Below are 72,089 nucleotides of genomic sequence, written 5' to 3'. Positions count from 1 at the left end.
CAGCAGAAAATTTTCCAGGCATTCTTGCCTGATGGTCCAGGCCCTTGGGCCTTTTCTCTCACTGGCCTGTTGAGAGGCCTAGAAGGGGCTGAGGCCTGGGAGAACCAACAGAAATTTTCCCACCAACAGGAGAAACAAAAGTGAAAGCGTACCTCATAAATCCCAGCTGAAAGGAAAGAGCAATAACGGAGGGCTCCCTTTTATTTGGGCGAGCTGGCTCTGAGGCTTCTGCTACTCTTTTCTCCTCCCTCCTTCCTTTTACAGCCCCCGTTTTCCACAGGATCAGCCTTATCGCAGTTCAGTCGGGGCTGCCGGGGTTGGAGCAGTTCCTCTGCTGCTGCTGGAGTCTGCTCCTTCCAAGCCTGAGGGAGTTCCCATTAATATTGGTCTCTACAACAGGCTACCGTGGACTCAAACACCGCACCCTCTGGCTGTCTGAGGGGAGGTTCCTCCCAACTCAAAGGTGGGGAACATCAGTGGAGTTTTGTGGTTGTGGCCGTGTAACCTAGGACAACCTAGGGACCTCCAGCTCTAATGCTTGCCATTGTTTCAAGTGAAACAGGGGTGGGGTAGGGCAGTAGGGCCTCTCTCTTTCCGTGCAAGTTCTGCACTGCCTATGGCCTCGGCCTCCCTGAGTACTGGGATTACAGATGCGCACTGCCACGCCTGGCTCATCTCTGGCAGTTTCTTCTTCACCAGGATCACAAAGTGTTGCTGAAGACGTCCTGCTCGGATGGCAGGGCCAGAAAGACTGGTGATTCCAGGGACAAGCCCTTCTCCTCCAGGATCAAAATCAGCTGACTGACTCTGCCTTCGGAGAGGAAGAGCTATATCCCAAAAGTAAGGACTGCTCCACTCCTAGGACCACCGGAGAAATGGAGACTTTAAACCTTAATTCAGAATTGCAACCAAACCGAAGTGAAAGGCTTGGATAAAATAGATCTTAGAAATGCCTAGCTGCTTATCATAACATCTACAAGCATCTGAGGATAGTCCCTTGCTAATGCATTGGATAGAAAATGAAGAAAGCATGCAGGCTAGGGTATTTTTCTGCACAGAAATTTTCTCCCCTCACCTCAAGATCTTTCAGTATCCATGCCTAGTGATATAGGATGCAATTTCATGTTGAGTACATTTTATTTCAGTGCAGCGAAATGCTCTTGAGTCTCAGGAAACGGGTGAGATATAAATTTAGCTAACTAAATACACTTTGGATCACATTAAGTACTGAACGCCTATTTTTACCATTCTGGTAGTCAGCATTCCAGAGAACTCAAAGGAGCATTCAGTTGCTTAGGAAAAGTGGCACCTGGAACAACGGAGAATGACAGTGCTGGGGTCAATTTACACCCCTGCAGCCTCCTTTGCTAAACTTGGAGCTGTAAGTAAGAGAACAAATCACAACATTTGGCCCCCTTTTTTACAGCACATTATTAAAATGGGCCATCTGGATTTCTACTTCTCTCCTTAAAAGCTATGTGTGAGTTGTGCTTGCCAGAGAGACACACCTGGGAATATAATGGGGGCTCAGATAAGTGTCTTTCCATATGGCAAACTGATAAACTGTTCGTTCTACAGTGTTCAACGTTAAGGATAAATCGAGTGCTATTAAGATGTTAAGCAAACAATTTAAAAACCAAGTCAGTCAATGGTTATTTCATCCTACGTTTTTCGTTGGCCAGTCTTACGTATGTTTGAGGAAAGCATATATTGATGCTGAAAATTACTGGATAGTGTGTGTGTGCGTATAAATTAGAATTGGGAATTTGTTGGTAGACATAATTACTGATGCTTCACCAAGAATGTCAGGGAAAAGAGCTCCAAATTTCTATGCAAAAAACAAGGGTTCTGAGAACTAGTAGGCCCTTTCCAATGTGCATCCATTCTGTAATTAGGATCCCAGTGTCTTAGAGTATCTCCTGTCTGTGTGATAGCAAAGATATCAGTACCTCCTTCATCACTCACCAAAAGTTTGATTCCTTATTTACTCTGAAGTGTGTATGTGTGATTACCCCTCAGCTTGAATCACAATTTCTGATTAAATGGCAAGGAGTGCTTTCAAGCACACTTTTTTTTGGAACACACAAAATTATTTTAAATTGTATCAAAAGTATTTTTGCACATGAGTTGGATTCAACCAGCTTTTCCTGTGGTGGAAAAGGAAGGAAGAGTTCCCTTCGACTACCCAGAGAGGTGCTCATGGGAACAATATGGATAGATCCAACCCCAAGTGTGCAACTTGTTCTCCCATTTATTTACAGAAGATATTTTATTTCCTCTCCAGTTCTTGGTGATGGTGGAAAGTGCTGTCAAGACACAGCTGATTTATGGTAATCCTGTAGGGTTTTCATGGTGGGAGACATTCAGAGATGGTTTACCATTGCCTGCTATAGCTATCAGAGTTTCCTCTCCTTGTGCACTCCTACCCAGGCATGATTCTGGTATCATTAACATGCCATGAAAGAGGGAAAATCATGCCCAGATCTGTAGATGCAGTCCCTAGACATAAGACAACCAACTTCAAGGTGAGGTATGGATTTCTCCCAGGATTACAGCTGATCTCCAGGCTACAGAGACCAGTCCTCTTTGAGGAAATGGAAGCTTCAGAGGGCAAACTCAGTGGTTTATCATAGAGTCCACTCTCCGAAGCTATGGTATACCATAAAGTCTAGGAAACATAGAGGTCCTAGAGAGAGACATTGCTTCCCCATTGAGCTCTCTCTCCAGGTACCACCTATTTTTAACACTGGCTAGGTTTTCATGTTGGAGAAATGCTAACCGATGGAGATGTAGTCAGAACAGAACTTTCATAGACAGCCAGCATGGTGTAGTGGTTAGAGTCCTGTCAAAGCAGGATTTGGTAGATGCTGGTTTGAATCACCACTCGGCGCATTGGGTGACCTTGGGCCAGTCATTCTCTCTCAGCCTAGCCTACAGCACAGGGTGTTTGTTGTGAAGATAAAAATGGAGGAAGGGAATTTGTAAGCCACTCTCAGTCATCATTGGAGAGAAAAGTGGGGTATAAATATATAAATGAACAAACACACTGGTACAGAAATAGAATTCTAATCATGGGGGTAATGGCTGGCTGGCATGTTAGAAAATATGTATTAGGGAAATAAAACCATGCCTTGACAACTCAGAGACAGACAACTGAGAAATACGACTATGCTAAAGTTCCATTTTCAATTCCAGGTGCAATCTATAGATGTTGCAACATTGAATTTCTTCTTCCCCCCCTTTCTTTTAATTCTTTTTCAATATGAGAGGACTCCCAAGTGAATAAGAGAGGTTGTATATGACATTTATAATATTTTTTTTTAAAAAAAACCTCTTACACTTGGTTCCAAATAGCTGTCTTACTCCTTCTTTCTATCCATTGAAATTTATTGTTGCTGAAAGTCCCAAGTATTTTAAAGTCTGCCAAAACGTAAGGCAAGTTGCTCACAGGTGAGCATTACTAGTACCAAACTGAGGAAGGGCTCATGAGAAAACGATAGAAGGAAATGCTGCAAAGGACAAACCATTTGTTTAACTAGTTACAGTGACATTAGGAACGTGTGATTTGAACGAAGGATAGTAAAAACAGGCAAGCAAAATCCAGTTGTTATATGGACTGGATCAACACTGAAATGCCAAGCAATTTCCTATAGTTTCTTTTTCAGTCTTGCCAGTTTACCTGAGATTGTGTTACTTCTGTGTTAAGGCGAAGTGAGCTGAGGTTTCAACATAATACAGAGCATGTGTATTGTGGTCTACTCTGGCTGGCAGATGGTCTCCGGCATGTCAGCAGAGGTGTTGTTGTGTGGGATTTCTTCAGGAGATGAGGTACTACTGCCGTTAAATCTCCAAGGGAGGTGCCTCTTCTAAGATGTTAAATATCAGTTCTTGGGTCTTTAAAAAAAACTTTTGTCTCACTAATTGGTTGTGCCAGTTCAATTAGTCAAAAAGATTCTTGAACCGTGAATTTAACCAGCTAATCAACTAAATATTGCAGCCATATTTAAAAGAAGGTATATTTCTTTCATTCTCTCTTGCCCCTCCTCTCACCATCTCTTCCTCTCTGGCTGTTTCCACACGTCTTACCTGCTAGCAGGAGCATCGCACAAAAGACCCGGAAGACAGCATCTTCTCGTGCGAAATCGTGCCAGGAAGACGCTGTTATCTCGGAGTTTTGCGTGATTTCGCGTGAGAAGACGCTGTCTTCCGGGTCTTTCGTGTGATGTTCCGCTGGCAGGTAAGACGTGTGGAAACGGCCTCTCGTTCCCTCTTCCTCTGTGCCACCACCTCTTCTCAGAACTGTTGCAGTGGAAGGGAGATCAGCAGCAGCTTCTGCTCCTCCTCCCCTGCCTTCCTTCTCAGCCACCTGTAGCACTGTAGGGGGTGGAATGACAGTGAGTCTTGCTCTTCCCAACCCTCCTGCAGTGCCAGGGCTGGAAGCTGCTCCTTCTCCTCCTTGCTCACTCGACCAACTTACTGGCTAGTGTAGCAGTAGCTCCATCTCTTCCTCTCCTGCCTGCCTGCTTACCTTCCTGGTTTATGTGGCTGATGTGACAGTTAGTGCCTAGTGGTCACCACCACCATAGATTGTGGCAGCACAGCCTTGGCTACCATTGATATTTCTGATTAAGGAATACAAAAGGTAATGTTGAATTTTAATGGAGAAAATTCAATGCAAGCAAACAACGTGGCACAACTTAAAGGCCCCAAGTTTTTGGATCAGACAAAGCAGAAGCAAAATAAAAATGGGAATACTGGGATTGAACTGGCAAGCTAGCAAATTCAAAAGCACCCCTATTTTGCTCACAGGGAGTGGGAGTGAAGGGGAAAGGAAGGGCAACTGCAGTAGGCAAGCTACAACAATCCATATCAACATTTCCCCTTTAACGTACTGGTAAGTCACTGCCAGTGCTAAGCAGAGTTACTCCCTACTAAGCCCATTTATTTCAATGGGCTTAAAAGAGTGTAACTCTGCTCAGGATTACACTGTGAATCATCTTCGATGCGAACTTTTTGGTCAAGAGGTGTTTCTCACCCCAGTGCATCTGAGCTGATATGTATTTATCTCTACAAACAATAAATTCAGTTCCCTGCAAAAGGAAAACATAAATCAAGTCCCTGCATACCTTTAAATGAACAAAGATGAGACCCGGCACCAGGATATGTGGAATTCCACTTCAGTAACCCAATAATTTGCTGACTAATGATTATCCCTTCTTGAAGTTTACCAGAACCCACTGGAAAACTTCCGATTTAATACCTAAGGGGCTTTCCTTCTCCTAATGTGATTTACTGAAACACTAACAGGCAAAGTAGGTTGCAGGAAGAAATAACTCATTTTCCCAAGACATTGCAAATGGCTATAGGCCATTGTATTGATCATACATTCTGCCAGCAAATGTAAGAATATGTGCCTTCCACCGTTTTATTGACCCCCTCAGCTCCCTAAAACCTACAATCATTCTGAGAGAATCTCTGATCTCTTTTGCAGGATTCAGGTAGCTTCTGGTTTTCTTAAGCTACGATGATACATTTTGCAAATGTGCATCACTATGTACCATGCCACATGGAATGAACAAGAACATTTAGTACAACTGGACAGAAATTCTTGGAGGAGCTAAACTTGGGACTAGAGATGTTTATGAAATCTATTGCTACCTTATTTCCTCCCACATTTTTGAGGTTCTGTATTATGGGAAATATATAATGGAGTGTAATTTATAACACTGTAATCTAGGGTTCTTCTGCAGCTGTATTTGCAACCCTAGCCTTGATCTGTCTGGGCGAGCCCCACAGCCCTGGGTGTAGGCCTGAAACAGCTGCAACCTGGCCAGCCAGGCAAATGGATCCCCCGTCAAGCTCCTAACACCTCAGCTGTACAGCATGAGGGAAGGACTTGTCCCTGGGGATCCCCACAGGCATCTTCCCATGTTATGGTAGCCGTCAGAAGCATACCACACTGAGGGCAGACCCAGTTTCCCCACCCATGGGGAAGTGCAACTGGGTGTTCTCTGCCTGCTCCCTATTTCCCAAAACTCTCCTGCCAGTGACCTAACAACCACTGCCACCCAGGCCAATACCTCAAACCTCTGCCAGCAGTGCAAGGTAGGTGAAAAAAACCCTTCCCATCAGCCAATGTGGGGAAAGGATTTAAAAAATCCCTACCTGGCTCTGAAAACAGCAGGTGGCTAATACTGCACTACAACAGGGTAAGGAGGGTGGGTCAAGCTAGCGAAGCAACTGCTGGTTGGAATGCGGAGCCACCCTCTGAGGCACTTGGTTCTGCCCCTGGCCAATGTCTGTATGCCCAGGAGGGGAGTCTGTCCCTCCTTCCGGGCAGGGCAGCAAAAGCTGGCCCCTGGCTTAAGCAGCAAGTTGCTGCTGGGAGTGTCAAATTCTGTTACACATACACACAGAAAACCTTTGTTATACACAAACACAATAACCTCCTCCCAATTAAGGTCTATGTGTGCAAAATAGAGGTGGGCACAAACCAAAATATGAATAAAAATTCATCACAAACCAGGCCAGTTCGTGGTTTGCAAACCAGCAGTTCGTCAGAGTCCATTTCTGACGAACCACCATGAACTTTAGGCCAGTTCGTTTGGTTCAGTTTTTGGTTCATAACAGCAGATAGCCTGGTGCCGATCAATCAGTTTTCTAGACAATGGGGAGTTGGGCTTTCTCCAGCCCCAGAAGTGACCTTCTGCTGCCCCGGAAGTGACATTTTCACAAACCAAACTAACCGGTTCGTAAACCAGGGCAAGTTCATAAAAGTTTGTAGTTCGTGGTTCGTGAAACGCGACTAACCACAAACTGCACAGTTCGTTTTTTTCCTGGTTTGTGTTCATTTTTAGTGCAAAACAAAAAAAGGGCCCTTTAAATATACCTTTTTGTTTTTGTAACATACAAGGACATAGTTTTGAAGGATTTTCTATAATAAGGAGAGGGGGAGTTTGATTTCAGAAGAGTGCAACTGCAATCTTCTGCAATTTAAAGCCCAATTTTTAAGCCCTTCAAAAGTCTCTCTCTCACACACACTCCCCTCCCACACACGTATCTTAAGCTACACTTTTTAATTGTGCTCTCTGACATACCATATAGAACACAGAAGAACTTCCAGTATAGGAGAACATTGCTGTACATGAAATCTGATAAAGTAATTATGTCAATCTCCAGCCTTTCAGATGAATCCAAGAACCAAATCTCACATGGAACTGGAATTCCATGACTGGGATTTCAGATATGTTCTTTCCCTCTAAAAAGCAGCCATGCAGGGGGACCCTTTTAGATTGGGGCTGCAGTGCTGGGAAGAGGGTGCATGTTATCGCTCTCATCCTGACTTTCACCCTAATAAAAAAATTCTCTTCCAAGCTGCTTTAAGCCTAGAAAAGGAAGGGGAAGCATCTGTGCCTCCCCCAGCCTAAAGGAGCTTGGGATGTATGGCAATCATTCCCAAAGTTGGGCCTATCCTCCAGGGCACTGAACCAATTCTTGGGATTTAGGCCTCGTGCAAATCCAAGAGATTGTGAGACAATCAGAGCCCTGGAACTCCACTGGTTGGGAAGGGATGAGCAAGCCTCAGTTTAAGAAGGGAAAAGAGATACTTTTCCCCTCAGACAGGGATTTTGGTAGCTATGGATAACAGTGTAAGTTTACACAGGCTTTGTATTTTTAGTTTGGATTTAGGGGTCAGGTTAGAGAAGGAAACTTGTTTTTAGTGAAATGAACAAGCACCTTGTCAAGGGCCTATTAAATCTAACTTTTTGTATACAGGGTTTTTGACAAGGATTTCTGTGAGTTAAAGGAGCAGCCTAGAACCTGAGTAGTAAGCTTGTCAGCTGTGGTAAAAAGTTACAGTTGAACCTTGAATGCTGTGAAAACTGTCTGGAGAAAAAAGATTCAAATCTCCCCTTAATGTTTGTGTTTGATAATTAAGGCACAGTTTTAATGTGTTAACCCACAAAGGACAGTAACGCTGAAAGCAGTTGTACGTTCCAGACTGATTATTCCACATGAAACCTTTACCTGATTATATGTCTTATTTTCTGTAAATACGTGTTTGTTGTTCAGTTACATCTGTGGTCAACAAAGTCAAAATAGCCATGAAAAGGGGGTTTATACTTACCTCACAATTAAGTACCATATTATTCTTTTAGGGTCACAAAAAAGAACCCTTTAGGGAACACAAAACTTACATGCTACCAGTGAGTTAAATAAAGCTGGTGTCTCCCTTGTGAGTAGCTGAAGGGTGGGGGGGCAGAGGGCTTTAAACACATAAAAAGAAGAAGTCAAAATGTGGGATTTGGACAGCCACATGTTCAGAAGGCAGCTACCTCAGAAGTCTCCCTTATCTCTCTTCTCCTTCCCACATTCTCATTCTTGCCACTATAGGTTTTCAAATGGGAAAAGGGCATAGAAGGAATAGTAAAAAAAAACCCTCTTCCATACTGTGGCCCTAATCTATGGCTGTTTCCACACGGCTTACCTTGTTCTGGAAAACAGCGAAATCTTGCATGAAATCGCGCAAGAAGACGCTGTTATCGTGCGAGAAGACATGATAACAGCGTCTTATCGTGAGATTTCGCTGTTTTCCGGAATAAGGTAAGTCGTGTGGAAACGGCCTATATCAGTTACGGTGCCTGATAGGGATGCTGCAAATTTTAGTGTGAATATGTTGAACTATCAAACTTACCACAGTCTAAGGTGCCTATCGGATGTGAGCCATTCACTCTGTTTGCTTTGTACTGAGCAGCCATGAATGCCTACCAATCTGGTTTGCACTGAGTTTTCCTTAAAAAGTGCATGTGCAGAGATTCTGCAGGTTCAGACCAATCAGTAGCCATTAGGTCTGCTAAAGACCATGTCGACGAACGCTGAAAGGCAGGCTTTTACTGAAACACAGCATTCTCGGTAACTGGTTTATATGAAATTGTCAGCGATTTAATGAGTGATTTAATTGTCTATTTAAACAATTGCTGGCTCAGCAGAGCATTAATGAAGCAAGGATGGGGTGGGTGGGTAGGTGAACTCAATTGGGCTGTGTGAGAATGTGCATGTGCAAAAGGCCAGTTGTGCTGTACTTCATGGTTAGTAAGGAATACAATGAAACAATCTGCCAAACACTGCAGAACAGCTCAACGAACTAGCCTGTTGATTCTCAAAAAATCAGGCCTCTATTCATAATTGGAGGATACCAGTTGAACCATTGTGTGTTTAAGCATCCCTAGTGTGTGCAGAAAGTAATCATTATTTGTTTATTTAATTAAATGATGGTTGAATGCTTCTCCATACCCCCTCCCCAAATCCTCTCTACATAAAAAGATCAATTTCAAATATACCATTCCAAAAAAGTGTTGAGTTTGGACAAAAGGAAATGTAGCTTTATTGCTAGACAGGAAGGTAGATTTACAATTTATATCCTTTTTGTATTTTTGAGTGGCCTGTGGACAGATGTGCTCTATCTGAAGACCATTCCTAGCTTTCCTTTCACAATTATTTTCCATTTCCATTTCCATCTGGAAATGGCTTTAAAGTATGTTAATTCCCCCCCCCTCCCTTGTACAGAAGTTTATATTTGGTCACTGTTAAAAGCATGGTATGAGTCCCTGCCCAGATTCCTCCTCATTTTCCATGACGTAGAGAGTCATTTTCTTCACTGCCCTACCCCTATTTCCCTCTCGACTCTGGTGAAACTGATTAGGTCAAGGGAAAGCCTGTTCAATTTTATTATTGCCTAATCAATTTTTTAAATTAAAAAAATATGATCATGTGCTAGTGGTATTCTTACGATTTTGATGATCAAAGGGAATTCCAGATATTGGGGGCCACCACTGAAAACTCATTGCCCTGGATGATAAGTGGCTAACTTACCCACATCATAGGTGCGCAGAGCACAACACCTGCTTATAACCTAAACTAGTGCTACTCAGCCCACGGTTCATGGAGAACCACATTCACAGTTGCCATCAACCAAAACAGCCACATTGACTTCCATCCCTGGCATGAGTCCTGCACCTCGATAGGTCTCACAGCTTACCTTTTCCTCCAATGGCAGCTGTTTCAAGGTAGGAACAACTTCCCAAGCACAAGTTCCACTAAGCAGAGGACTTTACCACTTTCCTGAAACATGGGGCAGGTGCCACACTGAGGAACGGTGCTCAGAAGAGCCAGAGGCAGTATGTCAAAGAGCCACATGCGGTTCCTGAGCCACTGAGTATCACTGATCTTAACTCAGTAGCGGTTCATAAAGGGAAGGCAGATCTTTCAGATAACCTAGATAACCTACACGAGACGAATTACACAAGGATGCTCAAGTGAAGGTGATGCAATATTAGCTGGGAAGACTCAGTCAATTTCCCCTCTCTACAGAGTGAGCAAAGATCGCTCCTCAGGGGGTTTGTTTATTTCCTTTTCGCCTCCCAGAAGGGGAGGTGAAACTGACAGAGCCTTCAGGGAGGTGAAGGGAAAATAAACAAACCCTCTGAGTAACGATCTTTGCGGCTTCGTAGAAAGGGGAAATTGATAAAGCCTTCTGATCTGTCTTTTAAAACTCGGCTTCATGGCTAATATTGTGTCTCCCTTCACTTGAACATCCTTGTGTAATTCATCTCGTGTAGAGAGACTCCTAGTTTTAAACCATTTAGGTGTATTAATTTGTAACCTGCCTCCTGTAGTTTCCCTCCCCCTTTAATGAAGTTTTTCCTTAAAGTGTCTCTTGGAGAAAGAGCTGTGGAAAATAGTCCCAAGTGTAATTTGACCACCAAAAGTGGAATTTGCCCCCCAAAATTCTGAATTACCCCCAATTTGCAAATTACTGCATGGTGCCTCTTAAGAATCACTAATATTTCCTCAAAAAAACAATGTATTCATTAATTTCAGCTTTGCAAAAAAATCCCTTGATTTTATTAAATCAAAAGCAGTAATTAGAAAGGTTTGGTTATTAATAACTATAATTTTGATTGGTTATGTTTGGTTATTAATAACTATAATTTTTTATATTCTCATAATTTTAATATTTTTTTAAAGCTGTCTGTTTCTCACAGTTCCACCTTCTTATACATTAGAATGTGTTTAAGTTTAGATCTCCCCTCTCACTAACTGCATAATGGTAATTTATTGTAGATTTCATAACTGTAAAATGGTTATTTGCATGTCCTGTTTATTTGATGATTTCTGATGTACACACTAATCGAGGCACTTTCAACAATTTCTATACAAAACGTTTAACCACGTAAAAGGCAAGATTTAAAAAACAACAGCTACTCTAGCACAGTGACTTGGCTGAATCTTCTAAATTGACTATGAACTAAGATTTGTGAGAAGCAAATGCATTTATAGATTAAGAGTTTTCCATAAACATAAGCAAATCATCCTTTTGAACATAACAATTTTCTTATTCCCTGGAACAAAGATTCTGGAAAGATCTTTAGAAATACTTCTCATCGGCACAGTGATATTGCTTCAACTGAAGCAGAAAGATTCATTTTAATATGACCCTTCCACCCACAGCTTCCTTTTAAACATACAGCAATCCAGATGATTTCTGGTAAATGGGAAGACCAACATACAAAAATTTAATCAAATATATGTGGGTTAAATAGTGCTTGAAGAAGGAAATGGCTAGTCCATTCAGATAAAAGGAAATTGAGTGTACTCTTAACGGAAATGGGATTTAGCCTCCTCAGGATGCTCTATAACTCTTACATGCCTTCAAATCTTGAATAAGATACCTTTGTTCTCTAACATCATAAAACCTAGGATGAGCATTCCCTAAATAATCCCACCATCTGAAATATTTGATCCAGTTTGAGGTATGGGGTGGGAATTTAATTTACGCTAGAACTCGGAGGTCAGATGAGTTGGGCCATATGAAGCATATTCTAGAATCAGAGAAACAGCTGGCAAGCAATAGCTTATGTATCTGTTTGACAAAAAGGGCAACTGGCATGCTTCTCTGTGGTTGTCCTGCTTTTTGGATGCAGTTAGTTTGGTCTGCTCTGACCTGCTTTGCAAGCAGGTCTGGTTCTTGACCGTAGGACTTGCAAGGACATTGCAGTATATGCTGCAAGCCCAAGCTTGTTTCTCTTCGTTGCCATTGGTTCTGCTGCTCTGATGTCACAAGAAATTGCTGACTTCCAAATCTCCATTTAGGGGTAATGGAGAAATTGCTGGATTGCATATCTGCAGGGCTATTTTGGTCTAAATTAAATAATAAATTAAACAATAAATAAATTAATTAAATTACACTGGTGTGTGTTTATACATGGGCCACATTCTTTTTTGGCTCTCCTTTCTTCCCAGCCCTACTACTGGTTAGAAGCTAGCATTATAGTAGCCCCTATAGTGTAACTGAGAATGCAGAATTTTGTAGTGCTGTTGGATGTTTTACCCTGACCTAGATGGCTCAAGCTACCCTGATCTCATCAAGTTTCAGATGCTAAGCAGAGTGGGTCATGGTTATTTCTTGGATGGGAAACTACCAAGGAAATCCAGGGTCCCTCACTACACAGAGGCAGACAATGGCAAATCACTCAATTTTTCTCTTACCTTTAAAAAGTCAGCTGTGACTTGATGACATTTTATACACACACACATTGGATGTTTTACAACCTCTCTGTTCTAAGGCTCTGAGGTCCTTTTTACCTAAGCCTTTAGGTAGAGTAAGAGTTGGTTAGACAACAAATGCAGACAAGCAAAGAGGGAGGTACAGATTACTCACCAATATTTTTGGTAGGTTAGCTCTGCCATGACTTTACATAGATTATTTTTGGTGAAAAGGGTCTCTAAAGCCCTCATTTATTGTTGTTGTTGTTGTTATATTTCTAATCCACTCTCCCTGCAAATGGGCTCAGAATGGAATACAACATATATAAAATACATAAACATATTACTTTAAAACCAGATAAAAACATTAATAAATATATAAAACAGCTACACGCATATTGCAATCCAAACAGCAATCTGTGGGGCTGGATGGCCAACTATTAGATGTTGACAGAAAAGGGAGTAACCCCCCCCCCCTCATGGCAGGAGGCCGGCTTTGTGGCCCACCCACCTCAACCACCATATACCTGGTGGAACAACTCTGTCTTACAGGCCCAGCGGAAAGATAACAATTCCTGCTGAGCCTGGGTCTCCACAGACAGAGTTCCACCAGGTGGGAGCCAGGGCCAAGAAGGTCCTGGTTGAGGCAAGGTGGATCTTTTGGGGGCTGGGGACCACCAAGAGATGTTTATTGATTGATCTAAGTGTCCTCTAGGGAACATAGGGCAAGAGGCAGTCCCGTAGATATGCTGGTCCCAGTCCGCTAAGGACTTTAAAGGTTAAGACCTTTTCAAGTAAAGTCAGCACCATAATGATAAGTGGTGGCTATTAATGATAGCATCTTATAATAATGATTCTCGGAATGTCTGGAGTCTGACTCTGGACTACTGTTTCTGATTTGCTTACTCCTGTTTGGGTTTCATACTTCTGTATTCCATCTGAGGTTTGAGAAGATCATTTATTTGCCCTCTTTAATGCCACCGGGACAGCAGGACTCTTCTTTCTCCACTATTGCCCTTGATCTTCCCTGCTAGTCCCTTGCCAAATTGGCCTCCATTACTAGAGTGGGAGGTAAGAGATTTAATACAGCGCCTTAAGGTTGGCAAATCTCCTGGGCCAGTTTGCTTGCAGATGTACTAAATATCTTTCCAGATTTGTAGGTGCTGCTTTTAGCAGCTTTGTTTACTTCAATAAATGATATAATTCCAGAGTCCTGGCTTCAGGCTATTATTGTACTGGTTTATAAGAAGGGCTGTAGGTCCGATCCATTTAACTATTGTGCTATTAGCTTGCTTTCTTCTCTTGTGAAGCTTTATGCCTCCTGTTTATATCATAAGCTGACCTAATGACTGGAGATTGATGGAGCAGGCGGGCTTCCAAAGGGAGAATTCCATGTTGGATCATTGTTCAGTTCTCCCTCATTAGGCAGAGGTATTCAAACCCACCCCCGCTCACCCCATGGGGGTGCTCTATGTACCTTTTATGAATTTATAAATGCTCTGTTTGATTCTGTAACCAGAGAACACTTGTGCGCTAAACTGTATGTGTCTTCCATTGATTGTAGATGTTACAACACTTTAACTGTCCTACTGTTCATGTTCATTGTGACCTTGAGGGACAATTAACAAAGAACATCCCTTTGTCAAGAGGGAGGTGGTGAAGCAAAGTTGTCCGTTGCATGCACCCTCCCATTCAATCTTTACATTAACTATCTTGCAGGGATACTTTTAGTGGTGAACCCCCCTGCCTCTGTTCTAGCTACTTCCCATATTTCGTTATTACTTAGCAGATTACACTATTCTTTTATCTAGATCTCTGGTTGGTTTCCATAGGCTGTTAAAGGTATTTCAGAATCACTATGTTGGTGAGGGGTTGTTGGTTTCTGCAACAATTCAAGTCTTTAGGACTTAGGTGTTGTCACAGCTTCTATATGGGATGGCTGTTGGATTACTGGAGTTGATAGTTTTATTACTCAGCACTTGGAGGCTTTCCTTCCAAAAATTAATGGGATTCTGTGGTTTTGCGACTGGAACTAGATCTTGGTTTGTACCTTTACCTATTTTCTAGAGAAGCTTTTGGTTTCCTTCCTTTCTTATACTCTTGGAAACTTTTCCTCATACACTTTTTGATTGTGTGTTGTTAGCCCCTCTGAGAAATTAAATTGCTGGGTTCAGCTAGTGATAACTTCTGAAGCTTTTTTCACCTTTCCAGCTTTTCTGCTAGCTGATGCTAATTTGGGTATTACATTTGCTGTAATAAAATTTTTGAACATGGTATTACAGTGATGTGTGTTGTCTAACACTGTTGGGTCATCACCAGATGATAATAAAAAAAGAAAGAAATCCCTTTGCCTTTTTTTAAAAAATGTATTTTGAATGCACATGCCAGTCGCTGAAAATGGGGCCACTTTTTGAAGGGCATGAAAACGCTGTGTAAAACTCTCTCCCTGCACTCCTCAATTCTACTCAGTATGAGTTAATGCTAAGGGCTTTCAAATGTCACTTTGCTGGGATAGTTTAGTTGAATGGTTGTTTGCTTTAGAACCTTTTGCCAAAAGCAAGTGAAAGACCCCTGTTCCTTATAAGGTATGATTGGAGATATTTCTGTCCTGTCAGGAGTCAGGACTAGACATGGGCACGAACCGCATTACAAACCAAAAAAACCCACGAACCGCCTGATTGTCTGTTCATGAACCGGTGGTTCGTGAGGGTCCATGGCCAATGAACCAGCGTTCGTTGGAAGCCCGGTTCATTGCGTTCGCCCGTGGTTCGTGAAGCCAGACAGTCAGGCACCATCAATCAATTCCCTTGGAAACGAAGCTGGGGGAATGCCTGAACTCTGTCTGCACTCCTTCTGTCACCCTGGAAACCCGAATCAAAGCCCAGCTTACCTTGATCGTCAGGTCTTCCTTCCAACCATGGAGCTGCAAATTGGTTACAATTGGTTACATGGGAGAAGACACCCGGGGGGAGGGAGGGGGAAGGGGGGTGTTCTGTAACCAAAGGCATTCCAATCTCATCCCTGAAAACCCTGATAGGCAGTTCTGACAGCCAACCCCTTGTACACTGGGCCAACATCAACTGGTGTCTCTAGTTGTATCGAATGGGAGTTTCCTGGGGGCCTCAGATTGGAGAGGGTATAACTCCAAGATCCCTATTGCAGTCTTGACCAAACTTGGGTGCTGGCTGGAGGAGAGCCTGCTAAACACTCCCTGGGAATATGGGCTCTCTAAGTCCAACGGGGTCCATTCTGACGCCCATGAACCACGAACCTCGAACTGGTTCGTCAGTTGGAAATGTTCGTTGCGGTTTGCTGGTTCAGGTTCATCGTCAGCACCGAACAATGAACCGCTGGTTCATTAATTTTTTTTGGTTCATGCCCATGTCTAGTCAGGACAGTAATATTTTTAAAATAAATAATTCTCCAGTGATTGAGGGTGTGGCAGTTACATTAATGGACAGAAGCTCCTTCCCCCAGGCTGACAGGGGTGTCAATCATTTTTTTGCTGATTCCTGGTGGGAGGGGGTTCTCCTTCAACCCCCCAGTTTCAGCCCTGTCTGGCTTGCAGACAGGTGGTCATTCTTTACTTCTCTGTAAATGAGATCTTTCTCATTATACTCATCTTCTCTATCTGTGTATGTTGTGTTCCATCAAGTCGCCTCCAACCTATGGTGACTCTATGAATGAAAGACCTCCAAAACTTCCTATCATTAACAGACTTGATCAGATCTTGTAAACTGGAGGATGTCACTTCTTTTATTGAGTCAAGCCATCTCATTTTAGGTCTTCCTCTTTTCCTACAGTGCCTTCTACTTTTCCTAGCATTATTGACTTTTCCAGAGAATCTTGTCTTCTCATAATGTGTCCAAATGTGATCTACTAGTTAAAATTTTTCCACAAACTTGTGCTATGAGTGAAACAGAAAATAGATATAACTGAAAAGATTGTTTTGCTCATGTCAAATGCATATTATTTGTACAGGACTTGCTTTGGAGTAATATGGGGAAGAGGTGGGCACCAAAGGGCAAGCTGGTTGGAATCAGGCTAGGAAACACGTTCCTCCAGAAGCAGATAACAGAAAACATTAGTGAAAAAAGCGAGTAAAAGTGAATAATGATGAACATACAAATAGAGTATTCTTTAAAAATAACACATGAAGCAATCCCTTCTGACTTTCGTTAAGTCTGATGGAAAGTGGCAACATGCAAAAAAAAAAAAAACCACTTTACAGCTGACCAGATTTTTGTAGCAAGTAGAACAGATGGCAAATTCATCCCCACCAAACTTGGCACTTCTAACAAAAGGAACAATATGCACTGTGCACCCCTAATTTTTCCCTCAGGTATCCTTGCAGGTGACTGGAAAGCCTGATGACAGGAATGACTTCACTGGAGGCCCCTGAGGTCTCAAACTGGTCTATTGTATGGTATTACCATTGTTTTACCCCATTACCTGTTCCCAAGCAGCACCTGTTATAGTTATTTTTGGTGACCCCCTTATCCCCATCCCAAAGTAGATATTGCCACTATGCAGAAATTAGATGCCATGAAAGCCCATCTCTGCTAAAGCAACACCTGGCCCAGTGTTCTTACTCAGATTCCTACTGAAAGCATTCTTTTGTCTCATGAGTCTTTCCTTATATGAGCCAGTGTGGTGCAGTGTTTGGGTCAGGGCCCTCAGTCAAATCCCTACTTAGCCCTGAAGCTCACTATGTGACTTCGGGCCTGACCTATCTCACCAGGGTAGTGATGAGGATAAACTGTGGATGGGAGAATGGGCATCCCTCCCTGAAAAAAATATAATTCCCAAGTTGTTTTTAAGCCCACTAGGAAAAGCTTGCAGCTACCTGATTACCACCATCACCCCATCTCTAGAAATGATACAATCAGGTTGTAGAAAGGGGCAGGGAAGGAAATGGTTAAAGAGCCCCTCTTTTCCTAGGCCATTCTCTTTCTTCCAAAAACAGCAGTGGCATAGGAAAAAGGAAAAACAGTATCTTAAAAGGAATAGAAAATGAAGTATAATGTATAGTTTGATCCTGTTCCTTCAAGGAAAGGTGGCATAAAAATGTGTAATAAATAAATAATATGGACGTGCATGCTTACAGTTAGATTCAGGTGGAAAATTAATGCATATGTGTGACAAATGGATGGATGCCATCATATGCTTAAAACCAATAAATCAAGGGCCTAATCCTGCCTGGATGAGATGAGGCTGCTTTAAACAAAGGACTACATTTTAAAAAATATTTTTCTCACTAACAGGAACAAATATCAGACAGCACTGAGGTTACATATGGAATAAGAAAAGGCACTGCAGCCAACATTTTTATCTCCCTCTGAGAGTTCATGTACCTGCTATTCCTGTTTGGCCAGCACAATATTGGCAGTCATAATTTTTTCAACGGTTTTGTGTTTAGGAATGAGTTTGTGTGTAACTAAGTGAAAAATAAACAGGTATAAAATACATATTAAAATAAATTCTGTGCCCTTGAGGGAATTTCATCATCTATGAGTAGGTTGTAAATGTTCACAGGGTTCATGGACCTCCCAAGGTCATACAGAGGTGGTATTTGTATGATGTACTGCCCCTCATACTGCAGTGGTGCACATGGCTACCACTGTTTGCTGCTTATGATAGCAGGGAAATGGACTGGGCATGTAATTTAAAGGGAAAATTCCTGAAGGGTTACTACATTAGAAGTCCATTGGTAGTTGGGCTGCCAGGCCCAAGCAGTTGGGCTGTCAGGCTTCCCATCGATTGCTGCTGTTGCCTGCTGCCAGTCCAAGCAGCAGCAAGGGAAAAATAAAAATGAAAAAGCTGCTGGCCTCTGTGCTGATATGTCACTTCTGGGTACAACCTGGAAGTAACAATGGGTACCTCTATGATAAAACCATAGATTTTCCAGAAATTCCTAGAACTATCCATTGCCACTTTTGGGTTGTACCCAGAAGTGACATCACCAATGTTACATGCCCCTATGTCCAGCCTCCCCAACCCTCTCGCTTGGCAACCCTAAAACAGAGTCAAGTCTCATTCTGGAGATCTTCATCTATGGACCCAGAAATACTACAGTTCTCACCTTATAGTTCTGCATGCACAAACCAGACTGCTGAAGTGAGAATAGGGGGCTTAGACAAATAAGATGGAAGCTGTGGACAGAAAGGGCCCAGAGGATGGATGTGGTAGGCCTCCTTTGTGGATGAAGAAAAGGCCAAGGGATGCAAAACTGGGCCAGATACAGTGCCTAAGGAAATAGAAGGCAAGGGAATGGCAAGGTAGGAGATTGAGGACAGGCAGCTGTTAAGATAGTAGATGAAGCTAGGGAGGTTGTGAGAATGAGGCATAAACCAAGGCAAGGATGACCAAACTAGAGCTGACCCCAGTGGATGAATTACTGGCATAAGCCATTGTGCTAGTTGTCTGAGCCTTGGACTGTTTCATTCTGGGAATCTGACTAAGAACTGAAGTCAACATTCATAAAATTAGTCCAATCTGAAAGCTGCTGCAAATGTGCGTTCCAGTTCTGGGAATAATATACTCCACTGTGGTGTAAACTAGTGGACAGTTGGGGGAGGTATAATCATAAGCTATGGAGGCCTCAGCCTGTGTAACACAGTGTGTGCCTGTGGTAGCAGATACGGACAATAGCTGGAATCCATTGTCACCTCTGGGCCTAGAAAACGTTGAACATTCATCATCATATCACCACAAGAACAGGCTCTCATTGTTCAGATAGCTGAGGTGTATCCTGAGCTCATAAAACCGAGCAGATTTTCCTTAGCACAGAGCCGGAATCCTACATTATTAGGCACTGTATTCGTAGCAAATGTTTCTCATGATTCTCCTTCAGAATGAGGACAAATTCACATCGTTTTGTGTCTCCCTGAAAAACTGGCATACTTTCCAAAGAGAAGGCAATGTAAAGTGAATTATAATGGGGGGAGGGAGGAGAGAGAAGGGGAAATCTTTGCTGAATGAGTCATGTAAAAATCTTATTCACAGGAGGTAAATAATATATGCTGACATAGCACTATCTGTCCCAAGCTGTGCAGGGTATGAGTCTCATCTCATACTCCTTTCCTTATGTAATTATGTCATTAGGCTTCAGTGGCTGCAGACCCACATTTTTCCATCCTACATAGAGCGTAATTTTCTAGTAGGAAATGACTCATGTAACTGCCCGATGGATTCAATCACAAAATACAAGCAGGAGAGATGATCCTAAGGACAGGAGCTGTATCAACACAAGAAGGGCCCAGCATTCCTCGGTTTCTATTGATTCCACATGCTCTGTTAAACATAGGGTTGTGCAAACACATTCAGCTGGGCCTAGGTTCACTAGCCAGTCTTGGATTACTGTCAAAGAAATTATGAGCTTACTTTGGAGGAGGAGCTGCAGCTGTGTGGAGTGGTCAGCTGTTCATACATTACGGAGTACACAGGTCGGGTCCGGGGGTCCCACTCTGATATGACTTGCAGGTTCTCTTTGATTCCCATGTGTGCAGTGCCCAATTCAGGTCATGATTGCAACACGCATGGAGAACAGATCCCCTTTAGAACTCAGTGGCAAAAGCTGCTGCCCTCTTGCATGAAAGAGAACTGTGCAAACAGTTTCATTCTGATACAGGAAACATTTGCTATGTGGTATGGACAGAATTTACAGAACAACCAGGTTCTTGCCCTGGAGGAATTCTGCCATGAGCATCTCTACTTTGGACTTGGCAACACGTCAAGTCATCTCTTCTGGTTTTATTCCTTTTCTTTGTAGTATACTAAGGGGGAGAGGCTGTCCTCTCTCTCTCTCTCATCATTTTTGTATACAAGAAACGTTTGGGGGCTTTGGAAAAATTTGAGTTCATCACCTTTGAGTTCCTCTGAAAAGAGCAATGCAAGGAATAATAAGAAGCCAGCAAGGAGAGATGAAAACTAATTGGTCTCAACAGCTTCCTTGTTTAATAGAGACTCTCATTTGCCAAGAACATCTTCTAAAGATCGTCTTTGAAGGGAAGTAAATGGAATGTTTGATCACTGTAGTAGACTGTGTTGATGTGAGTATTCTCCATATCCAAAACCTAAAATACATAGTTATATGCTATAGCTATAAGACTTTATCCAAAAAAGAAAAGTGCAGGAGTGGTTAGTAGAGTTACTCAGGAGCCATCACACAAAGCAGTTGATTGGTTTGCACAAAGTGGAAGTGCAGTCACAGTGGATTTCAAACAGTGTACACTTATAAAAAATGCAGGAAGGCTTGGGGTAGAAACAGGCCATGCAAGACAAAAATGAACCAATTTCATTTCACATATTTCCCTAATGTAAACTTACTTCCTCTTTGATCCTGACCCCCAATCTAGTTGGCACCTCTAGTGCTAACCTTATGGCCCCTGGGCTAGGGCAGTCATGTGTGGATGTGAGCATCTTCAACTACAGATAAGGTACAACTCTGTTGCACCAGTTCAGTCTGTGTTAAATTTTGGTCCGTTTTCCAGTCTGTGCCCACCTCCTAGGGGTTATATCACTGAAGGTGTATTTTTCTGTAGTGTTTTATCAGTGCAACTGTGTTCATATTGTGCAAAAAGAATCTGCATACAAACCTATCATGATCAAATCAAGTTTTTATTTTGCAATGTTTTATTACATGCAGCATTGATAAAGAAGAAGTTTAAGATAATTTCTAAAATTTCAGAATTGTATCATGAACAGTTTCAGTTCCTTTGGTTCATTTCACTTTACTTTGGCAGAAGAGCAGGATAAAAATGTAACATAGATCAGTTTCTGGGCCTTCCAGGCAAGCCATCATGAGAAATGCTAGTATTAGGATCAAGCTAGATATGGTGATGAAAGCTACATTTGTGTCTTTGTATGGCTGCCTCATTTGCATGGGAGGCAAGGGTAGATATTTAAACATGGAACGGAGTATGTGGGTTAATGGAGCTGAACCCTCCCTAACTTTACCTGGGCATTCTTTCTCACTGCAGACACTTCTCTCCAGCTTTTCTTTGTGACCTATTCTCCTGCATGTATCACTCCAAATCGTAGCTTGGTCAAATGCTGAGAATTCTCTGCTTCAGATTTCTGATTTCTGCTCACAGAATTACAATTCCTAGGAGTTCCTGGAGAAAGGGAAAGATTGGTAAAGCAAGTATAAATTTGTTAGGCAGATATGTATGTGAGACAGACTAACAATGCAATCCTAAGCAGAGCTACTCCAGTCTAAGCCCAATGGGTTTACACTGGAGTAATTCTGTTTAGGATTGCACTGTAAAATGCTTAATAACGCAGCATAAATATACACACAGTACCAGCTGCCTATTCAAAATCCATTAGGATTCTAAGATTCTGGCTTATGGGAATAACGATTGGGTAAGTAGAGCACTTTATCCATGTCCCAACCAAGTAATTTTAATGTCATTTTTGGAAGGCCTTTATGTATGTAGACTAGTGGACATCATGACAGTGATCTCAGCTGATCACCACTGCTGTTCACAGCTCGAAACACATTTTTATAGCGGAGTACTAATGGCAAGCAAGTGTATCGTTGAATTGCATTTCTGTGAGGGTACAGAATGGACTAGCAGAAGTCCCTTATTATCCAAGCCAGTGTCTAGATGCATTCTTCTGTAGATGCATTCTTCTTTTTGCACAGTGCAAAAAAAAATAATGGTAACTTTTATTTCCTGAACCAAGTCTCAGATAATAGCAACTTCTAATTAATTTAGAAGAATGAAAAAGGCACTTTCCCTATAAATGGGAATTGACCTGGAGCTTCAATTGCAAGAGAGATCTACTAGTTTGGATCCTGGGCATATTCTGTCACTCCATTGCAGACTTCCTTTAGCCTAAAGTACCTTCCTCCAACTTAAGTGGTTCTTCCTCCAATGGAAGAGCCTCTTAAAATGGAAATAAGCTGAATATTTTCCTTGAAATATTGACATTTGAGCTCATTAATTCTGAAACTAGTCAGATGATTTATTAATCCCTTTACAATGTGAGCATCTCCTAAAATGGGAGCTTGTGTTACCATTTAATCTAATTAAACATCATCTTTTGGGGTAGTTAGTTGCCATAATGGTTTCAAACAACCTGATCTGGTTGTCTGAATTCAATTGTAGAGGAAATAAACCCATTTTCCTCTCCCTTCTAAAACTCATATGCTATCTCATAAGTCATCTTTGGAACTATAGAACTGTCTCCCAATATTCAATGCCCTGTGCTGGGTCTGAATCTTCTCCATCTGAATAGTTCTGCATACAAACTATTACTTTCAGTGGGCAGTCATGGTGTGTAACCATTGGATATACGTGTATTTCACTGCAGCAAAACGCATACAAAAGCCTCTGTCATACCCAGTTTACAGGCAGGCTGCACTCACATTTCTATGCAGAAGTAGATAATAGAATCACAGCGTTGGAAGAGACCTCCAGGGTCATCTAGTTCAACCCCCTGCACAACTACCTCCCCCCCCACACCCCAAATGACCACTCCTCCATTCCCAGAAGATGGCAAAACACCATCAGGATCCCTAGCTAAACTGGCCTGGGGAAAATTGCTTCCTGACCCCAAAGTGGCAATCGGCATTACCCTGGGCATGTAAGAAGAGGCCACAAGAACTAAGCGCTGTTGTAACCCTTCCTGCCCTCCCTCTCATGATCTGCCTAGGTTCACGGAATCAGCGTTGCTGTCAGATGGCCATCTAGCCTCTGCTTAAAAACTTCCAAAGAAGGAGAGCCCATCACCTCCTGAGGAAGCCTTCTGAGATGCATGAAGTTGTCAATTTCTGTGATCTTTTCAGCTGTTTAATGTTTGAGGAGCTTTTTAAAAATTATTATTCCTTACACCCACCCCACCCCCATCCAAAAAGACACTTGAGTTTGGCCTTTCCGCTGAATTTTAGTTTCATTTAATTTTTATGCCTGTTTTATGTTGTTTTAGCAATTAGCACTTTTCCAATTGGGTTTAGTGTCTCCTCATGTGTAAATTGCATAAACTGTTGCATAATTAATGATTAAATCCATTGCAGGGAAAATGTATGTGAAAATACCAAGTTGCCTGCAAATTGTTTACACCCAACATTTCCAAACTGTGGAATGAAACCTTTCCATTCTGCAAACTTGAGCTCTTATCTCCTAATTTAAAACAACTCAGCAAACATAGACTGATTAAAGAACGTTTAATCAATAATATGGCAGGTTAGGGTAAAGAAGCTACTTTTTATCTACATGTTTGGTGACTGTTCAAAGGATTCTATCAGGATAGTCAAAATTTCCCTTATCAAAGGTGCCTAACAAAGCTATTGTATAATATGGCTCAGGAGAAACAACGAAGAAGCAAAGTTTGAAGACAATGACAAATTACAGGATAGAAAATGTCAAGTTGAATGTAAAACTTTTTCCTTTAAACTCAACATTTATCAACAGTTGAGTGCATACCTTTCCCTTCTGTAGGTACAGGTTAAGAAGAAAAAAGCTCTCTGTAGGTACAGGTTAGGAGGAAAAAAGCTTAGTCTCCAAAACCCTTTCTAGACTGAACAGGTTTGGAAGCCACAATTCCATCTTTCAGTTTAAAAGAACTCACATGAATCATCGCTGTTCAAGTTGAACCTCAGCGAGTGGATCATTCTTTTGTTAGGTTGTTGTGGATTTTCCAGGCTGTATAGCCGTGGTCTTGGCATTGTAGTTCCTGACGTTTTGTCAGCAGCTGTGACTGGCATCTTCAGAGATGTAGCACCAAAAGACAGAGATCTCTCAGTGTCACAGTGTGGAAAAGATGTTGGCAGGTAATTTATATCTACTCAGGAAGGTGGGGTTGGGCTGAGTCATCCTGTAAGAGTTTCCCAGGGTGTGGAATGCTAATGGAGGGAGGCTTCACTGTATCCTGAGGAGGTTCTTTTGCATATGGATTGGTGGTTGATATGCCAATCTTATCTGCAGGGCTATTGTAGGATATAGAGTCTTTTGTTAGCCGGGTGTTTTTCAAGACTGGACACCATGCTCTATTCATTCTTAAAGTCTCTTCTTTCCTAACTCAAACAGGACACAGTATCCTATTCCAGGACACTAAAATACTGGACAACACTTGCAACTACTTCGTCAGATTGCACAGGGAAGCCATTGAAATTCATAAGCATAAGCACAATTTCAACAGGAAAGAAGAGACTTTAAGAATGAATAGAGCATGGTTTCCAGTCCTGAAAAACACCAGGCTAACAAAAGACTCTATATCCTACAATAGCCCTGCAGAGAAGATTAGCATATCATGCACCAATCCATATGCAAAAGAACCTCCTCAGGATACAGTGAAGCCTCCCTCCATTAGCATTCCACACCCTGGGAAACTCTTACGGGATGACTCAGCCCAACCCCACCTTCCAGAGTAGATATAAATTACCTGCCAACATCTTTTCCACACTGTGACACTGAGAGATCTCTGTCTTTTGGTGCTACACCTCCGAAGATGCCAGTCACAGCTGCTGGCGAAACATCAGGAACTACAATGCCAAGACCACGGCTATACAGCCCGGAAAATCCACAACAACCATCGTTCTCCGGCCGTGAAAGCCTTCGACAATACATTCTTTTGTTATGTTGATGATGACTCAGAATGACCAACAGACTCTCCAGGTTGTAAATTAGGAGATAAGGGCTTAGATCCTAAATCTTGCTTTCCCTTGTACAGGGCCCTTTTCCAATGAAGATGCAGTCCTCTGTGACAGAGCAAGTTCCTCCAGTGCTAGACACTTCCAGAGAACCAGAAAAGTTGAGAGAAAATGTTTTCCAATGAGTGCTTGGTGAAGTGTCTTTTCATATAGGAATTTTGAAACATTTGGAGGCTTTTGTCTCCCATGTTCTACACAATGTCCACCACATGGTTGAGACTAACTGATAAGCTGGAGTTCCCCGACAACAAAGGGAACTTCTGCTCCAACATTTTATGGAAAATTTACTGTACTCATTGTAGTGGACTCTGAAATATAATCCTGGGCTGTCCTTGGATGTGAACTATGATAGAAAGAACCAGAGAAAAGGCATTATGTCACTTGGAAATACAGCATGAAACTCTCTAGCTAAATATCTTCATTAGCAACATGAGCTTAGACTGAAGAACTCTGTTTAGGATTTCACTGTAAAATTACTTATAAAATCTGGAAAGGGATCAGATAGAATGTTGAGCTGTGGTTGGGCTGAACAGCTGCTTTGGAAATGGAAAAAAGATGTTTAAGGAGAAGGGAGGGTAGACAATGGACTGCATTAATTCTGTCCGGCAGTCTACACAGTAGTGTTAACTATGAAGTTTGTTTTGGACTTCAGTTAATACTTTCATGAATGCAAATTATGCAATTAATATGAATACAGTAAAATCTGGGAGGGGGGGAATGCTTCAAAACCTCAGAGCAAACTAGGCTGAAGCCCAGCTTTCTATCCATACGTTATATTATACTAGTTATATTAATAATGGAAAATCAGATATCTGACAAAGTGAGTTTTGATTCATGAAAGCTTATACCCTGGAAAATTTTGTTGTGCTTTAAGGTGCTACTGAACTTGAATTTTGTTGGAAAGATCCATTGTTTCAGTTTAAGTTGAAAGAATGGATTTAGTTGAACTGAGTTAACTGCTCTGTCTGATAATGGAAGAAATGAAGTTCAGCAAGCTTTAGACATAACTACTTTAGTAACACAGGGCACAACCACCTTTAACTGTAAGCTCCACCCACATCAGCTAACAGCCCAAAACTACAGGGCTGAAAAGGTCCAACAAACCCAACCAAAATGGCATAATACCCTCAGTCATAAACAACAGTAACCATATAGTTTCTATATTTTTACCATCTCTTATTTAGATGGTAGTTTGGTTTTTAAAAGTGCTTGGCCTTTTCTATCTAGATTGAACACTAATTCCTATTTGGGCTATCGGATGGTGAAATGCTGTAAAGTAACAGCTGACAGGAAATGTATTCTCTCTTTACAAAAAAAAAAGCCTACTCAATCATAGCCCAGCTATTCAATAAACTTTCCATTTTGTCTGTTTCTAGCTATATGTTTTGCAAGTGTCTGAGTGCAGGACTGCAATTTTGTTCTGGCAGGACAGTTGCACAAGATTTCTTCTAAGTGGTCATGCAGTAGCTTTTTTCAGACAATCAAAATGGACAGAATGAATATATATTGAAAGAGCCCATGTGCATTCAAGCTCTATACAATTCAAACCTGTGAAAATCAGGATTCCTTAATCTGCAGTCTCTAAAAATGTTCAAATGAATATATGTCAGGAGCTGACCACCATGATCTTTGCCCATGTATATTCACTCTACTAACTCAGAAGGTCTGAAAAAGACAAGTAGTCCAAATGTATTAGTCATCGCCTTGTACCAGGGCTGTTCCTTAAGCATCAGCCCTAAACATGGTGATTCTTAAAGAATCAGCCATGGCGCAAAGCACACATGTGCCACCATTCCCCTATGTGATGATATCACTTGGGCACAGAAGATAATACAGGTAACTGCTGCACCCCTTAGATTTCTCTGTATGCCTCTAGTTTCTGCTCATCATGAACTGAGCTAATCTTGCCATCAATTCTTTCCTGAGTGTGTGTGATTTGTTAGCTAGGCCCCTTGGATTATATCAAATTTAATTCCTCATTATGAAGGCTGTGCAATGGGTGTGAAGTTAGGGAACTATTTTTGAAAAGGCATAGCCCTTGTACAATTATGTTCCCTTGTTCACAGACACCCCCTGCCCTAGATCTTTATATTGCATGATTTTTCAGAATGTAGAAGTGTGAACTGTGAAGAATGAACCCACATATCGGTTAAAATATTATGATTAGGGATTAATCATTTTACTGTACTGGCATGGAGTAAACTCATCAGCAACTAGAAACAGAGGCCAAATCCACACGTCTCAAGTCTTCTGCTTTTTCCCCACCCATTATTCGCTTCTCAGAGGGCTGTTCACGTACTCTTACCTCAATCCTGTCATTCTCTCGCGTCTTTTACGTTGCACCTCAGACGAATTTGCCATGCGTTCAAACGCTTCTCTTGCGCGGTTCTCACCGTGGATGTGGACAAATAGAAGCGTTTCACAAGGAGACCGCCCCCTTCAAACCACCCCACTTCCGTGTTTGCAGCCTTTCCGGAACACCATCCCTCTTTGCCGTGCAATTATCAAGCTTTTCCACTCTCTCTGCAGCATGCCCGCCCGCCCGCCCTTTCCCTTTTTTTAAAAAAAGGGGACTTTCCCAGCATTGTTGCACAATCCCGGCCATAAATCTTAATCAGGGTGCTCCAAAATCCCCGCGAAGACATCAAGTGGTGGCGTCATTTCCATTTCCGTGCCATTTTTAGGATGCCAAACAGTCGGAAATATTGGTGGCTGTTAAAATTATTTTTTTTTAACTGTTGAAATTACCGTTATAGCGGAAATCCGTCATTCTAACATTACATTCAAGTGTCAAATAATTAGTCTGCCCATTTGGAGAGTTTGGATCACCCCCACACCCCCAATATCACTTCAAATTAGCCCGCCAGAATAATGGTCCAATGGATTTCAAAGAAGAAGGCATAGAATAACATTAACCAATCACAGGCATCACAGGGGTGTAGCCTCGCCATAGCAATTTAGCAAAAAAACGCTGTAGCGGAAATCTGATGAAAAAATGAAAAAAAATGAACGTGATGTCGTCATCGGTGACGTCGGATCTAAACCCGCCCCCGTATTGCGCAATTCTACCAGAGATGTGGACGAAGTATAGCGCGAGGCAACGGCAGTAAGAGAAGGGATGTGAACACAGACTGGGACATTGCAGGATAGAATCCAGCGCGATTAATGCACATGACAAGCGGAAGGTAGGGAAGTGTGGATTCGGCCAGAGTCTTTACTGCAATTGCGCCAAGATCTTCATATGAAGATCAGTAGTGACTTCTTGTGATTTTACAGAAGGGCTATTGTTTTGACATCCCATCTCCAGATCTAGAAACTAGGGACTTACACTTCTATAATTGCAGCTTTGGGGCCCACTTAATCTTCTAGTCGTCAATAAAAGCAAAGCCTGCACTCAGGGTGCCACTCAGCATTTACTTGGCCTGTTATGAGGAGAATTATCAGCTTGAAGGAACCATTCAGTAGGCTTGATAAAAAATAATAATAAATAGGTTTATTTCAGTGGCATGTGTGGCTTGGTTGTTTCTTTGTTTTCCTTTTCTCCAACCCTCTCAGTATTGTAGTAACAAAGACACTGGAGAGCTGGGGCTTGTGAAAGCATAACAGAGCAGGCTTCTTGTTGGACTGATTTGGACTTATGGAGCATAATGACTTTTAACTTCTGTTTTTGACAGGAACAGCAGCCAAGCTTTTATAACAGAGGGCAGATAGGCTTGTTTTTGACAGGAGCGGCACCCAAACCCTACCTCTCTTCAAAATATCTACAGTCCCGAATGGACTCCTTGTCTAACCGGCAGACCTTCTACCCCTTCTCCCACTAAATGCCAACAACCCCCAACTCTGTCAGTTGGCCAGCAGTTGAACTGCCAAACTCCACTGCCCCTCCCCCAACATTCCAATCTGCTGTTTGAAAGCGATTGGCTGGGGCTCCTGGAGGGCGGAACTTGAAACTATCAATCACAGCTACCAAATTCATTACTTTGGCCTCTGAGTTCTGGGATGGGGGAGCAGTGAATTACATTTTGGCTGCTGAATTTGTTGTTTTATTTCTGTGCAGTGACAATATAGATTGCATCTTCATATAAATTGTCTTAGCAACTTCTAGTGACAAACTGAGCTGTATATCCCTTCTAATAATGGCTGCTGTCCTGAACATTAAAAACATACAAGTTTTCTATGACAATCTACAGAAAAAGTAAATTCTGTTGCCTTTCCTCACCTTTCCCCTAATATAGGCAACAGTGGTAAGCCCGGGCACCTCCTGGATTGTGGCCAATAAATAGGTTGGTTTGTTTTCACTCCCCAAAATAAGAGATGAGTATGGGAAGGCTTACAAGATGAAATGTAAACTACATAGTAGGATCTTCTACAAACCAGTTATGTATGTATGGCAACTATCATGATGATATTAATATCTCCAAGTAATTTTCTCGAAGAGTTGTTGACAAGAATATATTTAATATTTTTCAATTCCATAAGGGGGAGCTTGTGGATAGAGGATTACTGGCTGGTTGCTTTCCAACTATGAAGAGTTTACACAGTATCTCTGCACTTATAAGACATTTTATTGACAACAAATTGGAGGGACAGTGCTAGAGATTAAAGAAAGAGAAAAATTCTTGAATTGCCTAAAGGTCAGTGCCTGATAATGAAGTCTATTTTTTACCAAGTTGCATGAATTTAGAGTGATTATAAAACCTATGTTGGCAATCATGCGCTTGTCTTGCAGTAACAGCAATCATGCTTGCCATAGAGGCTTTTCTTGGAGTCTCGTGTGAAAATGTCCACAGCTTGCTGCAGCTGAAACCAATCTATGGGATTAGGCTGCCAGTAATGTAGAAAATGTTTATACATGACTTCAATGAATAACTACTTCCATCAAATGAATAATAGAAAGGGTTGTCAAAGATCTGGTCGAAGAAAAAATAGATATATAAGACATCAGTAAAAAGCCTAGCTGCCATATCTAATCTTCTGGATCTGTTCTTTGCATGTGTGGTTTGTGTGCAGTTGTGCAGATGTTTTATAATGGATGCTTAAGGGGAATAGCTCTTTCCATTGCACGCCCAAGAGGGGTGTCCTCATACATGCTTCTGTCACATCTAAATTCTCACTAATAGCCTGATCCTTTGCAAGTTTACTCTGAACTAAGTTCTACTGAGTTCAAGCACAAATTATGAAGTCATTAGCATGCATAGAATTGCAGCCTCAACCTTGTAAGGAGAAGGTTGAAGGGACGTTTCCTTCTCAGAAAGAGCCACATGTGCTAGCGATCTGTATACATTTTTTTCCATTGAGGAAGGTGGAGGGCTCTATCAATGGTAATTAGCCACAAGAATTAAACAGATTGTATAATTCAGGAAGCAAAGCTCCACAGGCCCTTCAGTGGAGGTGAACATGGTTCTTTTCATGCACTTTCCAGGGGCATCTGGAGACAGAGTGAAGGACAAGATGGATTTTGCTTTATCCAGCAGGACTTCTTGGTGTTCTTGCCACTGGACTTTTAATCCATTTCAATACGTTTTTCCCCCAACCATCGGAATGATTGTACATATTTTCTCTCACTGCAGTGAAATGTGTGTGTAAACTTTCTAACTGAAATAGTTACATCATGTTAGGACAGAGAGCTTTTTGTCTCACAGAGAGCTTCTTTGGATGGAGACTGTGTGCTGTTTGTGCCAAGAAGTTGCTGGCAAGTGTATAGCAAATTTACAGTGCTGTCCTAAACAGAGTTACACACTTTAAGCCCATTCACTTTGATGGCCTGAGGCTGAGAGTAACTCTGCTTAGGATGTTAATTCCCAATTGATTTCATACAGTCTGTGATGATTTTAAGTGTGTGAGTGTCTTTAAATGCTTGGTGTGGTACAGATGAAGAGTGGGGTGAAAGAGGGATGAGTGAGCGAGATGATTGGTTGATGACTGAGAGTGTGGGCAGAGTGAACTGCAGTTTTTAGTAACTGTGTGGAGAGAAATTATTCAGTCTGGGCAAAGCAGGCAAGCTGTGTGGAAGCCTGAGGGGATTCTCATTCTAGTTCAGTTAGGCAACCTGTGTGGAAGCCTGAACTTTGTGTCTCTGTGAGAGAATATTCATTCTATCTGAAGCAGGCAAACTGTGTGTGCACCTGAGAGAGAAAGTCTATGTATACTTGAGTGAGAGATCTATCTGAAGTAGACACACTGTGTGTGCACCTGAGAGAAAAAGTTTATAAAGATCTGTGTGACTGTGCCTATGTAAAGAAATTTTAAGAACTGAGAACTATCTTTGAAACTATCAATCTTAAGTACTAGTGTGAAACTTATACACTTCTTGTAAAAATAAAAGGTTTTTTTGTTGTTCATCCCAGAGTATATGTTATTCCTATATCCTATTCCTATCCTCAGGGCCACATAGTCCCATGAAGGAGCTTGATGCTTGGGCACGTTATTAAAGGAGACATTTAAATTAACTATTTGGGAATATAATTTCTGGTGGCAGCAATCTACCCAGAGGGTGTAAGAAGTGGGTTAAAGGAAAAATCTAACTTGAAAAGAAAAGGGGTCACTGCCCTTCCTCAAGGGAGCTCAGGGTTCATACATGTTTCTCTCCCAGCCTCATACTATCTTTGCAACAACACTTTGTGGCTGATCCAAGGTCATCCAGTGTTCATAATAGAAACTGGGATTTGAATCCAGGCCTCCTCAGTTGTAATCTGGCACTCTAACCACTATACTTGAACCGCTCTAACCATTACACCACACCAATTCTAGTTAGTTCAGTACACCACTCAAATATAGCAATAAAGCCTCTTTGGCATTGGGCCAAAATGAAGGAACTACATTGCGGTTCCAAGCAAACAAACAAAAGTGACAAACTGTAATATATTTTACTGACATCAGCTACACAGAAACCTTACATTCCTAGCACAATTCTGGGTAACTGATACTTTTCAACATGATGAAATTGCAAATAAATATCTAATGGCTAGCCCAGTGGATTCAGGCATTACATACATTTATATGTTCACATGCTAATAGGACTGCAGAATTTTAAAGGCTGCCTGGAAAAACTTGGCTCCAGTGAAATAGTTTCCACACCATTGGTAGTCCTGTCCTTGTAAATTGGTTTTTAGATTTGGTGGTTCAGTCTGTGGCACAGTTTTCACAGGAGGCATGGTTAAGAATCTCTCTCATAGCCTTTATATGTGCAATTGTTTTTATTTCCGGAAAGAATGGGTATGTATGCTCCTCTAGCCATGTGAGTTTTATGCGCACATTATGCAGAAGTTTCATATACTCACAGCCCATGAGGAGGTATAGGCCCTCATTTAAAGCCCCCAAAATTGGTTTCTGGTAAGTGGGGTAAATTTACAATTCTCACCAAACTGACTGCCTAACTCCTTTCAATTATTCAGAGTGTATACACTTTGCACGTGGAGAGGAGCTGGATTGCACAAGCTGCTCCTGGACATCTCTGCATATGAACACCCACAGGGAGCCTTATGTACATAGACTTTGCCATTGGGAATTCTGAAAAAACATGTTCCTCACCATGCATTGAAAGCCTGTACCTGCACACTTCTCTATGTATAAAACTCCCTTGCAGCTGTTTATCTGTACATCCAGACATCCAGGGATGAGGCCATCAAGTGACCCCATGATATTGACATCCAAACTGAATTATTCAGAATGTGTCTATCCAGATTATAGGTCTGTGTCATAAGAAGTAGCTCAAAGAGAGGCATTGGTAGGGATATGGACTATATGCTACTTTGTTGGGTACTGTCTGCTTATGTAAACATGTGCCTACTAGGGAGTTTTCCACATTGCTAAACATGCCATGTAAATTACTTACACTTTGTATCAGAAAGATTTCATCTCTGTGCTCAGCTTTATGCTTATTTTTCTAATGTTCTGCTACTGTACCCTATGGTATCTCTTTCACTTTGCTCAGCGAACGTCCAAACTGTTGATTATATTGTATTTTTATTTGCACTGTGTAAGCTGCCTTGGATCTCAGTGAGAAAGGTGGAATTATTATTATTATTCAAATTATTCGAAACACAATCAACAATAAGCAGAGGTCACATGTTATTATTGATTGTGTTATTATTGATTGGCCTCGCTAAGCTGATACAAGTTTCCACCGGAGACCTAAGTATCAACCAGATATCGGCGTAATATGTACACTGTTCCAAGTAGCGCCATCTTTTGCAGTTCTGTGTTATGTCAGAAAGCTGCAGTTTTTCCATATGAATTGCAAAGTTTTTTGAGATGGTTCCAAGTGCCCCGATAACAATGGGGACTACTGTTGTATTCTTCTTCCATAGTCGGGTGGTTTCTATTGCCAGATCTCTATATTTAATCAAACAAAAATTGATCTAAAGCGTGCCATAACATTTTTTAGCAGTCAATGTTATACTGAGCTTCTGATATTTAACCATTTTTTCTTGTTCTTTTTCTTCAACTCTGACATCCTCAGGAACTGCAGTGTCGATTATCCAGACTTTTCGATTTTCCATGACTGTTATGTCTGGTGCATCATCATCATCATCATCATCATCATCATCATCATCATTTAATCCAGCCCATTTGTTCCAAAGTATTCCTCGGGTGTGTTGTCATACAAAAATAATATTACCTACAATATATTTTAATACAAGCTGGAGATAAAATCAGGCAAGTGTTAACAATCTGCAGTCATCACGCTTTTGTTATTTGGGAGACCAGTGGTACAAGCACAGCTGAGGATCTTCCCCTAATATCTACTAATTTATCAAGAAAAGAAAGAATACAAGAAAGAGGTTTCTAGAGCCTATCGGACAGGGTCATTTGGCAACTTCACATACCCATTTTTTAATGAAATAACAGTGCAATCCTATGCCAAGTTGCTCCAGGCTAAGCCCATTGGAATCAATGGGCTTAGACTGGAGTAGCTCTGCAAAGGATTGCACTGTAAGTCTGATAAACAGATGGCTGGGGAAAGTTGTGTCTTTTGCAGAGCTTTTGTTAGAAAAACAGCCTTGCCATCTGTTGTGGGCTCAACTTGCGCTGACAAGATCAAGTGAAATGGAGAAGTCCCATTGTGATTCCATAGGAGATACCTGCTTACTCTTTTAAATTCACTGCTGTGTAGGTGCCAGAGATGTGATGGTGTCTGAGAAGATCTCCCCTGTTCCTTAAGGCCCTAGAAGCTGTTTTGAATCTCATTGCAATTTCTGCTCAGAGGAGACCCTTAACAGTTCAATTGAGGCAGGGGCCATGGCTCAGTGAAAGGGGTGAGGGGAGGCTGTTTTCATATAGAAGGCATTCTGTTCGACCCATGACATCTCTAGCTAACAGGATCTTGGGTAGCAGATAGATGGGAAAGAACCTTCTTTTCCTGAGACCCTGGAGAGTGGCAGCCTGTCAGAGTAGATTATACTGAACTAGCTGCACCAATGGCAACTTCATATGTTGAAAGGCTGTCTGGTTCAGCCCTATAATGTCTGCCTGCTGTAAGGTGCTTTGGCTCACCAGCTAGCAGTACATCATTATTCATAAAGTGCAATCTCAGAGGTGATCGATTTAGTTCAGCATGCTTTGCACAAAACAATGTCCTTTTTGGACTTATGAAATTAAAAAAAAAAAAACCTCTGTCTGGAAATGAAGGCGACAGATAATAGAGAGATATGGTATCAAATCACAGTAATGTTTCCCCCCCTTTTGGTTGAAGACCGAAGGAGCGTTGATCCAAAGAAAACTACTTAGCAGATTCAAGCAGCTGAAATTTTTTTAAAAGCTACATTTACTTGTTAATGTCTAATAGTCTCAAATTTCTGTAGTACAAAGGAAAGTATTTGAACAGCTTAAAAGTTTTATGCTTAAAATAACATTCAATAAAAAAATGCATTTTTGTGAGGCTCGTTAAGAAACCACATAGCTCAAGGCGGGAATTCCGGGAAAACCCCTAGGGTAGCCACGTTTCTTTGAGAAAGGAATGGGGCAGGGGCAAAGAGAGGTCTTTCCCTTTCTAAGGAAGCAGGCTGTAGTTTAGGATGGTGGAAAGGCTGAAGGTTTTTACCTTGAGAAATTCCTGATTCATCCTCCAGAAACCATAGACGCTTCATCAAAGGGATTCTTCCTTCTTTAGAAGGAACAAAACTTTCCTAAAATACTTTGCTAATATTTTACCTCTGTTTTAGGATATGAGGGGGGGATCTCATATTATAGCCTGATTTCTAAATAAACTGAGATATTCAGTAACTTAGTTCCAAAAGAGCATTTCCATGGGTGGAAAGATTTCAACCATGAGCATAACATTCTCACCTCCCACTCCCACTGCAGCTCAAAATGCACCCCCCAAAATGCTGTTCCTGGGTAGTCCCCAGATCCCAAAGAGCAGCAGTTAGCAGGTCATTCAAGGCTGTAGTGGTGGTGGGTAAAACATTCATGTTCTATGGGCAGAAATCCTTCCACCTGTGGAAACACGCCATAGGATCCAAGCTATAATGGTGAAGCCTTCATTGCTGATTTTTATTATAATAATAATATAATAACATTTGATTTATATACCACCCTTCAGGACAACTTAATGCTCACTCAGAGCGGTTTACAAAGTATGTTATTATTACCCCACAACAATCACCCTGTGAGGTGGGTGGGGCTGAGAGAGCTCCAGAGAACTGTGACTCGCCCAAGGTCACCCAGCTGGCTTCAAGTGGAGGAGTTGGGGAATCAAACCCAGCTCTCCAGATTAGAGTCCCGTGCTCCTAACCACTATCCCACATACTTCCCCCAACAAATGTGGGCAAACAAACGTGTTGGATCCAAAGGTCCCATTCCGAGGAACCTTCCTCTGATACAAATATCCTCTTGCTCTGCTAGTACCTTGCCTTGAAAACCCCACAAATTTCATCATAAGTTAGCTATGACTTGAGGGTGGTTTCCACCACTACATAGCTGTAGTATACTCTCTCCCCTTCCAAATACTTATAGGGTACACTAAGCATTTCTTTTATTGTCCCTCACAAAGCTTTCAGAACAACACTGTTTTATTGTTTATTTGCTAAACCCTGTAAACTTGTAGATTTTGTTTTAAAAGTTCACAGAGATAAATGTGTATTTGGGCCTGCAAGGATCTTTTATAACTGTCTAGCCAAGTCTGACAATGATGAAAATCTGCTGAAATGACCTTTGGGTGCCACAAAATTCACCACAAAAGTAATGAACTGCCCTTTTGAAGGTGGACAAAATAAAGCATCAGTGATGTCAATGAAGAGCAGTTTCCTTTATATATGGAAATATGCATTTGCTAGTATTATTGTTTAGAATTTAGTGTTTTATCTCGGAAAGACAAGTTTTAGCTGACAATCTTTTGTGTATTTCAGTACGAGTTTGGGTGTTGAATGCCCCAAGAAGGAGCAGAAAGTTCAGAGAATCTTGGGGTACGGATTATTTCATAAGCGTGACCCTTCTAATTTAAAATGGAACCATTGGTCTTAAAACATCAGTTAAGGGTCAAGCCTGCTGGGATATTGAGCATTCAGACTTTGGAGATTTCACACTTTTTCATTGTAAATAACAGCCATCCCTGAACCTGATTTCGATGAGGTCCGTGAAGGGTGGTGGTTCTGTGATAGAGTATCTGCTTTGCATGCAGCAAGTTACAGGTTCAATCCCCAATGCTTCCAATTAAAAGGATCAAGTTGGGTTGCCAAGTCTGGGTTAGGAAATTCCTGGAGATTTGGGGGTAGAATCTGGGGAGAGTGGGGTTTGAGGAGGGGAGGCAGCTCAGCAGGTATAATTCCATAGAGTCCACTTTCCAAAGCAGCCATGTTCTCCAGGGGAGCTGATCTCTGCAGTCTGGAGATCAGTTATAATTGCAGAAGATCTCCAGGCCTCACCTGGAGGTTGGCATGCCTTTTAGTTGGCCCTCCAGGCAACCGAGTTGGCCACTGTGTGAGACAGCAAGTCTCTTATGTTCTTATATAATATTTTTTATTTAACTTTGTCGGATATATTTAACTATATCTCTGCTATATTTGGGATTCTTTTTATTTGATGTTTAAGTTATTCATTGCTTTTCTTATTGTTTCATAGATTTTTAATTCACTGGCATTATATGAGTCTTCTTTTTTTTACTACTCCTGACTTCTTATTTACTGGTTTTGCAGGATTAGCTTACTATATATATTTTTACTTACTATGGATTTTTAGCTATGTTTTATTTTATTATAAGTGGTTAGTTTTTATCTATTTTTACTGCATTGGGTGGAACTACCGTTCTTTTGGAAACTGCCCCGGGAATCCATGATTAAAAGTACATGGTAAAAATAACTTCAACAAAATAAATATTGACTCAAAGCAAATTCCGTTAATTGTTAGGACTGATGAAATAATGACATTGCGAGCCATAACAAAAATAGTTCTCCCCCTACCTCAAAAAAAATCGGCAAACTCAGGAAGATGAATAAACAATTTAAATTCTGGAAAATGAATGAAGTTTTAGCAACAAAATTGCCATCATTTGCGCGAACCTGTTTTATTTAGAATTTATTTGTTTAGAAAATATCTACGCTGCTTCTCTAGAGACCTGCTCATCTTATTTTCTCATTAGGAGGTGCATTTCTTTATGATCAGGCAAGAGAACATAGTGTACTTGATGCAGTGGCTCTAAGAAAAAGATGCTAACTAGAAGAGGGCACAGACCAGGAAAAACCCACCAGCTGTGGGTCCATTGCGTTTCAAAGACCACGAACTTTTCATGGTCTAGCGCCGGTTCGTGAACCGACTGGTTCATCACTCCAGGCCAGCGCCAGGAGCATTCTAACCCCCTCTCTTGCTCAAGCTGACTGGCAAGCCACCAGTCAGCTGGAGCAAGGGGGGAATTTAAATGTTAAAGTGCTCCCGGTGCCGTTTGCCAGTAGTGCCAGGAGGCTTTAATGGACCATGGACCAGCAGAGTGGCGAAAAGTCTGTGGGGTTCATGGAAAACGGGCATCCCATGACCCACCAGTTCGTGAATGCTGAACCAGTCTGGTCCGTGTTAAATTTTGGTCCGTTTTCCAGTCCGTGCCCACCTCTAGTGCTAACCTTATGGCCCCTGGGCTATGGCAGTTGTGTATGGATATGAGCATCTTCAACTACAGATAAGGTATAACTCTGCAGCACCAAAAAGAAATTATACCTGGTGTGAGTACACAACCTTGCACAATGCAGTTTTGAACCCCCAGCTCCTACCATTCACCGTGTTCCATCATAAAAGAAGCAAATCCACTTTAAAATAGGTGGTTTGCATTACACATTTTGGGGTGGGTTTTTTTTTTGGTTTTGCAGCATTTTGAAAGGCCCATTTAATAAATCATAAATTATCCCAGCATACAGGATAGAATTCTGCAAAAGCATGGTGAGACTATGGAATGCCACTGGGACGGTCCAGAATCTACTGACTTCACCTCTGAAACCAGAAACTCATTAAAAAGAATAATAAGAGCAGCCCTGCTGGATCAAACTAGTGGTCCATCTAGTCTAGCATCCTGTGGCATACAGTGGCCACCCAGTTGTCCTGGAGTACCAACAAACAGGGCATGGGGCCAAGACCTTCATTGATGTTGCCTCCCAGCTAGGGTTGCCAACCTCAGGTAGGCAATGTAGAAAAAATGCTACCATGATAAGACTAAAATTCCAAATATTTTATTAGTATTCTAGCATTTCATATTATTTACAATTGTTATTCTCACAAAGATTCTTAAAGGAATACTACAATACTCCAAAGATAAATACAAAGAACTTTTGGCCATTTTGTACGGAAGCAGACAGTCGCTTTTACCTTTAGAAGAATTTATTCTGTGGAGAGTGAACCAAACTTGGGAAATAATATTTAAAGGCTTACGTTCCATGTGATAATTCCATATCATATGCGACTTTGAGGAAGGTTGCGAAAACGCGCCCAAGCTCATAGCACGCTTGGTTGCAGAGTTGCTGGAAGATCTCTTCAGGGATCTGGAAGAAGGAAATATAAACAGCAAGAGCTTTCAGCTGTAATGTATAGGGAGCTTCGAGAGGAAAGAGGCTCCTGACTGCTACACTAGGATTGGCTGGGCTTGTGGAACCAGCCAATCAGGAGGACTCTCCAATGAACTAAAGTATCAATGAATCAGGGCTATGAGTGCTAGGGTGTTCCTATTGGTTGTTATAAAGTTGGGGGCATGGTTTGATGGTTGGAATGTGTAGATAGTTGCGGCTTGCCACGTGTTCTTTTCATTTGGTGTTCTTCCTCAATAAAGAGCTATGTTGAAATCAGCGTCGGAACCCACATATTACTGGCAATGAGGGGGGTTTTGATGGTGCTAGCTGAATCACTTAACACTGAATCACTTGCCAGCAAGGAATTGTTGCCTTGGACAACTGGCACCCGTGCACCAGTCCCAGTGTTGTAGTCAGCATGGCCACCAAGGGCCAATTTGAGCCATTTGACGCTACTGCCAAGGACTGGGACTCATATGTCTCACGGTTCCAGTTCCACCTCATGGCCAATGAGATCACCAATGTGGAGCGTGCCAAGGCCACGTTTCTCAGCATCTGCAATCGATCTACCTTCGAGATTGCCTGCGCTCTCATGGCACCGGAAGAGCTTGACGCTGTGGCCTTCAACACAATCAAGGCCAAACTAAGAGACCATTTTTTGCTGCAGCCGTCCAGAATCGCTTGTCGCCACGCATTCTACAGGCAAGACCAGGCTGTGGGGGAGTTGAGCACCATTTTGTCATGGCACTGAGGAAGGCTGCATGGCAATGCGAGTTCCTCAACCTCGAGGATGCCCTTTGCAATCGTCTGGTGTGCAGCCTCTGAGACGAGAAGCTCCAAAGGCGACTCTTGGCCAAGAAAGAGCTGGACTTCAAGACAGCGTAAGAAGAGGCCATTGCCACTGAAGCCATGGGTCAGCTAAGGAGGTCTGACAATCGCGCACTCTACCTCCATCCCAAAAGTCCCAGGTTGTCCACCAGGGGAGCATCGAGGATGTCTCCTGGGATTATAATGATCTCCAGGCAACAAAGATGAGTTCCCCTGAAGAAAAGGGCTGCTTGTAGCACTGTTATTCTGAGGCTTGCTGCATCTGAATGTGGAGGTTCCATTTTGTCATCATGGCTAACAGCCACTGATGGACTTGTCCTCTTTGAATCTGATCCCCTTTAAAAGCCATCTATGCTTGTGGCTGTCACTGTGTCCACTGGCATTGAATTCCATCCTTTACTTTTTCATTAAGTGAAGGTGGTCTTCCTTTGGTCTGTCCTGCATTTATTGCCCATCAACTTCATAGGATGCCCCTGAGTTCTACTAATATGGGACAGGGGGAAAAGTACATAGGAAAAGAAGACTATAACTGTGGGAAAGGAGGAAACATTAGAAATCTAGCCACAAATCTGGGCCTCCAATTTATTTTCCATGAAGGAATCAGATGGTCTTGCCCATCTCTAATCAATAGTATTTGGAAAATGGACACCATCCAAATTTTAAATTTGGAAAATGGACACCATCCAATTCCATTTCTCCTGACAGTGCAATACTAAACAGTTACATCCTTCTGAAACCATTGACTTCAATGGGCTCGGAAGATTGTAGCACTGCTTAGAACTGCACTGTTATTCTGCATTTGCTTATCTGGATGGGACATGCTGCTTGTTTTGAGGCACATTGATGGTTTGAACTCCATCAATTCACCTCTTGTCTACCTTCCACAGCCCGTGCACTCTCAGTAGCAGCTAGCTCCAGAGAAAGGGAGGAAAGATTTTTATTAAAAATCGGTTTTACTAGCCTCCTAAACATCACACGTCAACCAGACTTTGAAGAATAGATTCTTGACAGGAAATCAAATTATGAAAAATATATTTGACTATTGATACTATGCTACTCAACTTGTGTTGACAGAAATGCCCATTGCGTCTGACATATTCTTTCCTTGTTCGTTGTTTTAAGAGATATGAAGGGAGCTTGGATGAAGGTTTTTGTAAATGCTAAGCAAACTCTGTCATTTTAATCTGAAATCCGCCTGATCATTGCCCTTCAGTTGACATTTATTGTTCTTAAAACTGTAAGAAAGTGTGCTGATGAATTGCCCATTCTCATCATTTTAAGTACGAAATGTTTAAAAGTATATAATATTTCATCTTGTGCCAGTACCAGGATCACAGCCAGCACTAGTTTGACAACCAGATGACTAACACAAAGAGGTTCCCCTTATGAAAACTTTCAGATTATGTGAATTGGCACATGCAACTAACTCACAACATCCCCTGTGGAAAGCTGATTGTAGTCATATGTGGGGCATATGGACAGCCACACTGAGAATTGTGGTGCCACAGAACTGTGGAAAGATTGGACTAAATAATCAAACAGGCAAATTTGATGGGAGGGTCATTTTATAGTTAATCAACACACATATCTGTTTGATGGAGTTAAATAATAATTAAAATTCCGAAGATCAAAGAGGGTTTTTCCCTTTGTTAGTTTCCATTCCATTCAGCATATGGATCGAGAACAAGAATGTTCCACCCTTGGAGTCAGGAGACATGAAAATCTTTACTGACATTACTGGAAGTGAGTGAGCTATGAGGGACAAGACCAGATTCCAAAAGCTGCCCGGTTCGATTTTAATATCCCCTTTTTTAGTGTATTCCTTATGAGACATGAAGCCATAAGTATTTTCACACCAGTTTCTTTTCCCTCACTCTGCATATCCTGGTTAAATTAACTCCCCTGCCAAGGTATCATCAATAACAATGAAAAGTAAGCGAACCACTGACAACACATAAGATCATGAAGGAAACAAAATAGAAGCAAGTGTGCAAATGTAAAGAGGATTAAAAGAAATAAATGAAGCCTCTTTTTTTTTGGTTCCATTGATTCAGGCTTTAAGATTGAACTCAACAGAAGCCTGGATCTCTGTGGAAAGTTTCTTTTCTTCACCACTTTCCTTACCAGTAACCATCTGGTCCTCAGCTAAAAACAGGCCAGTTATGACTTCCTCCAATTCCCTATTAGACAACATGCTGAAAACCTGGGATAAATATAGGGAAATCTTAGCTCCAAGTATCTCTCCCCTAACATCTTTCATTAACCAAGATTGGTTTCCCCCAGGAAAGGATTTAAGTGAGTTTTATTGATTTTATTAAGTGATATTGTTGATTATTAATTGGATTAAAAATGGGACGAGTCTAGGGCTTCCGGTTTGGGATTTATGGAGGTCTGACGCAGCTCCAACTGCGGAGCTGACCGGACTGCCGTTTTAACCGGCCGGCGGGGGCAAAATAGCCCACGGCCGACTGCTCTCAGGTGGAGAGCAGGCAAAGAACGCTCAAGACCTCAGGGCGCGTTGATCTCGGGTGAGGGGGGGCTCTACGCGACGGGCCCCCTCACGACCCTTGAGGTCCCACCCTGTGACAGGTCGGCAAAGATCTCTGCGGCAGTTTCGGGGCCAATGCGGTTGGCATAAGACCTACGTACCCAAGCTTCAACAGGGGAAAGAGGAGTGGAGGAGAAATGAAGATTGAAACAGTGATTACAACCCACGGAAAGTGAATGGGAAGGTAAAGATCACTATCTCCTGATACGGGACAGATTGTTAAAAGTAAAGAAGATTAAAAGTTGATTTTAAAACTGCAACAGGCTAATTATAATGGGGAGAAGACTCGGCAAGAGTCGAAATAGAAAAAGGACTAAGTTTAAAGAAGTTATTAAAGAATTAGGACTATTGTTTTGAATACTTGCGGTTATGGAGCTGTGAGAAAATTCTGCCATCGCGAGAGCTACTGCGGGAAGTCGGGAAACAGGAAGTACGTAATAACAATAGAGTTGCTGGAGAGAAGCGGCCCCTGCCGGAGGGCAGGAAGAAGGGAATCGCCATCTTTGAAAGGGGAAAAGCCGCGGCTTCAGCGGAAGAGGAAGTAAGCCATTTTGAATTACAAAAACCATAGAAGAACCATAGAGAAAAGACGCCCGACATTTTGGATTCTTTAAAAGTTTTTTCTTTGCAAAAAAGACTGGGACATTTAAATTAAAAAATAAAAAGACGCTTAATTTCACGCCACGGAGTTAAGGAAGAGGGCGGACTCGTGGGAGCGAGCCAAGGCAAGCCCCACAATGTCGAAAAAAGAGTGGCAATCAGCAATAGAGAATCTAGATAAAAAACTCTTAGAAGTGATCAAAGAGCTTAAGGACATTAAACCGGAGCTGATTAAAGAGGTTAAACAGACAGTGAAAAGTGAGCTGTCAGAAGTAAAGAAAGGTATGGAAATAATGCAAAATGAACTGCAAGGAACACAGCAGAGAGTTAAAGCAGTAGAAGGCGTGGTGGAGAATTTAACTGACACGCAACAAACAGAGATGAGGCTGATGAAGGGGAGAATGGCGGTTGCGGAAAGCAAACATATGGAGAAGCAGCTAAGATTTCGCGGTTTGCCAGAAGTGGAAGGAAAAACAACGTAAGAACAGATGACGGAGGTGTTAGCTGAATACCTGGGGAAGGAGGAGGAGGAAGTTGTGGCTATCCTGGACGTGGCATATCGTGTAAATTCAAGAATTGCGACCCAGAGGAAACTACCAAGAGATGTGATTGTGCAATTTACGACCCGAAATATGAAAGAGAAGATTGTGACTAAACAGTTTCAAGATCCATTGGAGATTGACGGCAAGACGATTATCATTATGAAGGAAATACCCAGATCGGTGTTATTGGACCGGAAAAAATATAAAGCGCTAACTCAGATTTTGAAGGACATGAAAATCAGGTACAGATGGGAACTACCAGAAGGAGTGTCCTTTGAATTTGGAGGGGCCAAAAGACGCATCAGATCGGAACGAGAGATGGAGCGATTTATAAGAGACAATGAAAAGGACTTACCAGCAACAAGATTATGAGTATGGAGTGTAAAGTTATATCTTGGAATGTAAATGGACTTAACTCACCGAATAAGAGAAAAAGCATCTTTCACTGGCTATTAAAACAAAAATGTGATATTGTTTGTTTGCAAGAGACCCATATTCGAAAACAAGATGTAAAGTATTTAAAATCAAAAAAATTGGGCAATGATTTTGCAGCGGCCTCCAATAAGAAAAAAAGAGGAGTAGTGCTTTATATTAAAGAGGAGCTGCAGCCAAAGTTTGTAATGAAAGATGGGGAAGCCAGATTTATAGCAGTGGAATGCGTATGGAATTTAAAGAGAGTGCTGGTAGTTGGAGTTTATGCACCTAATGGAGCAAAAGAAAGCTTCTTTGAGGACTTAAGGAAGCAATTAGATGAACTTTCATATGATCAGATAATACTTGCTGGAGACTTCAATGGAGTGACAAATCTGGATTTAGACAAAAAATCATCAACTGCACAAAAGAAAAGAGGATTGCTACCAAAGTTGTTTTTTGAACTGATACAACAGGAAACCTTAGAAGATGTATGGAGAAGACAAAACCCGAAAAGCAGACAATTTACGTTCTACTCCGCAAGACACTCTACACTATCGAGAATTGATATGATCTGGGCCTCAAAAGACTTAGCGTTATGGACTAAGGAAGTGGAAATAATGCCGATGGTAGGCTCGGATCATAATCCAATTATGTGGAAATTGGGGAGAAGGAGCAAAAGGAAAGGATGGAGAATAAATGAGGACTTACTTCAAGAGGGAGAGAATATGGAGATGCTGAGAAGAGAGACAAAATTCTTCATACAATACAACATGAATAAAGAAGTACCAACCAACAAGGTTTGGGACACCTACAAGGCGGTAATTAGGGGCATACTAATGGATTTAAATGGAAGAGCCAGAAAAAAGAAAGAGGAGAAGAGACAGGAGATTATGGAAAAAATAAAAGCCAAAGAAATACAGTTAAAGAAGAGACCAGGGAAAAAGAAAATTTACCAGGACATTAAAATATTACAAGAACAGTTGACAGCAATGAATAATAAAGAATTGGAGTGGAATCTCAAAAGACTGAATCAAAAAGGATTTGAAGGTGCAAACAAACCTGGGAAATACTTGGCATGGCAATTGAAAAAGAGAAAGGAAAAGAAAATAATAAACAAAATATGTGAAGACAACAAAACGTATTTGGAACAGACATCCATTAGTAGAGCCTTCTATAAATTTTATGCTAAATTGTATAATAAGAAAGAGGTGAATAAAGAATCAATAGCGACATATTTGGAGAAAATGAAGCTCCCAGTAATCTCGGAAGCGTGGAGAGATAGACTGAACAATGAAGTAACGGATGAGGAAATAAAAATGGCAATACAATCAACAAATTTGGGAAAGGCACCAGGGCCAGATGGACTTACAGCTAAATTTTATAAGACAATGGCCAATGAACTGGTACCATTCCTAAAAGAAGTGATCAATGGAGTATTAAAGGATCAGCGGATTCCAGATACCTGGAAGGAAGCCAACATTTCACTGATCCCCAAAGAGGGCCAAGATCTAACTAATGTGAAAAACTACAGGCCTATATCCTTACTTAACAATGATTATAAAATCTTTGCGAAGATACTGGCAGAGAGAGTGAAGGGGTGGCTTTCGGAAATTATTGAGGAGGAACAAGCAGGTTTTTTACCTGGTAGACAAATTAGAGACAATTTAAGGACAGTGATCAATGCTATTGAGTATTATGATAAGCGTTGTGACAAAGAGGTTGGTTTCTTCTTTGTTGATGCAGAAAAAGCGTTTGATAATTTGAACTGGGACTTTATGTTTGCCACTATGGAAAAGCTACAAATGGGAGAAAAATTCATAAGAGCAGTTAAAGAAATTTACAGAGACCAGAATGCAGCAATTGTGGTGAACGATGAGACTACCAAGAAACTGACTATAAGTAAAGGAACAAGACAAGGTTGCCCGTTGTCTCCGCTGTTATTCATTTTGGTACTGGAGATACTGATGATACAAATACGACAAGATGAAGAAATCCGCGGAATAAAAATAAAGGACTTTTCTTATAAAGTTAGAGCATTTGCGGACGACATAATGTTAATTGTGGAAGATCCAATGGAGAATATGCCAAAAGTGATAGAGAAGATCAAAGAGTTCGGAGATTTGGCAGGGTTTTATATTAACAAAAAGAAGTCAAAGATATTATGTAAAAATATGACTAAGCAAAAACAACAGCTGCTAATGGAAATAATGGACTGTGAAGTAACAACCAAGGTGAAATATTTGGGAATTGAACTGACTGCAAAGAATATAGATCTATTCAAAAACAACTATGAAAAATTATGGACTCAGATTGAGCAAGATTTGATCAAATGGAATAGATTGAATTTGTCATGGTTGGGAAGGATTGCAGCAGTTAAGATGAATGTGTTACCAAGAGTAATGTTTTTGTTACAGACAATACCAATTATCCGAGACTCTAAGCAGTTTGAAAAATGGCAGAGGAAAATATCAGATTTTGTTTGGGCAGGCAAGAAGCCTCGAGTGAAAATGAAAGTTTTACAAGATGCAAAGCAAAGAGGCGGAATGCAACTGCCCAATCTAAGACTTTACTATGACGCAATTTGCCTAGTGTGGCTGAAAGATTGGATGACGTTGAAGAATAAGAAATTATTGGCCCTAGAGGGATATAAAAAAATATTCGGATGGCATGCATACCTATGGTACGACAAAGTAAAAGTGAACTCTATGTTCCTACATCATTACATACGGAAAAGCCTATATGCAACCTGGAAGAAGTATAGAGACTTCCTACAAGAAGGAACCCCCATGTGGGTAGTTCCGTATGAAGTAATAGATCCGAGAGCTGTCTATACTGAGCAACAGTGTTTAACATATAAGGAGATAACCCAAATAGAATCCTCCAAACTTAAAATAAAGACACAGGACGAGTTATCACCCAACTATGATTGGTTTCAGTATAGGCAGATCAGAGATCTCTACAATTCGGATTGTGCAAAGGGAGGCATAAGAATAGAGAATTCGGAACTAGAGCAGACACTTTTAAAAGAGGATAAGAAGGAAATTTCCAAGGTATACCAAGTACTGTTGAAATGGTATACTGAAGATGAAATAGTTAAAGTACAAATGGTGAAGTGGGCCATAAACTTTAATAAAGAAATAACAATGGAGGCATGGGAACACTTGTGGAAAAACACAATGAAGATTACAACGTGTACTAATATTAAAGAGAACATCTACAAAATGATCTATCGTTGGTACATGACACCAAAGAAGATTGCGCTAGGGAATCTGAACACTTCTAATAAATGCTGGAAATGTAAAAAACATGAGGGCTCTCTGTATCATATGTGGTGGACGTGTGAGGTAGCCAGGCAGTACTGGGGAGAAATAATAAAAGTAATAAGTGAGATTCTACAATTTCAAATTAATAAGAACCCAGAACTCCTGCTACTGAACCTGGGAATGGAGAACATTCCAGCCCAATATAGAACACTGTTATTTTACATGACAGCAGCGGCCAGACTTTTGTATGCGCAAAAATGGAAAATACAAGAAGTGCCAACTATTGAGGATTGGACTTACAAATTGCTGTATATGGCCGAAATGGATAAAATGACAAGAAAACTGAGAAATCTGGACCCAGGACAGTTCAACACAGACTGGGAGAAGCTGAAGCAATATGTGCTGAAGAAATGGGAGGTGGGAAGAGAACTGTGGCAGTTTGAGAACTACTGAAATATGACAAAATGTAGAGGGGGGTGACTTTACCGGAGGGTAGAGAGAGAAATGAAAATGTCTAAGCAGCTATTTTGTTAGAGTGTTATATATAGAAAAATATATAGAAAATGGATAGAAAATAATTAACTATAAGGACCGACTAATTAATATTGTTTCTGGTATAAACGTATAACATGTTAAACTGAATGAGCCTACCTGAAGAAATATATGGATCAAATTGATTGATAACCTTTGAGGATAGTTATACAAAGTAATATACGGAATATAAGTTAAATTGGTTGACTTATATAAATGCATGGGTTATATGGTTTATATGGTATATGGTTTATAGAAATATTTGAAACCAGGAAACTATGAAATTATGTTAAAAAGGGACAAATTGTTTGTCTAATATGGAAGAAGGGACTCCATGATAAGGTATAGAGTAATAAAAAATATTTAAAGAATTATTGCTTAGATCAAAGGGAAAGTATATATTTGTTAGATAGATGAAGTTAAAATGAGTAAGAGAAAAGGGACAAAGGGTTGGAAAACTGTTGGAAGTCAAAAGAAAAGGGGGGAAAGGGAGGGGGTTAGAAATTGGGAAATGGGAATTGATTGTAATGTGAAATTATATTATTCTAATTCCAATAAAAATTTTATTAAAAAAAAAAATGGGACGAGTCTGGATAAATCTATAGTGGAAGAAAGGTTTGGAATTAGGATATCTTGGTTTAGATATCTTCAGCTGAAACATCTGTTCACCAAGCTGATCAGGTCCAAAGATTTGCTTCGGCCACTAACTTCTTTTGAGGAAATTATTTGGAGTGGGAAAGATGGTAAACGGTAGGATTTCAACCCTTTACAAATTTTTATTAATGGTGACACATAAAGACCCTCTGCTGTACCAAGAAAAAAAATGGTCTGATTCTTTAAAACAGGTTTTCTCGGAATCTGATTGGAAACATATATGGAATTCCCCTTCCAACACATCTAGTTGTTGGAATATTAAACTCCAATTGTACAAGCTATTGTCCAATTGGTATTTAACGCCACATAAATTGAATCAGATGAATAGGTCGGTGAGCCCTCTATGCTGGAGATCTTGCAAGCAGGAAGGCACAGCCCTACATATGTGGTGGGAATGCCATTTCATTCAGGAATTTTGGAGAGTGGTTCACAAAGAGATATCCAACATGGTGGGTCTTTCGTTGCCCTACTCCCCAGAATTTTTCCTATTAGATTTTTGGCCCGACTCTGTGCTAGATAGGAATACCAGATCTCTTGTTTCAACATTAGTTGCCTCTGCTCGTCTGGTCGTTGCTGGGAATTAGAAATCCCTCATAGGCCCATTGCTAAAAAAAATGGTATCCAAAAATCTGGGAGCAATATTTGATGGGTAGGATTATGCACAATCCATGTTTTGGGAACTTGCATATGGTAGTCCCTTTATTTGAATATGATGAAATATGGAATCCAGTTTTAGATGTTTTAAATGCCAAAGAAGTAATCCCCCCAATGCAACAAATTTTAAATGCTTGTTTATTGTAATTCTTGGCGTTTTAACAATTTGCCAAGAGTTGTTTTGATCATTTCTTTTATGGTTTAATTTTGATTTCTTTCTTGTTTGTATTTTATGTTTTTATCATTTCTTGTATTAAATCTTTTTCTTCTTTAAAAAAAGAAAGAAAAGAAATAAATTCAAATTCATTTAAAAATATTGTCCAATGGGTCATCAAAGATCTTCTGTGGCTACTTCTCTGAGGGATGAGGCCATTCTTCTTTAATATATATTTGGGGGGCATCTGTGAACCAGCCTGAGATAAAGATTGCCAGCTTCCTGCTGGCAGCAGACCTCCCACACCCCACTCTCATCGCCCACAGTCAGTGGGGGGAAATTCCTGAGCAAAATGGAAAGTCATAATTGGCTTTCCTGGCACAATGACATAACTTCCAGCACAACCCTGAAGTGAAGTCATCACACCATGTGATGCTATAGTATTTGCCCCAAACTCTATTGTTAAACCATAGAGTTTTGGGCATATTCTACAGTGGATCACTCCAGAAGTGATGTCATTGTGCTAGGGACACCAATTCTTCTCCCAACAGTAAGTTCCAACCTCCCCTATCTCCTGCAGGTTGCCAGGCAGTGCCTGATATAGAATTTGAAAAACCTTCCTAGCTTCTGATTGTCTCCTTCTATGATTTATTTATGTAAAATATTTACATCCCTCACTCGCTATCTGTTGGACATCCAAGGCAGCTAATGACAATCAAAATGGAACTTCTCTTTCTGCCAAAATAAATATTTAAACCATGAAAATATTATCGCTGGAAAAGAAATATCATTCAACCATAATCCCTTTAAAACCAGTTAGCAGTAAAAATGAGTTTAAATGTCAATTAAAAAACAAAATAGCCACATAAGGCAACTAAACACTAATATCAGTGTAAACAGTTTTTTAAGACACACAGTAAAAGGGCTGCTATGCCTCAGAAGAATGGCTACAGCAAAATTACCACTTCCATGGTGTTACGGAAAGCACTGCTGATTCCTACGGGGTTTAGATAATGGAATTCCCTTTAAAACGATCCATTTCCTTCTGAGCCAAGAAGGCAAAAGAGGTAAAGGTACACAGAAGCTACATTGCAGAAGCAACCCCCCAAGTTCCATTCATAAAAAGTACACCCTATTTTAAAGAAATTTCCCTGTAAACCAATCTGCATTAAGCAGTTGCATTGCATAGTGACTTCACCACATCATCACTTCTGCATGCATAACTGGAAGTGAAATCACTGTATCATCCAATGTTCTAGGATTCACCAGAAACTCTATGGTTTTTACCATAGCATGAATCCTAGAGCATCCCATGGTACAATGATGTCACTTCCAATTTGTGATATTGCGGCATTGATGGATGCCATTTAGGTAAATCCCAACTTCCTCAAGGGTTGCCAGTGATGGCTGTGGCGTATGCCTCCCCCCTCCAATATCCTGAACTACCCTATCAAGTAGGTTAGTTAATTGTGAGTTGTGTAAAGAAATTTACCTGTGGGGAAGGAGGGAACATGCAACAGCTGTAATGCTTGCAGGTTGTGGTGGGATTGGGGCCTACTGTTCCTTCACACACCCCGGTCCCAATTTGTAGGATCATCATTAAATCCAACAGCTAATAGATCTGCCTTGTCCACACAGGAAAATCCAATTGAAAACTGTAGTGCTACCATAGCACAACATCCAGTGGCACTTAGATACAGCCATGTTTATCTCTGCCCAATCAGCAAGCACTCCAACTCGCTTGCAAAGAAAGGGCCTGAAGGATGGTAAAGTTTGCAGGGGCCCAGGCCCAGGGTTCCAGGGATCCAGGCCCGTATCTTTTTTGTTCGTATCTTGTGTTGAATGCCAAACAATTTTGAACAGATGATACTGATATCAGTTTGTATTGTCATCTAAGTCTTATATTGGGGGCAGGGCAAGAAACCCCATAAACATCTTTCCAAATCATTTCGTCTCTTACGCAGTTGATAACATCATTCCTAAATAAACAGATTGTAGGGAATGGGAGTCCCAGTTCACATCACCACTGCAACGTAAAGTTAGCAGGGTGACCTTGAGCCAGTCCCTCTTCTTCAGCCTAACCTTCCTCACAAAGTTGTTAAGAGGGTGAAATGGAAGATGGGAAATTTCTGCCATAAGCTCCTTAGATGAAGGACGGGATGGAATATATTAAATAAATTTTTTAAAAAACCCAGAGCCATGTAAATCCTTTTTATTGGGAACAATTAAAAAAGCATCAAACATTGGACAAAGCTTTTGTGTCCCCCAGAACTATTGATCAGATTGATGTTAAACAGTTAAAGGCAGGAGAGAGAAACAAAAAGTTTTTTGTACCCTGATCTTCAAGTGTCATGTCTACATCCTGTGTTGAATGCCAAGTTAGCGACAGTTAATAAAAACAACAACAACTGCACTTATATACTGCTCTTCTAGACAGATTAATGCCCCACCAGAGTGGTGAACAAGTTAGTGTTATTTTTATCCCCACAATACAGCTGGGGCTGAGAGGAGTGGCTTACCCAAGGCCACCTACTGAGGTCACGGCAGTAGTGGGATTCAAACCAGTAGAGTACTGATATGCAGCTGAACCACTTAATCACTGTGTTACAGCCAGGGCTCATTTTGAGGGGGAATGTGCAGGAACACAGTTCCGGCAGTTCCACAAAGAGGTCACGTGTCAGGTGGCCCCACCCACCTGACTCTTGGCCATTTGGGGCCCGTTTTGGCCTGGATTGGGGACAAAACAGCCCAGATCAGACCTCTGATGGGTGGTGGATCACTCTCCTGCTCAGCAGTGGCCCGATCCTGACCATTTTGGGCCCCTTTTCAGCCATTTTCAGCCCCTTTGGGCCCAATTTCAGTCCTGAATGGCCAGGATTGGGTCCAAAACAGCCAGGATAGGTGATGTCAGGGCGTGTGGCATATGCAAATCAGTTGTGTTAATGACACGCTTCCAGTGAGGTCAAGGGGCATGACATATACTAATGAGTTATGCTAATGAGTTCCTCCAGCTCTTTTTCTATGAAATGACCCCTGGTTACAGCAGCTACTATTGGTCACAGTGGATGGCTGGAAGACACATGAGATGATGGCCTTGTTGAAGCCAAGTTGCTCTGAACCTGGTTAGCCCCTGAATGGAAGATCTCCTTGGAATTTGTAAGTTCACCATTCAAATGCATGATATAATGGATGTGGGATCTAAATCAAATGATTATAAATAGAAACATTTCTGACTTACAATTTATGGAGAGTTTAGTAACATTTCTAAAACAATGTCTTTAAATCAACACAAAAGCTGTATCCATACATAGTTGGATATTTCACGATTATTGCACATTTGCAATTGCATTCAACTGGATTTTTGAACCAGACAATCTAGTGAGAAATAACTACTGTAATACACCAATAGTATGATAGCTGATGATGTTTGTATGTAGCCCTTGTATGTTTTACTCTATCAGTTGCTTTGAATGATTCTAATCACATTTTTTCTGGCAAACAGATACCAGCACCAGTAAAATTGCCCTCCCTCCCACATACATACAATCTGTTCATTTCATCCTACAGGACACAAATTTCAAGAGTGTAATAGCACCTGTTGCCCAGGTACTCCCTAAGGGTTTAATTAACCAGCTACTTGCAAATGAATCAAACAGGTTTATTACATTGTTTATGTGCAAAGCAGAATCAATGCAGCCACTAAATAGTTTAAGAACCATAAGCATGGGCTTTGCAAAAAATCTCTACTGATTTCAGCGATGCAACATTTATAGTGTAGTCTTAAGCTGTTACACGTTGCTAAAACCATTGACTGAGACGGGTACAACTCTACTTAGGACAGAGGTCTCCGTTTTGGTCTTTTGGAGGGGAAGGAAAAACATCAAAGGAATATTTGCCATGAAAGGATCTGTAGTAAAATGCATTTCTCAGTACAGAAGAAATGAAGAAGGAAACACATCTTGTTCCAAAACCCCCCATGTGATACATTTTCCTTATTTTATACTAATACCAAACAATTGTTGTAATACAAAAACCACTAGCAGCATACCTTTTCATTATTTTGGATTGTCTGTCTGCTCCAATTAAGGCTACACTCCTTACTAGGAAGTAAATCCTATTGAACTCATGAGATTATTTCTGAGTAAGCTAGCATAGGATTGTGTTGTACATCTTCAGCACCTCATGTTTTCTATTTCACAAAGGCTACAAATTCAAGATTTTGGTTCTTTCATCATGTCTTCAAATGTTTCTCTCCGCCTGCTCTGATGAAGAGTTCAGTGGTATGCAAAAGGATGCTCAAAGTTTTGTTATAATTTAATTCATACTAATTAAGCGCTCCTTTTTATTTTGTTTTATATAATTTTCTCAGTGGACTAGCATGATTACCTTTGTTTATTTGGGGGCGGGGGAAACATGGCACCTTAAAGATGAACAAATGTATTGCAGCATTAGCTTTTGTGAGAGTCTGCTTTTTCAGAGGTTAATTTACCAGCCAAATCTTGACTAAGTGGCCTGTAAACCAAACCAAACCCACGTATGCAGCTGACTCACTTTGCCATCTAAAGTAGCATTAGTTAGGAGAAGGGGGTGGTGTATTAGCAAAGTGCTAATCCCTTGTGGTACACCAGTGCAGCAATCAATCCCCACCTGATGCTGGAAAGCAGGAGACTCAGAGCCAAACTACAAGTGATGCCTGACACAGGTTGGACACTTGTCAGCTTCCCTCAAGTTTTGAGGGGAAATGTAGGCAGCTTGGTGGAATGTTGGACAAATGACAGTTGAAAAGTCCATTGGACAGCAGTCGGAGAGCCAAGTTGCAAGACCAGGACGCCTACATTTCCCATCAAAACTTGAAGGAAACTGACAAGTGTCCAACTAGTGTCAGGTGTCACTTGTAGTTTGGCTCTCAGGCATGAGCTGGGGCCTTAGAAAGGCAAGCCAATGCAGGAAAGTTGGGAGTCTGGGGCCTTCTCAGCGGGCAATTCTTATAACGGCCAAGTGGTGGCAGCGGTGAACCAAAAGAGGGAGTGAATGCCCCTCCAAGAGTCAGGGGAAGTCTGGAGAGTGACATGTTGCCAGGCAGAGATTCGGACAGCCACTGGTGCCCTAATATCTCAGAGGGCAAGATGGAAGAGTGGTAACAAGTAAGTGGGGCTGTGTAAGAAGCATCGTATAGTCTGGCCTTCAGAGACGGTTTCTGAGACATAAGTCGGGATCTACGGAATGAACAGGTAATTCCACAAGTCCAAGAGTTTGGATTTATGTGTTGAACTGCAAAACTGCAAAGAACACCTTTTTTGAAAAGGGAAGTTCTGTTCAAAGAATAAAAGTCGAAAGAGTGGTGTACCTAAATCCTTGGAAACATTTTAAGTAGCTCGTTGGTGCTCAGCCATAATTTGTAACCTGAGTTTGCCTGACTTTTGAATTACGTCGTCTAGGGGCTTAATTTTCTCCACCACTACCTTCCCTGAGTTGTCAAAAAAGCTCTATTTAAAACTTCTTTTTAAACCATGCCCTTAAATTGTGTATACGTTTGAAAGTCCTGCCTGTTGTACACAGCTGTAACTTAACATCACCCGTACATCTAGTAACATATGATCCCAAGACAATTTTGGGACATTGTGGATCTCGTCACTGTTGAATAAACTCCACTCATTCAATCCATCATCCTCGAATTGTAGCATGTTGTCTGAATCCCATTTCCATCTCCGTCCTTTGTCTTTGCTCGATCAGATTTCTGGTAGGTAACTGTAACCCACCTGCCTGGTTTGTTTCAAACTCTGATTAAAATGTCCCAGACATAATTACTTTACCAGCATGGGCCTTGTCTAAGTAGCAGCCAGCAGCAGTTAAGACACCCAGAGACCAGGTTTTAATCAGTCTTGACTGAACACTGAAAATGATTCACTTCTGTCAGCACTGGGCAACACAACAAACAGCTTTCCAGAAAACCACTTAAGCAGAAATATGCTAGGATGTTTCTATAGTAACGAAGGGAAAATATTTCACATACGGGCCCATCTGCTGAAACATATAGAGGAGTGATCTGGCTAAGGATCTGGCTATAAATTAAATTTAATTCACACAAACATTGTTTTACTATCTCACACACAGACATGCACGCAAAAATATAGGGCATGAGAGAACACAGAAGCTATCGTGCTTAGGTATGTGGTGTTAATATAGGACACAAGAAATCAACTGAAATTATGCACGTTGAGAAGTATTCTTGATTCACTCTCCTTGCTGAACAAGCAAAGAACATCCAGGTATTTGGAAAAAGTATTTCATATCTTCCTTAGAATGTCAGGTGGTAAGACTGAAAAATGCATAAACAGATTGATTGTGTCCTACACATTTAGCTGTCAATTAGAGAAGAGCATGAACCAGGAAAAAAACAAACCATGCAGTTCATGGTTCATCACAAACTTTCATGAACTTGCCCCGGTTTGCAAACCCATTCATTTGGTTTGTGAAAATGTCACTTCAGGGACAGCGGAAGGTTACTTCCTGGACTGCAGAAAGCCCATCTCCCCCGTTGCCTAGAAAACTGATTGATCAGTGCCAGGCTGTCCGCAGTGACGAACTGAGAAACGAACCAAATGAGTCAGCCTAAAAGTCTGTGGTGGTTTGTCAGAAACAGGTTCGGACAAACCACTAGTTCACGAACCACGAATTGACCCGGTTCATGACAAATTTTGGTTCGTATTTTGGTTCATGACAAACTGTAAATGAAACCAATTTCCCTTCCTCCTCCTCTTCCTCCTCAACTAGGTCTTGGCTAGTTCAGGACGCTCAATTATATTCCTTGCCATTACTTGCTCTTAGAGGCCTTCATTGGTAGATCCAGCTGACCTGCTTCTCGCTAGGAGCAGACGTGTGACATACATACACAGATGGAACTTAAGCCCCTGACTGGAACCTCTCAAAAATCTAAGGTTGTGACTGACAGCCAAAATTGATCTCATGCTCACCTCAACATGCAGTGCAGTATGTGGAGCCTTATATGTTTCTCCATGGCCCTCAAGGGGTTTATGGTCATGTGAATAGTCCCTCCCCCTTAGTTTGCCACACTGACAACACTAAACATGATTGACTGTGGGCAACATATTCCCATTCCGCTCAGTCCCTGATTTGCTGGGATGATGCAGTGAAATAGAACGAAAATGGTGCATGACGAAGTGCTGAGGGGTGGGGGATCAATGTGGGGGCAAATAGCCATGAAGAAATAAATAGCACGTTTAGAGATGGGGGGCAGATTTAATGACCTCAGGTCCCCCTTTCAGTTCTCCAGATTTTCAAACTGATTCACACTACTTCTAAAGACAAATTTAGTGATTGAATGATTATCAGTAGAACAACAAAATGGAGCCATCTATGATAGCGCAGGAGTTTCTGCATATTTGTGGACCTCTAGAACTAAAGAGATAAGTGGTGAGTCTTCTTAAAGACACTTCCTTTTTTGTAATGTTTTTCTACATAACTTTACTACCATTGCTGTAAGTATGCCAAGAGCCCCGTGGCGCAGAGTGGCGAGCTGCAGTACTGCAGCCCAAGCTCTGCTCACGACCTGAGTTCGATCCCGGCAGAAGCCGGGTTCAGGTAGCCAGCTCAAGGTTGACTCAGCCTTCCATCCTTCCGAGGTCAGTAAAATGAGTACCCAGTTTCCTGGGGGTAAAGTGTAGATGACTGGAGAAGGCAATGGCAAACCACCCCATAAAAAGTCTGCCAAAAAAACGTCATGGTGCGACGTCGCCCCATGGGTCAGTAATGACTAGGTGCTTGCACAAGGGACTACCTTTACCTTTGATAGTATCCAAAGCTGTTGTTGTTGTTGTTTTTACTGACATAGGTTTTCAGCTTCTAGCTATACATGTACTCATTTGGCTGAATTAATTAGTTAAATATGCTTCAAAATGAGGCAGACAAAATTAATTCATATTTTTCCCCCCACAAGAGTACAATCAGGTCTCGTAAGAAAGGGAACCTGGAGCAAGCATTTATTTTATATAGATAACTGGATGGGCCAGACCCAGTTGAACCTGAGAAGGCTCAAAGAGTGTCTTACGCATATCCTTGGAGATTATAAAGCTGCACGGCACAAACCTTCACCGACAAGAGTAGCAGAAAAGTCAAAGAAACTGTCTTGTACCACATTTTAGTCCCATGTTGCTTGGGGGCATGCGATCCTTTAAGCGGGTGTGAATTTTGTTTGTGTTTGGCTTGATGGCTGTAAAGCAGCTTTGAGAAGCAAGGAAGAATTGTCAAGGAAAACTGGAATCTTCTTACTTAATCGCACAATACCATACAGTAAAATCCGTTTAGTCCTAAGCAAACAGATCTATTTTGTATGATGCAAATATGTATGTATCATGTAACGATAATTGTAATAAATACATTTTTTCTTATGCTCTTAGGTAATCTCCCAAAATGATGAGTGACTAGAACAGTATTTGTTCATCATTCCCAATCGAAAAGCATCAGGTGATATTTTCTTCCTTTAAACGGACCTTGGCTTGCATTGCATTTTTAAAGTTTATTAATTATCTTGTTTATTGGACTATGACCTATAGAATACCGCAACGGAAGGCAGCAGAGAGAAGTATCTCACCTGAAGAACTGTTCTGTGATCCCTCCCCAAAGAAAATACAAGGATATGACTTCAAGAAAAAAAGATTTTATTATAAAGTTATTTTTGACAGCAGTGCGACCAGCTGCTTGCTCAGATGATACTGCATTTCGTCGATGGCACTTGTTTGCTGCACAAACTGTAGCCACATCAGTTTAGGGAATGTACATCTGGATTGATATTCTTTTGCCATGTATTCTGTATTAAAGGCACATATGTCCTTCCTACTTGGATGTTCAGAATCTGTTGTAAACCTGGAAATTTTTAGTTTCACGTACCCAAAGAGTCATTGGAGGCTTCTTTTTAAATGGTAGGAACCAGGGATTGAATTAGGGATCTTTTGCTAGAAAACAACATAGGCTGCAACACTGAGCTATGTGATATGCTGGAAACTGTCATGATGTGGGATAACGGTGCTTCTTTGGAATGTGCAAATCTGCTGTGAAACTGTTGGAAGATAAGTACTTATCACACCATCTCCACTCTGTTGGAAAGGCAGTGTCCACAACAACGTGAACTTTCTGGTGGTGGCAGCTGCAGTAATTGTATATAGCATCTTCCATTCGTTCAGGGGACTGCCGAAACTTCCTCTAAGATATCTTCCATCGCTTGGAGTTCCCAAGTAAAAAGAGAAGCCATGGTTAGATTAAAGGATGTGCATTGGGATATTTCTATTCCAGAACTGTGTCCAAAATTCTCTATTTCTTTTTGAATTGGAAATACTTGAAATAAAGTAAGGCGCTACCAAAATTTCAGGTTTCCTGAAATTCATCTCCTAAAATTTTGGGATTTTTTTTTCCAGTTTTTTTTGGGCTGTCTTCAACAGACCAAGCCTGGATGCTAGATCTACTGCCTGTGGAAAACAGTGGAAGTAGACCCGGCATTGGGAATCTAATGCTAGATCTACTACCTATGGACAACAATGGAAGTAGACCTGCCATCAATCTGAATACCTAATGTGCCCAATCCCCCCAAATTTACCTGAAATTGTTTCCAGCAACAACACCAATAAACAATACCAATATCCCTGAAATTTTGGGGAAATAATAATCATGCCAAGTCAGGAAATAAGGATACAAAATTAAAACTAAATTTCTTGAAGCACGCACCCCTTGTCGGAGGATATTGGATGACCACATTGCCATGAGACACTGAAAGCATGGGCATTTTAAAGAATATGTGAAGATGTTTGTTCCTCAGTTACCTGATCCAACAAAGCAATTATTCACCTTCTCTTTAGAGTCTGGGATTGTGTTCGGTTTGGGGAAAAGAAGGCAATTCCATGACAGGATGCTTTGTTCAACTGAGGGCCAAACCACAAGTGACGCCTGACACAGGCTGGACACTTGTCAGCTTCCCTCAAGTTTCGATGGGAAATGTAGGCATCCTGGTCTTGCAGCTTGGCTCTCCAACCGCTGCCCAATGGACTTTTCAACTGTCACTTGTCCAACATTCTGCCAAGCTGCCTACATTTCCCATTGAAACTTGAGGGAAGCTGACAAGTGTCCAACTAGTGTCAGGCGTCACTTGTAGTTTGGCCCTGAGGCAGCAGCCTCATACCATAGAGAGCATGAGGTTGGGGGGGGGGAAACACTCCATCCCTCCTCCCTTTCCTTCTGGTCAAATGTAATGAAGTGGATCCTATCCTCACCCTACCGCTTAACTGAGCAAAGTTTGAAGTCTTCCACCAGCCTTCCTACTTTTGGCTCTTCCCCAGTGCAAGAGACATGAAAGTTGGACAAAAACTCCTTAGGCTGAAAGAAAACTCCTTAGAGGAGGGTTGGATCCATGCCAATGGATCATCAGCTAGTACACAGTAAAACAAAACGATCCAGTTGGCTAAAGAATAAGCTAGTTTTTATTCCTTTCAGATAAGGAACTGTTCCTGCCTGCTGTCTGTTATTACAGAAGGTGGATTGAATATTGCCAGGGAATATTCTTGGGAACATCGTATGCAGAGCTGGTAAGAGATGTTTATTGCTGGAGTATGCATGGCTCACCATAGATACGTCTTCTGTAAAAGATTACATACTCAGCATAGCACAGAACCCATCCTGCACCTAGAAAGAACATTCCACATCGCTTTGCAAGCTCTGAGCAAGCAGTCTGCAATGCTAGAGATATACAAGTCTGGCAAGTAACTGAACATTTGTTAGCTGAATTGTCATCTGAGCTATGCACCAGCATTTCTCCTAAATCCAAAGCCAACGTGATTGTTCCTCCTTTTGTAAAATGGTAAAGAGCCCAGAAACACCTTTAAGACTAACCAACTTTATTGCAGCATAAGCTTTCGAGAACTACAGCTTTCTTTGTCAAATGCATCTGACAAAGAGAGCAGTAGTTCTCGAAAGCTTATGCTACAATAAAGTTGCTTAGTCTTAAAAGTGCTACTGGATTCTTTACTATTTTGCAACTACAGACTAACGCAGCAAACTTCTCTAGATCCTTTTGTAAAACATCTGTGAAACTTGGAAAGAAGCCCTCCCAAAAAAAGATTCAGTAAGACTTGTGGAGTCTCTCAAGGCAGGACCTGCACTTCTCTTAGCACTCAAAATGGGGGCACTCCAGCATTCCACTTGTACATGCACAACGAGGATACCAGAAACTAATAATGGGCTCAGTACAGACCCAGCTGAAATTTTGGTTTTAAATCTTATCCTTCCTGCTCTCAGATCCACTCTTCCACTTTTGTCTGTGTTCCAGTCAATTTTATGTATATTCTTTTGCCCTTTGAAGACATTACAACCACGCCTAACAGGACTTTACAAACAGTGCATAACAGAAGCATGTGCCACTCACAATTATCCACCTATGCGTGGTTGCTGTGTTGTGCGAACAGAGGCAACACATATATTTTCCATGCAGGGAAAGGGTTAGTACCTCTGAACAGGAACCCTGAGAAATCCAGTAATCAGTTTGTGTGTGCCATAAGGTTGTACAGGTATGACAGATATGCGTGTTACCCCATTTTGCATGACATGGGGACTATGCCTATCAGGCGAATTGTGGGTAGCATACGATCCTATTATGTGCAGTTTGTAGACTCCCAATACCATTTGATTGTAATGTCTGGAAAGGAATAAAATTAATGGAAACTAAGCAGTCCAGAAGCTCAATATGTTAGGTAATAGCAAACACAGCTCAGGTTCTCAAAAGCTAATTAACTGAGACTTTGCAACATAACTCACTTCCTGTTAAGATCTGTTTCAATCATTTTTTTTGTTTTAAAAAAAGTTGATTAGCCATTTGCCATCTGTAATTAATTGATTACATAATCCATTATATTTAAATAAACACACAGATCCACTATAGAAGGAAACATGAGAATGTAGTTTAATAAAAAGCTACTACTCATTATTAGAAGAACCAGTTTGGTGTAATGGTTAAGAGCGACAGGACTCTAATCTGGAGAACTGGGTTTGATTCCCCACTCCTCCACTTGAAGCCAGTTGGGTGACCTTGGGTAAGTCACAGCTCTCTCAAAGCTCTCTCAGACACCCCACCTCACAGGGTGATTGTCTTGAGGATAATAATAACATACTTTGTAAACCGCTCTGAGTGGGTGTAAAGTTTTCCTGAATGTTGGTATATAAATAGAATGTTATCGTTGTTGTTAGGCCCTCTTTAATGTTTTTTTCTTTGTTTCCTATCACAATACCACATCAGAACTAAATTCATCTGAAAATTAAAAAGGGTGTTGTAAAAGTCTTACAGTGTAATCCAAAGCAGAATGGACTTAGAAGGATGTGACTCGGACCCTTTTCGCACTTACGGTTTAAACCGCCATTTATGAGCATTCGCCCCGATCGCAGTGGCTTCGGCATTGCACCTGTTCATTTCACACTATCCACTGCAATTTCGATTTGGTGTCTGTGCTTCATTTCAAAACCTCGGTGCAATTTTGGGCTTTTGGGGCCTTGCAATTCACGTCACACTTTTTTTAAAAAAATTGAGCATGTGTAGTAACGTTGCAATGTTGGAACCCTTCCCCCGTTTTTGCTGATTGGGCTGTCCCCTGTCCATGGGAGAGGCAATTGGTGGCAGAGTTCTGGGGGAAAACATGTACCACTCTCATTTTTTTAAATCAAGCCAGGAAAGGGTTAAAATGCTGCCGATTAATCTCCTCCCAGGAAGCAGAGGCTTGTTTCCAAAGGGCTGTGCAAAATGCTTGGGGTTTTTCCCCCTCTTTGGCAAAGTCTGAAACATGCCTGGGAGGGAGGGAAAAGCAGCCATTTAATCCTTCCCTGGCTTTTACAGCCAGGAAGAAAGTGCAGGAACATTACAACGTTGCAACCCATTCTTGTCTTTAAAAAAAAAAAGACTGTGTGTGCATACCCTAAGGGAGGAAGGAGAAAGCAGCTATTTAACACTTTCCTTGATTTTAAAGCTAGCAGGGAATTAGCAGCAAGCTTACGAATCATTCCTGGCTTTTGAAAAAAAATAAAACAGCATGCATACCGGGAGGAACGAAACCAACGAAGAAGCAGCCTTATGACCCTCAGCTCGCTTTACTAAAAAAAAATGGTGGACAAAGGAGTTCAGAGAGCTGAGGAGGGTGGGAGCGGTTAATTCTGCACAAACCAATCAGCTCCCAGGGAAAAGGGGGGAGGGAGAGAAGCAAAAAGGAGGCAAAAGTGTTCACATTAGCAAAATGTGGGCCAGCTGCCAGTCGGCAGCAAACTTAAAAAAACATCGGGGTATGTCCGCAGGGGGAAAAATCGGGGATACAGCGGACAAAAAGCGGGACTGCATCCCATGACTGCTTTTAAGTGTGAAAACCTTGCAAACATGGGATGTGGAACAGGTACAAACGCGCTCTAAAAACCGAGTGCGAAATGTACCTCGAAGGAGGACAGCATTACTCCGCAATTAAAAATTGCCATCACCAAGTAAAGTTGGTCAGTGTGAACAATTAGTGAAAGCTTTGCCTTAATACACTAACCAAAGCATTCTGAGCAAGTTCTGACCTATTCAGTTTCTATTGCTAGATGTGAAAGAAATCCAGGGCCTAATGCTCTGGAGGTAATGAGGTAGGGTAATAAACAATGGCCAATCTTTAACATTACTGGGAATCAAGAGGGGACAACTAGAGGAAGTGAACCTAGAAGAAAAAAACAAGACTGTGTAGGGATCTTCACCGAGAAAGTTAGATGGATTTGTGTAAATAATGTTGTTTCCATTGAATAGGCCAGTTTCTAAGGGGAGCTATTGGGGGGAACAGGTAGACATAATAAGATTGGATGGATGAAGGGTGACCAGAGACAAATTTGGAAGTTCTTTGCAAATAATCAAGAGCCCTATAAGACTAACAAAATTTGTGGTAGGATATGAGCTTTCGTGAGTCACAGCTGTGAAGAAGTGAGCTGTGTGACTCACGAAAGCTCATACCTTACCACAAATTGTGTTAGCCTTATCGGTGCTACTGGACTCTTGCTCTTTTCTACTGCTACAGACAGACTAAAATGGCTAGCCATCTTGATCTTTACAAATAAGTGATTCATCAACATATAGGACTAAATGCATGACGTAGCAGTAATCATCACTGACACATATAGAGCTGCAACTGAGTTTTAGTACTAGCTGAATCTCCAATAAATCATTTCAGGTTCTCTGAGAGTTATACCTTACATGGCTGGATCTTCTTGCTAGTCAACGTACATTAGCCCATTCTGATTTTTCACATTCCATAGGAGTTGCATCATCCAGGTCACAAATGTTCTGGAATTATTAAATAGTTTCTTGAAGTCAGGAAAAAAACAGATCTTCCATCTTAAATAGAGAGCTTCTGTTTTTTCCTAAATTCATTTCTTCAAGGGCCACAGGGATTGTTTGCTTTTATTATGGAAAATTCAGAAGTTATTTATTTAACATTCAAACCTTTCCTGTTCCCCTAAAACTCAGGGAAGTAGCAAAGTTTAACCCACTTAAATATATTATTTTTAAATTACGTACAAAGGCTTACATTACCTCTAGAAGATGCTTAGGTCTTGTCGTATTCAGAAGGAAAAGAATTCCAAAGCTGGAGAACAGCAGTTGTAGGGCTTTTCCTAATGGACAGTTCTATGCAGGCTATCCAGATATGCGTAGGAATTTTGTGCAGTTCTGAGTAGAGATGGGCACGAACGAAAAAAACCCAAACAAGCTGTTCGTTGTTCCTTGCCATCCATGAACATCTAACAACAGACAGTAACGAACATGACCCTGTTCACAAACATGTTCGTTGTTCGTGGCCCCTTAAAGATCCCTTTAAACTATCCGCTGGCAGGTGGCAGGGGGAATTCCCCCCTGCTGCCTGCCAGCGGATAGTTTAAAGGGCCCTTTCCTGCCTCATGCAAGGGACAGGGCCCTTTAAACACCCCACAAACTGACCTTCCCAATGTCCAATACCCACCAAATTTGCAGGGGACATAATCCTCACTGTCCTCTGAAGACCCCCCCCCCCCCACACACACACACCAATTTCAGAGAGATTGCACCTCGGGAAAGGCATGGTGCATGGGTCTCCCCCTTTGTTGTCATTTTCTCTTCACAGTGGCAAAAACGGGACTCTCTGCTGGAAGTACTTTGAAGGGTTAAAGCCAGAAGGAAAGCCAGAAGGAGTTCAGACTTAATTCAGTCCCTGCCGTTGCCAGGGGAATTGATTGAAAGGCCCCAGACTGTCTGGCTTGACGAACAGCTGACGAAGGCAACAAACAAGGCTTGCAATGACCACTTGTTCATTTAGAATGGAGCCTCACGAATGGCTTGTTCGTGAAAAGACGAACGGGCTCATTGTGGGTTTTTTCCATTCGTAATGCTGTTTGTGCACATGTCTAGTTCTGAGTCAGTCAAATAAAGGAAGAAGATAAGAAAAAATATTATTTTTAAAAAACACTATTTTTTCCTCATGCTACTACAAACACACAAAATGTCTTGGGTTTCATCTTTAGTTTCTGGTTTCTGCTGGCCTTGTCCTCAGAAGTCCTCTGAAAATGGCATTTTATTTTTATCCTCAGGAAAAACAAGATGGAAATATGGTTGGCCATTGTCTTTCAGCCGTTCAATTACTTAAGGAAATTGTTTATTGAGTCACAGCTGACCCATATGTATGGGGGCAGCAGGTTGTGATAGACAAAGAAGTAGAAATTCTCAGTGGATGCATCCATACATCACTGGATATTGTTGTGCTATAACAATCATTCACAACTGGATTATCCTACGTAGACAAGCCAACCCAATTGCAAATGCAACAATAATGCAATTGCTTATGCTGTGTAGATGGAGATGGTGTCTGACAGGATGCTTAACCTTTAAGAACCTTATTGGTACCGGTCAAGCACTTCATATCAGCATTGTGTGGCTTGGTGGTAAGAAGGCAAGCTAGAACAGTATTCACAATGGTGTATTGTTCACATCGAACAAATCCATGCAGCAAATCTCTGAAAAGCTTTCGGTGGGCTTCTTCCATGCTCTCTGTGTCCTTGATCTCATCACGCTCAAGACTCATCTTTTCCAAGAGTCAATTGGAGCCAATGATGAAGAGGTTGGAATCAGAGGAGAGGCTATCTCCAGACAGTAAGTAAAGTTGTTAGAGTGTCAAGCTAGGATCTGTGGTCCTCAGGGTTGAATCCCCACTCTTACATGGAATCTGGCTGGGTGACCTTAGGGAGAAAAGCAGGGTATAAACATCTGTTCACTCATAAACTGACAAGTGGTCTCCTGCCACCCTGAAGCTGATGAGATGGCCAAAGATTTTTGAGTTTCAGGGACTGAGTTCACCTCTGGTCATCTCAATGTGATTCTGACAGCTGGGGAGGTACAAAGAACATCACAAATGTCTAATAGGACATTTGGGGCCATAATACACATTCTTTTTTTTAACTATCTGGGTCCAGATTCCTCAGACCTGACTTGCTTGCCCCTCATCTGCAGAGCAAATGCGGGTAACTACATTTTACAGCACCACAGGAACCCAGTTTGGCTTGTGACCACAACGTGGAGGGAAGAGGGGCATCTAGCATGCCCGTGCCATTTTCTGGAGCCAAAATGGCTCTGAGGCACTATTCTATGCAAGTGAAGCTCCATTATGGGGCAAGTAATGCCCTTGGGGTTGTTTTCACTTGGGAAAATGGGTGGCCAGGGGCCCCTCATCCCATCCCATGGTCCTCAGCCATATTGGGTCCCTACAGTGCTTTACATTTCCCGTCACTGCTGTGTAGCAGCAGCCAAAGCAAGTCCAGACCTGACTTGTTAAAAAAAAAACCCTAAGCTTTCCCTCCTCCCCTGTAATTATTTTTTTTGATCAATGGGACACCACCCACATTCCAAAAGCAAGAAAATAACTTATTGCAACACTATTTGTAGCAACAAAATCAGCGATAGCATCAGTTTGGAAATTAAAGAAAACTCCAACAATGGAGACTTGGTTCTCCAAGATATGGGATCATTTTATTTTAGACAAAATAAATTATAATAGATGGTTGTTGTGGATTTTCCGGGCTGTATTGCTGTGGTCTTGGCATTGTAGTTCCTGACGTTTCGCCAGCAGCTGTGACTGGCATCTTCAGAGGTGTCACACCGAAAGACAGGGATCTCTCAGTGTCAAAATGTGGAGGAGATGTTTGCAGGTGATTTATATCTACTCAGAAAGGTGGGTTGGGTTGTGTCATCCTGTAAGGGTTTCCCAGGGTGTGGAATGCTAATGGAGTGCTAATGCTTCACTGTATCCTGAGGAGGTTCTTTTGCATATGGATTGGTGCTTGATATGCTAATCTTCTCTGCAGGGCTATTGTGGGTTGTAGAGTCTTTTGTTAGCCTGGGGTTTTTCAGAACTGGAAACCATGTTCTATTCATTCTTAAAGTCTCTTCTTTCCTGTTGAAGTTTTGCTTATGCTTGTGAATTTCAATGGCTTCCCTGTGCAATCTGACAAAGTAGTTGGACGTGTTGTCCAGTATTTTGGTGTCCTGGAATAAGATACTCTGTCCTGTTTGAGTTAGGCTATGTTCAGCCACTGCTGATTTTTCAGGTTGTCCAAGTCTGCAGTGTCTTTCATGTTCTTTTATTCTTGTCTGGATGCTGCACTGTGTGGTCCCAATGTAAACTTGTCCACAGCTGCAGGGTATGCGGTATACTCCTGCATAGGTGAGAGGGCCTCTACTGTAGAGACCCTCTGTACAGTAGAGACCCTCTCACCTCTGCAGGAGTAAGAATGAATAGAGCATGGTTTCCAGTTCTGTAAAACACCAGGCTAAACTCTGAAGATGCCAGTCACAGCTGCTGGCGAAACGTCAGGAACTACAATGCCAAGACCACGGCAATACAGCCCGGAAAATCCACAACAACCATCGTTCTCCACCCGTGAAAGCCTTCAACAATATAAATGATAATATATTCAATGTAGAACATTTTCCAGATATGTCAAACTTCTATGAGAAATGGTTTCCCTTTCTGGAATATATAGAAAAACATAACTTACAACTGAAAATTAAGATTTCCCAAACTATGATAAAGCTTCATAATATAATGGGAAAGAATGTGTAACTGTACTGGTTGATGTTGTAGTTATATTATAACCCTTCAGAGTTTGTATTCCAAGTTTTATTATGTCGTTTGACTTATGTTGTGTTCTATCCTTTGTTCATGACGTTTGTATGTTGGTTATGTAATTTTTAAATTAAAAATTTTTTTAAAAAACACCATAAGCTCAAGGTTCATAGGATCCAGTCCATTCTCATGTGTTATCTTAAGTGAAGACTCTCAAACGCAATGATTCACTAATATTTTATATTATACCAAAAAAAAATTACTTTCCCGATAGTTTTCTCTATCTAAAAGATAACAAAACAGCCTGGTGCACGGACTAAAGCAATCAGTCTAGCCAGAAAGCAGTAGCCCAAGTTTTGCTCTGCAGGTAGCATTTCTGACTTAAAAGTAAGTTGCATTTGGCTTGAATACAGAGTTCTGTCACTATAACTTTTTTACTTCTGTGCTGTCAAAGGTCTTTAGAGCCAGAGATTTAAAAATAAGGAAGAAGGCGGGGGGGGGGGGATGGAAGTGAAAGATTACCCCTACCACAGACACAAAGAAATATGTTTGAAGAATCTAGTTTAGAATGAAAACATGGCGGTGTCAAATTTGGTAACACTGGTAGTAGATCCATGTTAGATTTTCTTGGGAAAGGCTTCTGCCTATAAAGCAAAAAGCTGAGAAAATAATTTTATCCGTCAGCATTGTTCTGTCTCTGAGTTTCATGCACCAATCAGGAATAGGATCACTGCACTGTATTGGTACAGCCTTAAGATACACCAGTGGAAACCAAAGATACACTCGCACAATGAATTTGTACCAGTGTTGTATCTCTGCCAGTACAAAGAGGGGGACAGTGGGTGGAGCCGTGGAAGAGTGTTTCTTAGTGGGTGAAATAGGGAACAGGTGGGATCCTGTGCATATTCAAGGCTCATTTTTGCCCCCTGTGATGACATAATATTATACCAAGAAAAGACGTAAGGTAAATTGAAACAATCCCTGTCAGATCAAAAATCCAAGATGATTGTTCTTGCCCTTCCACCATTTCCTCCCATTGCTGGAAACAAGAACTCCTGTTCCGTGGCATTCCCTTTGAGAAGGTTTGATCTACAGTTCCTGTATTCTAAGCATTTATTTTCATGTCAGAGGAACATGTATGCAAATTACCTTTACCACCTTCACAACACCTTGCTTTAATAGGATTTTTTTCAAATTTCTCTTCCCTGTTGCTCCTATCCACACATCCCTATTTTGATCTTGCTTTTTCCTGGTACAAATCAAACCTGTGGCTATTTCTTTCCACATCATTTGTGGTTTCCACTTACTGAATTTTCCACACAAGGATGGATTGGTTGGATCCCATGATTCATAAGCGGAAGGTGCTGAGTGTCACACATCTACCTTGCTTTCCCCTCCATCCAGTAGCCATTTCTGATCCTGAGAATGTTGACGACCAGGGCTTGAGACCCCATAGTGGGTCAAGTAGCTTCATGGGTTGCAGTAAGAAGGGAGATGGGGACAATCGTTGCTCTGCAGACAAACAATGAAGAAAGGAGCAATTTCACTCTCTTCTCCCTGTTCCTTATTGGACCCATCTGGTTATTAGTCTGTGTGGGTCCCATGACCTCATGAATCAACTTTCCCAAGGTTAGAAATAGCTACTGGGAGAGTTCTTGCATCTGTTTCTTGCATCTGCTTCTTACATCTCTTGTCTTTCACCCTGACTCTGGATACAACCCCATGTACTTTTCAGTGGTAATATGTTAATTACCATTATTCATTATATGTTTAGTACGCATGTAAACAATGTAGATTGTGTGTGTTATTTGCCGTCAAGCTGTCTCTGACCTATGGTGACCCTATGAATGAAAGACCTCCAAAACGCTAATAGAGTTGCTCACATCCTGCAAGCTGGAGGACGTGGCTTCTTTTATTGAGTCAAGCCACCTCATTTTAGGTCTTCCTCTTTTCCTGCTGCCTTCCACTTTTCCTAGCATTATTGACTTTTCCAGAGACTCTTGTCTTCTCATGATGTGACCAAAGTACGATAGCTTTAGTCTTGTCATTTTCGCTTCTAGGGAGAATTCAGGCTTGATTTGATCTAGTACCCACTTATTTGTCTTGTTGGCTGTCCATGGTATCCGCAAAACTCTCCTCCAGCACCACATTTCAAGTGAATCAATTTTCTTCCTGTCAGCTTTTTTTACCATCCAACATTCACATCCATACATGGCAATGGGGAATACCATCGTTTGGGTTATCTTGATCTTGGTTCCCAGAGACAGACATCTTTATCTTTAAGGATCTTATCTAGCTCCCTCACAGCTGCTCTTCCAGGTCTCAATCTTCTTCTGAGTTCTTCATTGCAGTCCCCCTGTTGGTTGATGATTGAGCCAAGGGATAGAAAATCTTGAACAACTTCAATTTCCTCATTGTCAACTTTAAAATTATGTCATTCCTAGGTAGTCATTACTTTTGTCTTCTTGATGTTCAGTTGTAATCCTGCTTTGACACTTTCTCCTTTGACTTCTAGCCGTAGTTGTTTCAAGTCTTCACTATTTTCTGCTACTAATGTGGTGTCATATGCGTATCTCAAACTGTTAATGTTCCTCCCACTAATTTTCACTCCACATTCTTCTAGATCTAATCCAGCTTTCCTTATGATATGCTCTGCATAGAAGTTGAACAGGTAGGGAGATAATATGAATCCTTGTCTGACACCCTTACCAATTGGAAACCATTCTGTTCTGACAATAGCCTCTTGTCCAGAGTACAGGTTCTGCATCAAACCAATCAGATGTTGTGGCACCCCCATTTCTTTTAAGACTCTCCATAGCTTTTCATGACCCACACAGTCAAAAACGTTGCTGTAATCTATAAAACGCAGGATGATTTTCTTTTGAAATTCTCTGGTATGTTCCATTAGCCAGCATAAACTTGCAATGTGATCTCTGCTGCCTCTTCTTTTTCTGGATCCAGCTCATTCCATGTACAGTAAGAGTCTTTCCTGTATAATTTTGAGCATCACTTTGTTTGCATGGGAAATTAACATGATCGTCCAATAGTTGCTGCACTCCTTGGCATCCCCTTTTTTGAGGACTGGAATGTAGACTGGGCATTTCCAGTCTGTGGGCCATTGTTTAGTTTTCCATATTTGTTGACATATTCTTGTTAAGATTCTGATGGACTCCATTTCTATGGCTTGAAATAGCTATATTGGTATTCCATCTACTCCAGGTGCTTTGTTTCTCTCAATTGCTTTGAGTGCGGCTTTTATTTCACTTTCTAGGATTTCTGGTTCTTTATCAAAAGGTTCTTTGTCAAAAGTATCTGTCCTTATTGGACCCAACTGGCTATTAGTCCGTGGGGGCCCCGTGACCTCATGAATCAACTTTCCCAAGGTCAGAAATAGCTACTGGGGGAGTTCTTGTATCTGCTTCTTGCATCTCCTGTCTTTCACCCTGACTCTGGATTCCAACCCTATGTACTATGTAGATTATACGAGCAGATACCATGAAAAGAGAGCGTATAAAATCTCTACAATATGTTTACATGATACAAATGAATCTTAAAAAACAACAACAAAGGAAAGTGGAAAACTAAAGCAAATAGACAACATATTGAAGAGCTGGATTCATCCAAGTTTTCCATTGGTGAGAAAAAGAGGATGGACCACCAAAAAGGATCATGTGGCTAGCATAGGAAAAGTCATGCGAGACAGAGACTGTAGTAAGGATAATAATATGGCAAGATGGAGTGAAAAATGAAATAAGGAACATTACCTCGTCCCTAATCTTTAGTCTATGCATCAGAAGTCAAATGCTGTCAAATACTTCATTTTTGGATTTTACTCTTTAACAATCCATTTTGGTGGACTCGTCACCCGGCTAAAACTTTCTTATTCACCTTGACAGTTAGATTTGTTTTTCTTTAGATTGTTAGCTCTCTTGAGTTTTAGGATTCTGCTTTTTTGCTTCTGGCTTTATTGGGGAAAATCTTCCTAGGGATGTAATAGAAAATCTTAGGTTAAACAATTTGAAACATGTCAAACATGTTCTTTTAAGCTGTGAAACAGATCTGTAATAATCAAATACGTTGAACTCCCAATGGTATTCCAAGAAGAAAACCACTGTTATTCTTTTAAAATAGAACGTACATTTATTCTATTGTCTATTTTTTTAAAAAAATTCTTCATTGTTTCTTTACTGACATGGATGGTCCACTGCTGGCTAGTTGGGGTTTTTCTTCTGGTAATAGCCTTTTTAAAATAAACTCCTACATTTCTTGTCCTGTTGCACCACTCCTACAGGAAGATAATTATATAATTTTAAAAATTATATTATGCAATCTCTTTTCGTTATGATACTTTATTTGCTTTGACCAATAATTTTATTTTCAAGGCCTCAACACTGCAATCTCTTTGAAACCTAAAATATCCTACTTTGTTGGTTGAGTGACTGCCATGCAGATTTGTCGGTGAAGGAGAACTATTCCAATCTGCCGAACAACCACAAGCTGTAACTGGTGATTAAAACAAATCAATCCAGTCATGCTTATTTTTAAAACCATTGATCCCTG

This window comes from Eublepharis macularius, chromosome 1 (assembly GCF_028583425.1).
Source record: "Eublepharis macularius isolate TG4126 chromosome 1, MPM_Emac_v1.0, whole genome shotgun sequence".
In the NCBI taxonomy this organism is placed as follows: domain Eukaryota; kingdom Metazoa; phylum Chordata; class Lepidosauria; order Squamata; family Eublepharidae; genus Eublepharis; species Eublepharis macularius.
This window is presented reverse-complemented; position numbering follows the sequence as displayed.